The 70,383-nt window shown below is 37.1% G+C and overlaps 8 protein-coding genes across 8 annotated transcripts; 2 read left to right on the top strand and 6 right to left on the bottom strand.

Moving 5' to 3' along the window:
* Positions 1-16,272: 16,272 nt before the first annotated feature.
* On the bottom strand, positions 16,273-16,843 carry GCK72_013026 (uncharacterized protein; the record flags this gene model as incomplete). Its single annotated transcript, XM_003097735.2, has 2 exons — positions 16,273-16,636; positions 16,680-16,843. 2 exons carry the CDS (start codon positions 16,841-16,843, stop codon positions 16,273-16,275), a joined length of 528 nt encoding a protein of 175 aa, XP_003097783.2.
* A 71-nt stretch (positions 16,844-16,914) lies between these two features.
* On the bottom strand, positions 16,915-17,423 carry GCK72_013025 (uncharacterized protein; the record flags this gene model as incomplete). Its single annotated transcript, XM_003091454.2, has 3 exons — positions 16,915-17,107; positions 17,152-17,318; positions 17,367-17,423. 3 exons carry the CDS (start codon positions 17,421-17,423, stop codon positions 16,915-16,917), a joined length of 417 nt encoding a protein of 138 aa, XP_003091502.2.
* Positions 17,424-19,348: 1,925 nt separating this feature from the next.
* On the top strand, positions 19,349-20,607 carry GCK72_013024 (uncharacterized protein; the record flags this gene model as incomplete). The annotated part of the gene is made up of 5 exons (XM_053729586.1): positions 19,349-19,544; positions 19,593-19,785; positions 19,833-19,996; positions 20,040-20,235; positions 20,286-20,607. 5 exons carry the CDS (start codon positions 19,349-19,351, stop codon positions 20,605-20,607), a joined length of 1,071 nt encoding a protein of 356 aa, XP_053584358.1.
* Positions 20,608-22,242: 1,635 nt separating this feature from the next.
* Positions 22,243-22,519, bottom strand: GCK72_013023 (uncharacterized protein; the record flags this gene model as incomplete). Its single annotated transcript, XM_053729585.1, has 2 exons — positions 22,243-22,384; positions 22,440-22,519. 2 exons carry the CDS (start codon positions 22,517-22,519, stop codon positions 22,243-22,245), a joined length of 222 nt encoding a protein of 73 aa, XP_053584357.1.
* A 601-nt stretch (positions 22,520-23,120) lies between these two features.
* On the bottom strand, positions 23,121-26,866 carry GCK72_013022 (uncharacterized protein; the record flags this gene model as incomplete). Its single annotated transcript, XM_053729584.1, has 15 exons — positions 23,121-23,262; positions 23,330-23,416; positions 23,464-23,722; positions 23,808-23,922; positions 23,973-24,101; positions 24,145-24,226; positions 24,405-24,541; positions 24,590-24,714; positions 24,757-24,842; positions 25,204-25,324; positions 25,390-25,623; positions 25,674-25,785; positions 25,833-25,931; positions 26,392-26,467; positions 26,712-26,866. 15 exons carry the CDS (start codon positions 26,864-26,866, stop codon positions 23,121-23,123), a joined length of 1,959 nt encoding a protein of 652 aa, XP_053584356.1.
* A 6,068-nt stretch (positions 26,867-32,934) lies between these two features.
* GCK72_013021 (uncharacterized protein) lies at positions 32,935-33,352 on the bottom strand (the record flags this gene model as incomplete). The annotated part of the gene is made up of 2 exons (XM_053729583.1): positions 32,935-33,201; positions 33,263-33,352. 2 exons carry the CDS (start codon positions 33,350-33,352, stop codon positions 32,935-32,937), a joined length of 357 nt encoding a protein of 118 aa, XP_053584355.1.
* Positions 33,353-52,763: 19,411 nt separating this feature from the next.
* Positions 52,764-56,829, top strand: GCK72_013020 (uncharacterized protein; the record flags this gene model as incomplete). The annotated part of the gene is made up of 5 exons (XM_003092618.2): positions 52,764-52,917; positions 52,965-53,157; positions 53,211-53,380; positions 56,299-56,506; positions 56,562-56,829. The coding sequence occupies 5 exons, from the start codon at positions 52,764-52,766 to the stop codon at positions 56,827-56,829; spliced, it is 993 nt and encodes a 330-aa protein (XP_003092666.2).
* Positions 56,830-57,455: 626 nt separating this feature from the next.
* Positions 57,456-58,432, bottom strand: GCK72_013019 (uncharacterized protein; the record flags this gene model as incomplete). Its single annotated transcript, XM_003092613.2, has 4 exons — positions 57,456-57,581; positions 57,632-57,913; positions 57,960-58,267; positions 58,321-58,432. 4 exons carry the CDS (start codon positions 58,430-58,432, stop codon positions 57,456-57,458), a joined length of 828 nt encoding a protein of 275 aa, XP_003092661.2.
* Positions 58,433-70,383: the final 11,951 nt, after the last annotated feature.

The raw sequence follows: 70,383 nt of genomic DNA, 5'->3' as shown, positions 1-70,383 counted from the left end.
TTCTCGAAGTTTTCACCTATTTTCTTCATTCTTTTTGCACAAAACAGATAATGGCAAACTTCAAAAATAAAAATAAAGCTATTTAAACTTACGGAAACTTATTTTTTTCAATACAAAAGTTGTTCTTTTCTCAATAAACTTAAATTTTAGCTTTTTGTCGAGAAATTCGAGTCTTGTGTTTTTCTTTACTTCGGTATGATAAGAAATTATATTTTTTCAGATTGATTTAAAGGTAAGAAGGTAAGTATTTGTCATACCGAAGTAAAGTCAAAATACCGGACTTCGAATTTCGTCGGCGGGTTTTTTTTTCAGAGTTCAAAGAAAAGCTTGAACATCAAAAATTGTTTTATAACCGCCAAGCTAACCTATAATATTTATATGAAATCGTATGTGATTTTCAATTTTTCATGAAGTATTGCCATTATCTGTTTGAAAAATGAAGAACTTCGAGAAAGAACGGAGAAAATGTACAAGTCCGAGAAATGGAAAGTGAACAAGTTGAAAAAAGGAATAGTGAAACAACATAATAACATTACATACCTATCATAACAATGAATTAGGGCTTTTTAGTGTTTCATACAGAATAATCAACCAAATACGGTTGGTAGAATTAATGCTGATATGCTATCCATATGCGTTCCATATGCTCCCCACGTTTTCGGCCGACCGCGCGTGGATCCATATGGGCACATATAGGGCCCAACCCTCATTCTTTTTAGCCACATATTCGCCACCGCGCGGTTCCATATGTGTTCCCCAGCGGTTCACCTGTGATGGTTGACGGGTCGGCGCGTCCGATCTGGCAAATTAAGCGTCGTTGACTACAGTTAGTTTTAAGTTTGATCCCGGGTGACGAGAAAAGCTTTTTGAATTTTTGTTGATAGGTTCGGAAAAGTAGAAGTTTCCGAACATGTCGTTTGTTTCCAGTGAGATCTACGTCACGAACAAAAGCGGACCGTTTCTTAAAAAAGGGACGACGACAAATATTTTTTGTTATCATCGGATTCAGAAAAATAATTGAGGACTGAAAACGTTCCGTTTTCTTCCAGATTGATAAGTATCACAAATAAATACGGGCAGTTTTCAAGACAAAGGTGATGGATCCATATGGGTCCACATTAAAAAAGTATTGATAGCCATTTTGGGCAACATTTCCCTTCTTCTTATCACTGTTTTCGCTCCTCCCATTTTTAAAATATAATGGCGAGCGGAAGCCGCGTGAAGTCCTGATATGGGCCACGTAAAATCCGTTTTTTCCAAACGCTGATAACTATCATTTTCTTTCTAACTACTAACTGTTCCCGCCGACTCCACTTTGGACGCTGTTCCTCGGCTTCGTGATAGTCTGACTTTCGGGTTGAATGGTCTAAGTCTGATGAGTACAGAAGAAGAAATAGATGAAGGTGTGTTCCATCGATCAGAATTAGATGGGAGAGTGGAGCTCGGAGAAATTGATGGGCTAGAGGACACGCTACAGAGATCGGGAAAGAAAAACGGCAAGAAGAAAACGTCCGGTGAAGCTATCCGGACTTGATATTGTCAGGATTCCATAGCAAATGTTGTTGACCTGACGGCAGAAAGAGACGAGATGAATATAAGTACGGATATTGGCTCGGATTCAGATGTGAGCGTAAAATTTAACGGAATTGACGGGATCGAGGGCACTCAGCTGATAACACAGGAGCCGGTGAAAAAATACGGTGAAAAATATCGACAAAAAGGAGACGTCGGGCACTGCTTTCCGGCACCCAAGATTGTCCGGATCTTTACTATCTCTAAGATTGAAAATTATGGCAAATGATACATCAGTCCGACGATTTCTACAGTCTGACACTGAGCAGTCGACAGTCAAACGGTAACATAACCAGCTCCGAACGAAATTGAACTCAACAGGAAAAACGAGTCCGAAGATCAAATGAAATCTGGACGGACTTCATGATTTCCCAGGCTGCTTTCAGAAGACCCCGAAGATGTGACGGCGGGAAGTACAAGAGCCAACACCATCAGAACTGTAACTCAAGTGAAAGAGACGGGCAGACCACGTCGAGTTCGGAAGTCGACACGTCAACGAGCTGTTTCTCCTGTAGGTGCTACAGATGCACAACCAGATCCTCACAACATGGGAAGGATGGATCAAGTTAATCCATACTGCGAGGCGCTATATTTCACGGCTAAGTTTCACTTTCAAATGGTGAAGGGGGTGTGTTTAGGAATCCGATCTTGCAAGTTAGACAACGTTGACTGTAATCAGTTGGATGTGTCCCATGTGGGGACGTGGAAGATTTTTTCTTATCGCTTTTACAATCACATTCATTCCGGAACGGTCTGCTCATAGCTAGAAAACTACTAACAAGTTAAGAAAAATATTACGATCCATAAGTTGGAGAGAATTCTAAGACCTGTATAGTCTCAACCGTTTGGGAAGCGCCGCAGGCGCTGTAACATCCAGAAGGGTGGTGTAGAAAAGGAGGTTTAGTCGCCGTTAGGCGACGTGAACCGACTGGTAAAGATATAAACAGAAACATCATTTGTTTTGAGTTTTTATTTTTATTTTTTTCATTTACTTCTTTTCATGAGCTCCGCGAAATTTTTTCCAAAGAGAATTAATGAGAGCAAATTACTGCAAGAGGTAGTTTTGAAGTTTTTTGAGAGAGCATAACTTGTTTCAAACTGATTTTCAGAAAACCTCCGAGAGTATGTTCTTTTTTCTTCCAAACTCCGATTGATATAAAAAAGCATAACTGTTTTACTCCTCTACGCTATTGTTGATTACTGTTTCAATGTTATGTTATTGTGATAACGAAAAAGTGAAACTCCGGTCTCATTTCTGTATCGGTTGTTGCATAGTAGAAATAAAGTTCTATATTACGTTCGTTCCCTTTTCTAAAATAAAGTCGTCATCTCAAACCAGCTCCTCTCATGATTTTCCGTCCGTGACCTCACAAACTCCTTTTTGGCTTCGCAAGTTTTCCATGTCGAAAATATTATTCTGTTTACCCACAAATTTTCTGCACCGGTTAATAGGTTTTTTTGTGAAAGCGCAATAACAAAGACCAATCGTCAAAAGGTATGCAAACTAAGAGCAACATCAATCGATAAACAAAACGATGTATGTTGTTTGGCTTCTTAGAAAGTTTCTTTCGCTTCATTCTTTCGAAATTTTTCAGATAGCTCACTGTGTATTTTGTTGGCTTTATATAAAACAACTCGCATTTTGTTATGATTGCATTCCTGTATCACATGATGATTAATTGCTGAACTAAAATAGGACAAAATGCAGCTCGAGTATAGGCTTTCCATCCGGGCGGCAAAATGCCCGCCCGACCCGCCCTAGGGCGGGCGGCGACCCGCCCTAAGGCGGCCCTGCCGCCCCATCATTCTTTGCATGACACCCTCCTTTCTTCACGCTCTTCCCCCTCGCTTTCATCAAGCGAGGGTTTGGCCTAGTGGTTAACAACTCTGTTTTTGAATTTGATACTCTCGAGTTCAAACTTTTTTGCTGCAAAACGTTTTTTTTCTTTTTTTTAAATTGAATAGAGAGTGCTATTGGTTTTTCGACAAAATTAGATTAGATAATATGAAAAAAATAAATTAAGGAGAAACATTTTTTCACGCCAGTCTACCCTAGGGCGGGCTAGGGCGGGCACGGGCGGGTCGCCGCCCGGGCGGGCGAGGGCCGCCCGCAGAAACGCCCGTCCGGATGGAAAGCCTACTCGAGTACAGGAAAACGTGATTTCTGTTTCAATGATTTCATTTTCGTATTGTATGTTTTCAATTCCGGTAGTTCCATTCTTACCAACTTACTCTGTTTGTTTCGGAAATGCGGATGTATATTTTTCCTCAATAGCTGAGTTTAGAAAACAGAAATCAGTTTGTTGTCTGATTAATGCTGTTCCCACTGTTTCATCTTGTTCTGATCATTAAATTTTTTAAAGAAAATTTCGGTTTAGAGATTTTAAGTATGTTCTCTGTTTCTTGTAAGTTTTCCAACAATTTTTCTCTCACCTCCTTCTCACCCGGACAAATTATTCCTTCTTTCTTCGTTTTTTCTAGACTCTCCTTTTTGTTCCTCCTGTCCTACGCTTCTACCAATGACAGCCAGGCACCAAGGCTATCTGCTAATACATTTCATGAAGAACATTGATATTTAATTCAGTATTTACAATATGAAAAGAGTGAGAGAAGTCATGCTCATTGTTTTCGTCTGTTTCACCTGAATCATATAAGGATTTTGAATGCTGGAACGAAAGTGTGGACTGATCTGAAACTAGAAGCATTGATTTTACAATGAAAAATATGCGGCAAAAAAGTCGAAAAGTTGATCAAAACACGAATTTATTTTGAAATTCGATGCTGCTCGTCAATAAATCGGGGGGTTATCGCTTGTAGATAAAGCTCCGCCCACTATCCCCTGCCGCGCTTACGTTTCAGCTCTCTAAAAATTTGAAAATTCTTGGTTGAACTTTCTTGAGCTTACTTATATGTAAACGCAGAATCCGACAAAAATCAGAATTATGAAAAAAGCAAAACAAAAAGTTCAAGGTTTCACATGCATATCTTATCTTCCAACCTTTTCAGAAAGTTTGATTTGTGATAATTTTTAAACACATTTTTCAAGATTCTGCAAAATTTCAGCCTCGATTGAAACGCCAAATCAGATGCCTCACTTTTTTTGGAGATTAAATCAATTCTTGAGATTTCGAGGTTGCTTCATAATTTTTTTCGTTAAATTTCAATGCTAACGTCAGCATTACACCATAAAACGTTTCTGACCTGTACTATTTTCATACATTTTGACAATAACAGTTTTCTGTTCCATCCCCAGATTTTGGATTTCAATTCATAACCCATTCGTTCCAGTGTCTTCCGTCATCAACATAACTTTTCATTTGAAAAATACAATTTCTTTCCTCTTTTGCACTTTTGATTTCCGTCTCCCCCTTTTTTCGTCTAGACATGGGTCACCCTTCCCCTTCCAAACTTCTCCCATTATCAACCTCCTCTCTCTCCACCCAACTCATTTTTGTTTCGAATATTCATATGCATCTTTTCTTTTTTCACTTTCTTTTCCTCTTTATTGTATAACTGGTCGGCTAAACTTTCATTTCGATTAGACACTGGTTGGGTTACCCTAAAAAGATCTTTGGCAATGTCTCTAGTGGAAACCTTCACATCACTTTGACTGGATGCAATCTTTTCCAATTTCTCATCGTCCAAACCGGCATGGATCTGAAACTATTTCAATTGACATTGAAGAACTGTTAGTGGACACTGGGATAATTATATGCATTGAAATGTAATTTTTTCTGTTTTGATGAATACAGAAAAAGTCTTGAGAATTTCAGAAATTGGTTAGTGGAACATACATGTGTATGTAACAGTTTTCTGCTCCATCATCTGTTTTTGGTCCTCAATTCATGATCCATTCGTTTCCTGTGATTTCACACCGTCTCCAGCATAACCTTTCTTTCGTAAAAAACAATTTTTCTCCTCTTTCGCACTTTTGATTTCCGTCTCCACCTTTTTTCGTCTAGACATGGGTCACCCTTTCCGTTCCAAACTTCTCCCCTTATCAACTTCCTCTCTCCCCAACCAACACATTTTTGTTTCGAATATTCATATGCATCTTTTCTTTTTTCACTTTCTTTTCCTCTTTATTGTATAACTTGTCGGCTACTTCTCGGAACGGTACTGAGAAAGTAGTTTTTGGATAGTTCCAGTGTCTTATCGAAATGATTTTTTCTGAAAATTTATTTATGTCAAACAACAATCTTGTTTTTTCAAAGTGATGTCAAACATTATTGTTGAAATGTGGTAGAATACTGTTTCAAAACATGCTCGATTGATTCAACAAGCTGTAACTGGAATCCAGTGCATCCTACCGGAATAATCTTCTAGTTTATGAGAATCATCAGTCAGTAAAGGTTTTCCTACCGCCTTCCGACCGTCTTTCGTATTTTTTCTGATTGTTTCTACTCCAAAATTAAAAAGCTACTTTCATGCATTTTTTCAATCTACTAGTAATGATATTGGGCATCGGCCACAAGGCCACAAACATTTGAAAGTTATAAACATAAACTCAGTTTCAGTTTTCTAATGTTTCAACTATACATAATAGCAAACAATTTTTTTGTAAGATTACTGCGATCGTAAACATTTCTGGTTGTATTATCCCATTATGAAGGGGACCTCCGAGCTTATTGGTGTCATCAAAACATTGTCGAAAATCTCGCGTTTCACTCTGGGCCATTCCCTCGTCAACCGTATGTATTACAGTTTTCGAGATCAATAAAAGGTTATGATCAAGTTCTCTATTGCGAGAATTTTTATTAGAAACAAATATGTAAGTTTTTCAATGTTTCGGCAAGCTTGAATAGAAGGGCGGTCATTGGCCAAAACATGTAATCTGATATGGGTACAGGCATAGTTGTCAAAGCCCGGGCCGGTAAAAAATTTTCAAGGCCCGGCCCGGCCCGAAGGCCCAGCTTCAAAAAGTGATCCTTTTTTTCCTATTTTTTCAATTTATCATTGAAAATGTGACTATTTTTGACTATTTTTCAGAATTTTTTCCAATTCTAAATGATAATCGAAACTTGAACTTTTTCGCGATAAAATTTCAAAAAAATTGAAAAATTTTTAAATTTTGACTTTTGCGCCAATTTGCACGGGCCTTCGGGCCGGGCCTTGACAACTATGGGTACAGGGGAGCTGGTTTGATCTGCCTAGATTTAAAGATAAAGAGAACGAGGAGTCAAATCACACGGTGGTTAATTCTTAAACTGAAACTGAAAAAAATACCGATCACAAACGGCAAACCATGATTTCTGTTTTACTGATCCCATTCTTGTCTTCACCATGATCTATTCCAATTGAACCAAAGTCAGTTCCTTGTCCTTTCAAAGATTGAAATTTCCTTTATGTATTTTTCCCTGTACGAGAAGGTGCCCTGTTCCCCAGTACCTCATTATATTTCCACGTCACCATTGCCGCTTTTTAAATGTGTTTGCCCTTTTTCTTCCGAGTGTCACCCCCCACGGACCTTTTCCATCAATGTCTTCGTTCTGTTCTAAAGGTGCAATTGTATAATTTCTCTTACTTCACACTTACCTTCACCATGAACAAGAGGACACGAATGTCATCTGTTAATGGCTTGTTGTGTAAAAGAGCAATATTTGTATTGCGTCATATGGGAACTTGGAAACATTGCTAGAGGGTTTCTAGAAATCAATTGGTTTTAAATTTAAACTGTTACAACTTCATTCTAATTTTGATTGAATTAAGGTTACTTTACTTGGATTCACTAACGTTCTGCTAGCTCTATCTTTTTTTAAACGTTTTCTATATTTCTTTTTCTGTTTCACGTATAAAAAATAGTACTAAACGACGCAAAAGTAATATTGTCTGGTAAAATTTGGTCCAAGAAATAGTTTTATATAGTCTGTCTTGTATCAAATAATTTATTCCTGCTTATCTCCTTTACGAATCTCTATCCCCCATTAGATTTAGAGCATACCAGCTCCCCTTGTTTCAACGCTCATCGTCATCGACCACTCTCCTCCTCAAGCTAACCAAATTCAGAAATCGGTCTACTATTTTTTCTCTATCTTTACTTGTGTTTTATTCAAAAAGTCCGTTAGAATAAACTGATTCATATCAGTAGTATACAGAGACAATTAGGAACACAAATAAAGCACAGGGGGCGGAGCTTAGCTAAGCTAAGCCCCGCCCCCTGTGCTTTATTTGTGTTCCTAATTGTCTCTGTGAGAATACATAATCAACCCATCAAATCAGAAAGTGATTAACTGATAAATTTAAAATTAATGATAAGAGTGATTAGGCATCAATGAAAATGCTCAGGGATCAGAGTATGGTGGGTTAAATGATGAAATGATAAGGTTATTACTGATAAGGTGATTACTGATAAAATGATAACTGATACAGTGATTACGGTAAAGCGGTTATCAAAACTACATTGCTCAAATTCCCAAAAAAGTGATTACTGATAAAGTGATAACTGATAAGGTGATAACCAGTGATAAGATGATTGCGGTCAAGTGGTTATCAGAACTACATTGCTCAATTTCCCAAAAAAGTGATTACTGATAAAGTGATAACTGATAAGGTGATAACTAGTGATACAGTGATTACGGTAAAGTGGTTATCGAAACTACATTGCTCAAATTCCCAAAAAAGTGATTACTGATAAAGTGATAACTGATAAGGTGATAACCAGTGATAAGATGATTGCGGTCAAGTGGTTATCAGAACTACATTGCTCAATTTCCCAAAAAAGTGATTACTGATAAAGTGATAACTGATAAGGTGATAACTGATATGATGACAACCGCTAGGTGATTACTCTACTGTTTCAATTGGGTAATGACTGATATGATTTAAAAAGAAAAAAAATCGAGAGCTTAAAAAAAACCGCAGCTCGCTAGGCTGCATAATGACAAGAATGAGCTAATTTGGAAAATCAGACTATTATGTACCCTATTTTTTCTCTAAACTCTCTTCTCTCTCACTGAAACTAGGTCATTGACTGTTCTTTAGACAGACCCACCCTCCCTCTTCTCAAAAAAAAAAAACACAGTTTCGATGTTTAATTACATTTTATTTAAAAAAAAAGTTTTAATAACATAAAAATGAAATTTGAATAAAATTATTGTTCATTTTGCTCGGTCGGAGTTGATTGAGGTGTAGTGGAAGTTGGTTGATTTGGTTTTTTCCCGTTCAATGGTTGACATTCTAGATATGATGGACAAAGTTCATGTTCTATCAGATGGTAAAATACTACTTTCTTTACCCCTACTGTTGAATATCTAAAATTTCTGATTCATCCACCCAAGAGTCAAACTCTACAGAGTGCCCTTCCCAACGAACTTTTACTTGTTTTTTACCCTTGTGTTTTCTATATCCTACAATTTTTTCAATTCTATAAACTTGATCTTGTTCATAAAAAACTCGAATCATTTCATGATAATAAAACTTTCCGTCTATAACTTCTCCATTTTCATCAGCCAAAGTATACGTTACAGGATCTGTTGGAAAAATATGAGTAATAACAAATACCTCCTGAGTCCATCTTTCCTCGTATCCCTTGTCAAAAGTCCCTTGTTTCGCATAAATTCGTACATGATCTCCAATGTTATATTTTCGTCTCACACGTCTTTCTCTCCGCCGAAAAGAGAAATCTCCATTCTTCACATCGATAGGCGCCTTTTTGATTGATCGGTTTACGGAGCGATTTATGCCGTCGACCACTTTTGACAAGACGTCAACATACCGCCAATTGTATTTAGATGTCATAAATTTGGCAAGTCTAGATTTGAGAGTGCGATTGGCACGTTCGGCCATTGCACATTTTATCTCACTCTTAGGTGTACAGTGTCGAATAGAGAGAGAATCAAGGTAGTTTTTGACGTGAACATTGTAAAATTCTTTTCCAAAATCACTGTACACATAAATTGGTGGGGATTTGAACTTTGAAATTATTTTTTCCAAAGCCACGACAACTTCTTCTCCCTTTTTAGACTTTAGAGGTTCCACGTAAAACATGCGTGAGTACACGTCAACACAGACTAGTAAAAATGTTACACCGTCATTGTACTTTTTATGACGGGAGACATCTGCTAGATCGATTTGAATAGAGTTTTCAATGCCAGAGGATGTTGTCTGCAATCTAGGAAATTTGGATCGAACAGGAAAATGTTTAGTGTATGCCTCAATATTTTCTAATACTTCTTCCACTCGACGTCTTGTAATTCCTCTATGTTTTACAAATTGATGAATTGCATTGACGGATGAAAATGCACAGGGGTTTTTTGGGTTCAAATAAGCGTCTTTAATTACTTGTTCAGACATTATCTCCACAAACGAATAGTCAGCCTATTTGTACCTTTTCCTTTTCTGAATATTGGGATTGCCGGTAGTCTTGTTGGTTTTATTCGTGGTTTTACTGGTACGATGTATTGCTGCCCTGTCGTTTGTTTTACAGTCTGGCGAGTGATAGGTTTTGTTGCTATCGGGGAAGAAAGAGGCGTGTCAGTAGATGGTTGTTCTGGTGTTGGAATTGCAGGTGATAGCGTAGTGCTCATATCAGAATCGCTTTCGTCTTCATATGATGTATAACTTTTTTGAGTATCATCCATTTCCGTAATGTTTCCCTCATCATAATATTTTTCATCTACTAGTGGTTTTGCTTCAGACATTTGTTTCAAGTTGGGGGTTTTCTCATAATTCTTCACGAGCTCGTCAAAGGTCTTTAAGACATTTCTGTCAATTATACGCAAGTGTGGTAAATTTTTCACCCGATATAATAAATCTTGATAGAATTGACGTTTAGAATCAACATCTAAAGTCTTATCATTCAATATTTCATCAAGAAGACGACGCGGAGGGTCCAGAGGATTGTGGCCATCAATTTCAATTAGCCGGTATCTTTTAATCATTTTAGCTTTGTTGCAATCAGCGCTGGAATGATAATACTTTTTAATTCTGATTTCTTGAGCTTAAATAGCAAATTTCGAGCGACGTCAACATCTCGACATTTTGAAATTTGAGCTAAAAGCCCAATTTTTGGTTTCAATGTAGCCAACTCAACTTTTCCCAAGGGCACATATTTTGTTTTCATCAAGTTTGCAATAATTTCCACTAAAATTGAAACTTCCTTGTCGGTAGCAATAGCAATAAGACTTCTCTTTTTCAAAACTTTGTTCAAAAAATCAAGATGGATAATTAAACGTTCAGCCATTTGGAAATTTACATGTTAAAACTACTTATATACTATTGGGAACTCGTGTAAAAAATCTTCCATTATTCTAAAACATGGATCTGCATTAGGATCATTGTTTATCATCATTGCGTTGTAAGGTTTACTCATGACTGATTGATATGCTTTCAGTGCTCCCCTCCACTTTTCTCCAAATTGTTGTATTAGTAAATTTTTAATTTGTGAAGCATCAGAGAGATTTCGCATTAGAATTAGATATGTAGAGTTATTTCTCGTAGTCGGAGGGAGAGCAAACGCAGACTGTACGAGGTTGAAAATTGCACAATTGTAGTGGTGAGCGTAGACGCAGAATAAATCATTTAAAAGATGAAGAGATTTCTTATCTCTCGCAAAAATATTCATCAAATCATCCATAACAATAATGTTGTTTTTGAAACGATGTTGTTTCAAAAATTCAACATCTGGTATACCTTCAATGCAAGTAATTTGTGGCAAATGTCTTGGTATTCCATCATTGTCAACACCATAAAACCAAAAAATGTTATCGATATTTGTAGAAAAACTCGAGTCTAAATTTTCCAAAATTTTTCGCACTAGACTAGTTTTTCCAGACTGAGTAGCACCAATAACTGTGGTTTGGGAGGGGAAGCGAAATTGAAAAGGCGTCATCTTAGTTTTTTGATCAAACATGGGCAGATGGTAATGAAAATTGTGATTGTGAAGACGATATTTATAGTGATGATGGATGGGAAGGTTCCTTGATCGTGGTCAATCGAATGAGTGTTGTTTTCTGAGGAGGACGTAAACGGGCTCCACATTTTTCAAGCATTAGAATGATTAGTGAACCAAATATAAAAAATGTCAGGTATTTTATACTAGAATCTGGCCGAGTATATTCAAAATCTGGCGCGGCAAAAATGGGTAACCTGGTGTATAATTTGGGATTTACACTTGTCAACACTGAATCATTATGAACAATTGTTCCATTTGTAAAAAGTATTGTCAACAATCCGCTTACTACGTTAAAATCCTGTAAACTTTCTACCCTCCAACTAGGATTTGAGTCTCCGGCTTCTAATTTATAAATATACGGGTCTCTCCATAGATAAATTTGACGGTGTACATGGTCAAAAGTGAACAAGTCTGAATAAATGTCCAAAAGATGTGTCTCATTTCTAGTATTTTTTAACAAACGTCCAAAACAGTGCATTAAAAGTTCTTGATCTCCAATCACATCAAATGTACAATTTTTATTGATTTTATAAGTCTGGGACCTGTTATCGACAAGTGTGTCTTCAAACTGATGGAAATGCACAAGTTTAGGTTTACCAAACATATTGTACCCTTCAAAGTGTCCAAAAAAGTTTGTCTCTATCGGTACATTGAATAAATCAAATTCAATAGATGGTTCAGTTTTTGTGAAAATTGAGACGCATGTGACGAGTGGGAGAAAAAGTAAATACATCATTTTTAAAAATTAACGAGTTGCGATGGCTTTTATAGTGTATAAAAGGCCAAGAATTGACTGAAATTCCAAAATGGAAGACTTTTATTTAACATTACCTTCTTCTACGGAAACTCCATCTTTTTCAAACACACTTTCGGTTTATACCACTAGACTACCTCAAGTTTTAAACTTGGAAAAGGACAAATGGGTGGTAGGTGCAACTGACATAATTTACCCATATTCTTACAAAAATGTTAACAAAGTTTTAAAATGTTACATTCATTTCAAAGATGCACGTCAACCAGTTTATTTCAATTTCCCTGCAAATCAGTACAAGACGGTAGAACAAGTTTTGTCAGTTTTGAATGGTAATCCACGAAAAAGAAGAAATGTAACAGATGCAGGACATGCTGAGGCACTTGTAGGGGCTCTCACAGGTGGAAGCGCCCCAGATAAAAGTCCTGGGAAGGATTCTACAAATTCTGATAAGGTTTCACATGATGAGGTACTTGTAGGAGCTCTCACAGGTGGTAGCGCCCCAGATAAAAGTCCTGAGAAGGATTCTGAAACGAGTTCTGATAACACTTCACATGATGAGGTACTTGTAGGAACTCTCAAAAGTGGCAAGCAAGGTCCTGAAAATACAGATGCTCAAACCCAAGATTCTACAAGTGAACCAAAAACGAGTTCTGGAAATTCTGAAGATACTCCACATGATAAGCCACTTGTAGGAGCTCTCACAGGTGGTGAACAAGGTTCTGAAGATGGTCCCGAGAGGGATTCTGATAACACTTCTGATGCGAATTCACTTGTAAAGGCTCTTAAAGGAGGTCAAACAGATTCCGAGATACTTGCATTCCTCCTTACGTTTATCTTGCTAACAATATGGGAAAAGGAAGAACGAGATCAAATAGTTGAAGCGCTTAAGAGCGCGGAGACAGGTGGTGTGAAAGAAAATGACGAGAAAAAAGAGGATGGAAATGATGTTTTGAAAAAAATACTTGAAAAACATTTTGTCGAGTTGGAAAAACTACATGGGGTAGATTCGAGTCTTCAAGAAGCAATTAGGAAAATGACGGATAATCAAACGGCCTTCCTAGAAACATTTCAAAATGTCAATAACTCAAACGCTTTGAATAGTATTGTGAGTAAAATGTCTGACGACCAATCTGCATTCTTGAAAGCACTATCTGAAAAGGAAGATTCGTCAGTGGTAAAAAAAGCAATTGATGCATTGAAAAGTCAATTGATTAACAACTCGAAATATGAATACAAAAAACTTATTGGAGCCATTGAGGAATCTAGACTAGATGAATTGACAAGCCTACGGAATGCAATGAAGCCAAAAAATGTCCCTTTTATCGGAAATTTAATCAATTTCAAAGTGGAAAATGATGTTTTGAAGGTTCAATTTGAAGATCCCAATGTTTTGTTCATTGAGTTTGATAAGGAGTGTGCATATTTCTTAGGTTTTCACAATTGTATTGTGAAAAATAACGAAACAGCTTCTAGTAGTATTGACTTTTTTGGTAATATCAGTACATTGTATGTATATTGCGATGTTGTAGATCAAACTATTGTTGGAAACTCTAAAAGTTCTCTTCTAACTGTAATCCCATGTAAAGGAAAATATGGCGAAATGGTGCAACATACATTCCCAGTCCCTCGTTATCTACCTTTAATGAACGGGACCATTGATTCTATCAAAGTCCAAATACTTTCTGAATTTGGTGACCGGATTCATTTTAATTGGGGTAGTACTATTATAACATTACATTTTCGAAAAATTGCTTAGTTTATTTAAATAAAATAATTATATGCATCTTTTAGATAATTGACAATAAATAAATCATCGTTGACCATCTTGATAAAAATCTCACACAGAGTCTCAAATCGCACCCCTCTTGACATCATTGCCTGTATGAAGATGCAATACCCTCCACACGTGACAGCCGATAGACTTTGATGACGAATCGGGTTTTGAATAACCCGAGGGAAAAGTCGTAGAAATCTTTGGATATAAACATTTGGAGGTTCTGCGAGAGAACAAAAAAAGAAACATGTGTTTCCGTTCACAAAAATACTCTGCCAGTGACGCCCAGGTTCATTTGAAGGGTCGGTATTAACAATGAAGCCAAATTTTTTGAAACGAGGTCGTTTCTTTGGTAGTTTGTCCGCCATTACAGTACCCTTGTACCATTTTTTGCTAAATCGATCGTTGAAGAGGATTTGATCAATTTCGTAGCTCCACATTTTGCTATAAATAGACGTATTTTCGTTCCATTTTATACATGGCGCCTGTACCTATAGATTTGTCCAAAATTGATTTCAAACGATTAATTCGAAAAAATGTACCCGGAAACGGACCTTTCCTAGGGGTTCGCTACCAAAGAGGAGGTCGAAGAGGTTACGGTTTAGGCGGAATCTTGACAAGTGCAATAAGTGCTCTTCCTTCATTTCTAAATTCATTCCTAGGACAACAACTGACTCATTCTGGAAATCAGGTGATTAATGATATTGCTTCTGGTGAATCTCCAATCTCTAGTTTGAAAAAACGTGGTAGAGCTGTCATAAAAAATGTTACCGGACTCGGACCTCGGAAACGTATAAAAGCAAATGTCAAAGTCCTTAAACCCCCCTTTGTCAAGAGTAGACGAACAAAATTTCTAAATGCTTAGTAGACTCGACGCTAAATCCCAAGATGCTATTATTGACGATCTTGATTTCACTACAATGCCTGCAACCCAAACTGCAGTTCTTTCAAGTCGGAACAAAATCATTCGTAAGTTTTGATTCCTATTTTCCAAATTATTTATATCTTTTACAGCTTTGCACAATGCCTTTTTGAAAAATGGACCCTGGGAATTTATTTTAACTGCAAACTCTCGTAGTTATTTAAACTTGAAAAAGACTTGGATGGTTTTTACTTTCAAAATTACTGATGCTGCTGGAAAACCAGTAACTGATACAAAACTCTATGCACCAGTAAACAATATAGCCCATTCTATTGTGAAAAACTTTTCCGTGCACATCAACTCCCAACTAGTATACCATAATTCTGTTAACTATGCGTACAAGAGTTATTTTGAAAACTTGCTAATGTACAGCAATGAACAAAAGAGTTCTACTCTTTCAATTTCTGGGTATTCTCCTGATTCCGTAATCGACAATAAAGACGATTCTGCATTTAAAAGCAGGTCTACTTGGGTCAAAGACGGAAAGAAAATGCAAGTAGCAGCCAATATTTCAATTGATTTGACTAATCAACCACGTGTCTTGCTAAACAACTGTAACATGAAATTGACAGCTTATCCAAATTCGGACGAGTTTTTGATTGACAATTATGAAGACTCTGGTGTAAAGTACAAATTTGAAATTGAAGAAGTTTACTGTATTGTTAACGAAATGGATCTAGCTGATGGATTGGCCAATGAAATGGAAACTGCTCTGATGGAGCATAAACTTTTTCAGTATCCATTAATTAGTCCTCAAGTACGATCCTTTTTTATTGAATCAAGCCGGTTGGATTCACCGGCAACGACCTTGTACACTAGCAAAATGCCTCGACGGATATTCATGGGTCTAGTTTCTGGGGAAGCATATAATGGCCACTATAATAAATCACCATTCAATTTCCAACCGTTCGACCTTAGAGATGTTCATATTGATTATTGCGGTGTCACTCTTCCTGGTAGACCAATGAACTTGGATTTCGGAAACGGAAAGTGTGCAGAGCCATATCTTATGTTACAAGAAGCTCTCGGTCATACGCGGAACAACACTAGTTGTAATTCGATCAGTTTTGATCAATTTAAATCTAAAGGCTTCACGATATTTGGTTTTGAACTAAGTCCTGTGCCTCAAGATACCAACCTTTTTGATCTAGTCAGGCCGACAAATTTATCAATTCGCCTAAATTTTAACAAACCCACCCCTTCTGGTGGCATTTATTGTATTGTTTATGCAGAATTTGATCAGATTATTGGTCTAGATTACCAGAGAAATCCAATTATTGATACTGTTGTATAGGTTATTTTTAATTAAATGATTTATTTGAAAAATTAATGAATAAAAAAAACAGAACATGTGTCATTTAAGAGTTGAGGGTGATTCCAATCATTCGCCGAGCTAATTTTTCAACTTTTTTGGAGAGTTCATTCTTGAAGTTTAAATCTTTAACATATCCATGTTTTCTTCCTAGAACGGTAATTTGTTTTGACACAGATATCAATGCATCCCATCTCTCCTTCTTTTCCAACTGTTGTCGTTCTTTTATTTCTTCATCTGTCTCTGCCTCAATGTGATGAACCAAATCGATTGGATACAAACTGTTTTCATCTTTTTTGATATAAACATATGGCCCTGATGGGTGGTTGGATTGGACTGCCCATTCTCGTTTTAAGTAGCTGGCTATACTCACTAAATGACCGTTTGACCACCAATACTCGTGTTTGGGGCTGAAAATAGTTTTAGAGAAAAAATAATCATTATGAAGCTTACTTTCTTGAAATCTGTGGAACTCCATAAATGGTACAGCGACGATGCCGAATTCGTAGATGAATACTTCCGACAAAATCATCCAGAATTTGGTTGAGAACAACATCGGATAAAGATTTCCAATTGGGAAAGTTTTGGTCAAGGAAAGACTCAAAGCGGGAAATCATAATGAGGTTTTGTTCATTTATTCAAGTTTATATACATAATTTAGGCTCCGCCCACAACTAGAAAAGAGCTATTAATCAATGTCAGAGTTTACTGAAGGGTTTTGAATACGAACTGCACACACTTCTATTGGGTGGTAACGACCTAGAACATCCGCTATTACTGGAGAGAATGGAAATGTTAGGGTGTAGCCATAGTCTTCCAGATACACTTCTGCTACACTTCTTCTATTATTTAACATTCTTGTATACGTTGCAATGTAATCGCTGTAAATCGAAAAGTTGACGTAATTAAAAAAAAGGCAACTCACTGTATTATAATCGGTAGTGGAACGGTTTCGTAAGTTATTGTATCCCATACATGCAAAATTTTAGGCTGATTCAAAAACGACGTATACTTCTCAGTGATGGACGGACTCAAGTTTTCCAAATGATGTCCATTATGAGTTATAGCATCTTTGAGAAAAAAGTCAATTTCCTGAAATTACAAAGAATAATAATGAAACTATATTGAAAATAAACGCACATCATCTTTGCATGGAGAGAGCCAAAACGGTGAACGCGGTATACGAAAACGCGACATAATGACCGGAGGGACGATTTCCGTACTTTTATAGTGAAAAAGGATTTTTGATTAATGGCATTGAAAAAAAAAATATGAAAAAAACAGTAAAATAGGAATAATCAGGGTTGAAGATAAAATATCCGTTGCCGGAAAATGTTCACACATGGAATGAACCTTGAAATACACAAGAACATGATTAAAGGAGGATGTGTCAAAGGAAAAGTTGACTTTTGAAAAAAAAAGTCAATGACCTAGTTCAGTGAGAGAGAAGAGAGTTTAGAGAAAAAATAGGGTACATAATAGTCTGATTTTCCAAATTAGCTCATTCTTGTCATTATGCAGGCTAGCGAGCTGCGGTTTTTTTTTCGCTCTGGATTTTTTTTCTTTTTTAAATCATATCAGTTATCCCCCAATTTGAAAGAGTAATCACCTAGCGGTTGTCATCATATCATTTATCACCTTATCAGTTATCACTTTATCAGTAATCACTTTTTTGGGAAATTGAGCAATGTAGTTCTGATAACCACTTGACCGCAATCATCTTATCACTGGTTATCACCTTATCAGTTATCACTTTATCAGTAATCACTTTTTTGGGAAATTGAGCAATGTAGTTCTGATAACCACTTGACCGCAATCATCTTATCACTGGTTATCACCTTATCAGTTATCACTTTATCAGTAATCACTTTTTTGGGAAATTGAGCAATGTAGTTCTGATAACCACTTGACCGCAATCATCTTATCACTGGTTATCACCTTATCAGTTATCACTTTATCAGTAATCACTTTTTTGGGAAATTGAGCAATGTAGTTCTGATAACCACTTGACCGCAATCATCTTATCACTGGTTATCACCTTATCAGTTATCACTTTATCAGTAATCACTTTTTTGGGAATTTGAGCAATGTAGTTTCGATAACCACTTTACCGTAATCACTGTATCACTAGTTATCACCTTATCAGTTATCACTTTATCAGTAATCACTTTTTTGGGAATTTGAGCAATGTAGTTTTGATAACCGCTTTACCGTAATCACTGTATCAGTTATCATTTTATCAGTAATCACCTTATCAGTAATAACCTTATCATTTCATCATTTAACCCACCATACTCTGATCCCTGAGCATTTTCATTGATGCCTAATCACTCTTATCATTAATTTTAAATTTATCAGTTAATCACTTTCTGATTTGATGGGTTGATTATGTATTCTCACAGAGACAATTAGGAACACAAATAAAGCACAGGGGGCGGGGCTTAGCTTAGCTAAGCTCCGCCCCCTGTGCTTTATTTGTGTTCCTAATTGTCTCTGTATACTACTCATATCTAAACTCAAGTTTGGAATTGTTAATGAAAAATTCCAATGAAAAACATTTTAATTCTAAGCTGAATAAAAAAAACATTTTGTGTTTCAATACTATTGTTTGAAAGGTGATTACGGTTCTTTTTGACTCCGTTTTGTAGTTTTCTCATTTTTCGAAAAGTTAAAAACGGCCAATATCAGAGCAATCGCTTTGATGCAGTTGCATGTGATAAATGTCTGCAATGAAACTGAAAAAAAATGTTAAACGAGATTTATGTTTTACTGATCCCTTTCATTCCTGCATGATATTGAATTTTAATTCGTGTTCTTTCCCATGGTGTTCATCTCTTCTCATTTTCTAACAAATTTAAATTTTGCCTTCTCCCCCTCTACCAGACTTCACTCACTCTCTCAACACCTCATCATCTTTCCACTTCACCATCGCCGCTCTTTTTGATTAGTCACTCTCCTGGCGACTCCTCTCTCTTATATTCCCCCCTCTTCGGTTTGATTTGAATTTACTCTCTCCCTCTCATTTATTCTATTTCAATGTCTTTTTTACTCCTTTAGAGTGTTGCTTTGCAGTTTAGTTTTTTTTAGAGTAACCTCTAAATCTTGGACCATTCCATCCAACCATGATGAAGTACAAAGATCTTACCTTCTATCTGTTCTCCCTTACTCTGACTTTGATCTCCACTGTTACTCCATCCGCCATCAAAAAGTCAGTCCCCTTGCCTGAAATCCACCGCATCAAGTCACTCAAATTTGAGTTCACCGATTCAATTGGCTCCATCGAATGGGATTTGGATCTCGCACAAGTTGCCGAGAAAGGTAGGAACTATTCATGCATATGGAGTTTCGTGATTATAAAATTTACAGCTCTGGAGTTAAAATCTTTCATCAAACTGGATATCCATGCGACCGAACCAATCAAATTCGCGATCAAAAAATGCAGGAACATCGTGTTAGCCAAGTCATCCGGCTTCTATAACAACACACTTTATATCGATGTTCCATGGCTGGAATTTTTTCTGAATGAAGCCAATAAACCGTGCTTAAAGGGACCTCATGAGTGAGTTTCTTTAGATTTTTGAAGAAATGTGAATAAAATTTTTTCAGACTTTCACTTGAAGTCAACTTTGGGTACAAAGGGACATCCGGATACTTTTCTTTCTCAGAGTCTACCTTCACTCCTCACGATCCCTCACCAAAGCAGACCACTTCCATTCAATTCACCAATTTGTACAGTGGAATGATCTCAATGAAGAATTTGCTTAGAAAAGGTTAGTCGCTCAGGCAGTTTCCTTTAAAAAATAATAATTTCAGCGCTCATTGACCGCCGGATCACCACCCTGATAGCCATTGTCTCCGAAACAGTGGAAGTCAAATTTGGAAAATGCGGAGTGGACGATCGAATCTTTGATATGAAAAAAGATACTCCACTTTTATTCCGTGGAGAGCTCTTGGATCATCTCTACCGACTCAATTTTCTGTACTGTGACGGGGAGCCCTGGAAGTGGATGTAGGTTCCTCACTTTTTTTAAAATCTGAAATTTATTTTAATAATTTCAGGTTCAACCTCACTATCTCTTCCCCAAACTCCACTGGTTTCATTGCTTTCGACGTGGTGAAGAACAAGAATCCACGTGAAAACTTCACCCTCGTCTCGGCTGTACTCATTTTATTAGTGCTCTTCCTTATTCTCGTCTGGTGTTTCGTTGGACTCCTTTTCTTGCAAGCCATAAGGGATTCCATGAGAATGAAAGAAACGGCTAAGATCTTCCATCAAATGAAGTATTCTGCATTTGAGAGGGAGCTCCAGGATATCAACGGATCGGTTGATCTTCCACAGACCTCGACGACACTCACAATGGATGGAACCGGAAAAGAGTAGGAGAATGAGAATACCTACTCAAATTAATTGTTGTTTTTTTGTTTTATTTGTTGTAGTTTTTTTTTCTTGTTGAAATGAAATTGTTGACTTTAAGAAACTTTTGAATATCTTTTTTTTAATTATAAAACGGGACTACCGATTCGAGCTAATCAAACTGTTCGAATGTATGTATGTACATATGATGAAAGCCTCTTTTATCCAATAAGATGAAACAGTATAACTATTCAGAATTTTGCGGTTTAACAATTGACGTATCTAACAAGATGAAGACAAACTAGCATTGCTTTCTAGATGTTAGTACTGGTGTCCGCAAACACTGTACGCGTATATGCACACCTCGGTCAGCTCGGTCTGGATAGAATCACAATAGATGAACTATTACCTTTGAAATAATTTACCGCCTATCACTAGCTGTCGAAACAGAAACTTTTTTTCACTTGTATTGGGAGAGGGGGAGACTGGAATACTGACGTTGGCTCAAGTTTTTATTGTTTTTTTGATTTACAGACAATACTTCAAAGACGAGTTTTCTCACGTTAGGATTTCTATGAGATTGCGATACTTTGTATTTCGATTAAAAACATTTCCAATTAAATAAAAGGAAAGATCATATTTGCAGCAATCTGGAAAACTAACTGCCCTTTTTGTAACAGAAAATCATTATGAATCACAAAACTTATATTCTCATAGGAACTGTCAAACACACACTATACGATTGGAGTTACATGTGTTACGTCTCAAAATAACATGAAAAACAGAAACTGTATTTTTATGAATCACATCTGTTTTCCTGAGATCAAAAATTGTAAATTACCGAAGCATGAAAGTTTTGAAAATTTTTCTGTTTCATGAACCTAAATTCAGAAAGTCATTTTGTTTTACAGTCATTCCTGTCGAAGCATATTTTTTCCTTCGAACAAAGTAATTATTTTCGGTTGAACTCCGAATGGGCTTACAGTATATTTAAAAACTAATAACGCGCACAGAATTGAAAACCACACCGACTTCCACGGGAATCGTGTATTTATTGAAACTAAAAATTTTCTAACACTACGCCACCACAAGCAAGTACTTGTTCACTTGTTCAGAAGATGTTTTTTTTTAGTCCCTATCAGCTAGTTGACACAGTTACGTCTATTTCTGGAACTGATATTGATCTCTGGTGATGTGACAGTTTGAGTGCCAACTGACCTGGTTGCACAAGTCTTTTTGCTGTTTTGAGGTATGTACATCTTTGGACGAAAAATCAAATCCGTGAAAATAAGTGAATGAAAAAATACACTTGCGAAACAGTGAATATTTTGCAGCTGAAGTAGATTTTTATCTTTTTTAACATTTTTGTCATCAAAAGTGATGATTCATGTGACTTTAGCAACTAGAACAAAATGAATCAATTTTTGATAGAATTTATCAGTTTCTCGAACAAGATATATTTTATCAGATCATTTAACTAACAATCTATCAGAGAAAAACTCGATTAATTAAAAAATAAAAAAAGATCGAAGAAAGGAAACTGGAAAAAACTGTTTTTAAAAGATGACAGCATTTCTTATAAATTGTATGTATCAGACTTTAATTATTGACAATAAACTTTGTGAAATACAATGTAGAATCGGCTAAGATTTGGAATTCAGTTTATTTCAACATTTGTGAATTGATCGCTTCAGAAATGGCCAGTGTCGTCTGAAGAGTGAGTCGAGCACATTCTTGACCAATTCTCAAAGATTCAACCACTGTCTTGTTGTGTGTTAATCCAGCGATCACTCCACTGTTGAAACTGAAAAGTAGATGGATTCAATACACGCTGATTACATTCGAAATTAGGTTCTTACCTATCACCAGCTCCTGAAACAGAAACAATTTTATTCATTTGAATGGGTGGAGGGAGGGATTGTAATTCCAGAATTCCCATGTGAAATGGTTCATTTTTCAAAATGGACTATTAGAACATTTACAAATATTACTTGTCATTACGAATTGGTTTGTAAAATGGCGCTCTCGAAATTATCGTCGTTTTCTTCGGAATTGAGCTTCGAGGCTAGTTACTAAACAGAACCGGAGGCTGGTTCGAGAATTTAAATTTGTCGTTAAAGAAAGTGTTCAAACTGATGATCTGTTGGGTAAATCAATTTCAAAGTACTCAAATCGAGAAAGATCTGAATGTTTCCTCCAATACGGTTTGTGACTGGAAAAATCTCTTTCGAGAAGTGTGTGGAGAGATTGCCAAAGGCTATCCAAAGATAGGAGGTGTAGATCAAATAGTCGAGATCGACGAGAGCTGTGTTCATAGTAGGAAACACTTTATCGGTCACATTAATTATAGCGAGTTTTCATATAAATATTGAACCGGTGAAAATATCTTCGATCTCGTATTCCCATCGAAACCAGAAAACTGGAAAAAATGTTTATAATAGACTATAACATTTCTTATAAATTGTATGTTTCAGACTATAATTATCGACAGTAACCTTTGTGAAATACAATGTAGAATCGGGTAAGATTTGGATTTCAGTTTATTTCAACATTTGTGAATTGATCGCTTCCGAAGTGGCCAGTGATGTCTGAAGAGTGAGTCGAGCACATTCTTGACCAATCCTCAACGATTCAACTACTGTCTTGTTATGTGTCAATCCAGCGATAACTCCACTGTTAAAACTGAAAAATTGAAGGTTGATGGTCGATGGGCAATCGCGACATATTACTTTTCAAATTAACTTCTTACCTATCACCAGCTCCTGAAACAGAAACAATTTTATCCATTTGAATAGGTGGAGGGAGGGATTGGAACTCCAGTTGACCCAAGTTGTTTCTAAAATTTCACGTCATCAACTGCACTACTTTTCCTATTATAATTACCTATAAACTACTGCCGATCCCTTATTCGACAGCGTCACCACAAACAAAGAGGTATTCAGAAGAAGTCGTGTCTTCTCCTTCTCTATCAATTCAAGTACACTATCCGCTGAATTCACAACTGACGGATCTACAGCTACTTGACACAGTTTCGCCCATTCCAGAAACTCGTTCGCATTTGGTGACGTGGCTGTCACTGCGTCGACTAGCCCAGTGGCAAACACCTTTTTCACTTTGTCAATGTCGGTTGGTTCGAGCCAGACTGGAAAGAAATGCTTTATTTTTCAAATTTCTTCAAACAAAATAATTAAGACTATCAAACTAATATGACCCAATTGAAACGGTACCTTGTTTCTCATGTTTCTTTGCAATCTCCAACACTCTCGTCATCAAGGGCACCGGAAGATTTGAATCGAGAAGTATGAAGTCAGAAGTTTCCAGAGCGTCTTCATTCTTTTCGATCTGAATTTGAAATGTTATTGGTTTCATTCACTGTAACAATAAAAACCTACCAATGCAGGAGTCAGAGTTCTCAACAGCGGCTCACTAGTCACTATTCCATACTTGACATTTCCACGAACATTCACTGCCAGATAGGTGCAAGTAGGCTTATTGGTTATCACTTTGACACGAGTTATGTCCTTAAAACTTGAGAAATTGGGGTAGATGGGGGTGAGCTCTTACCATTTTTTTACTGTTCTGTCGGAAGAATTGACCATTCGAATCGTCACCGATGGCGGAGATAAAGATAGAGTCGCAACCAAGGCTGGAAAAGACATATTAGAGCATATTGGTTTTTTTAAAAACGAATAAGTAGTGATGAAACAGTAACAATTGCAATTTTTTCAAAAAAAAACGGCTTCAGATAGATCTCAAAGGCGAGTGGAAATTTTTATAATAATGACATATTCTTTCATAACAAACAATTTCCAGTCATGACTCACCTCCCCAACGCCTCCGCATGATTCCTGGCGACTCCGCCCATTCTTTGAACTATATGTCCGTTATACGAACCTCCATCGTCCTTCACATCTTCACTTGTGATTGCTTCGAAATCTACGATTGCTGCTCCGATTGACACCTGAACAAATTTTTTTCGTTTTTTTTTTAAGAATATAGAGGAACTCACAACTTTCGGTTTAATCGGAATCGACGAATTCTTCTTCATTTGAGAGATGGCTATTGGACGTCTGTCGCATAATTTCGCAGCTAACCTTCCGGCGATAGAAGCATTGTTTTCAAGAAGGGCAATGTCTGAAAATGAAAATAAATGAATAGAAACGAGTCTGCTCTTACTTGTTGCCATTGAAGCTCCTTGAGTGAGTTCATTGACTCGAGCAAGAATGAAAGGAGTGACGCTTTGGGATGCTATGTTTTGATCTCTGGAAAAATATGCCTTTTTGAGTGGAATAAAAGTGAAATATGGAAATTGAGAAAGATTTCTGTTAGACGTGGCACAGAAATAGTTTCAAGTATTTTATTGTTTTGGTTTTTTTTTAGAAAATTCGAGATAATAATCTCGTCTGACAGGTATTGTCGCCACACATTGTGAACAACGACTTTGAATTTTCATTTTATTAGTTTCGGTAAGGTGCGGTGGAGAAAACTGCGGTGATAACAATCGACAAGGTAATAACAGCAAGAAAAAAACTTAATTTAGGTTAGTTTCGTGAAACATGAATATTACTGAAATTTCTGGCCTATTATTTCCTACAGTATTCCCCCAAATACCAAAAAACTCACATCGCTTCCCTGACTGCTTGATCGATCGCCTTCTGTATAACATCGCCATCAGCTGCATACTTTTCTGGAATCGGACATGCCAGTACTGTACCATAAGGAAGTCCCAATGATTTTGATGTTTCTGGAAATTGATAAGTATCCGATTGGGAATATACTGTTAGTGATCTCAATGAAGACGCAACTTACTTATCAACTCCACAACTTCCTCTAACCTTTGCGTATTGAATTGAGCCTTTCTATCTGATTTTCTGGTGAAAAAACTGGGAAACACGTTTTCTTCTCCATAAACCACACAGTTCACAGAATGCGTCTCCAGGTACTCCACTGTTTTTGGGATATCTAAAATACTCTTCACACCGGAACACACTACACAGACTGGAGTTTTCGAAAGCTCTTGGAGATCCGCCGAAATGTCGAATGCTGGAAAAATTGAATGAATCTGAAAATGGGAATCTGAAAATAAAGCTTACTTTGATCAGCACCGCGATGAACTCCGCCTATGCCGCCTGTGGCGAAAACACTGATTCCCGCAGCATGCGCGATTTTCATGGTGGACGCTACAGTAGTCCCACCGACTTCTTTCTGAAATCAAATTGTAAAAAATGAAGTAGTGTTGGGGGTTGGGTTACCCTTATAAGAGTTTTGGCAATGTCTCTAGTGGAAACTTTCACAGCATTTTGACATGATGCAAGCTTTTCCAGTTTCTCATCGTCTAAACCGACATGGATCTGAAATTATTTAAGTAGAGATTGATGAATTGAGCGAGAGAGTATCGGCGAGAGACGCAGAGTTTTTTTCTCGCACCGATACAGATTTTCACAGGTTGTGAAAAATGCAAAAATAAATCGAAAACCGTGAAAATCTGTGAAGGCGCGAGAAAAAAAATCTGTGTCTCTCGCCGATACTCTCTCGGGGCGCAGTTGTACAAGGGGTGGACTGCTAATACCTTACTCTCTTATTCTTACTCTTATCTGTCTCTTATTATTTTCTGTTCCAATGACTCTTCAATCCCCATCTAATGAAAGTATAACATTTACGCTTTCATTGACAAAAGTGAAAAAATAATTCTAAAAATTTTTTTTTACTCGCACTGAACTTCGGGCCGACTCACATTTTACTGTTTAGATGAAAACAGAAAAAATTGTGAGAATTCCACAAACAGGTTATTATCGCAGTCAATACTATTACCTTTCCATCGAATAATGCAATTGTTGCCGGTTGGCTCCCAGATGCTCTTACTTTCTGCTCCAAACTTCTGGCGGTGCTGAAAATTCGAATTAAAATGAGTTCAGGTAGAACTGATGCCAGATCAAGAATTAAAGTATTGTCGTTGAAACACAAAAATATTTAAAGTTAAAGGAATCATGTTTTTCAAAATCTGGGGCGGGAAAAACTCAGTCTGTGATAAGTGCAATTTTCTAAAATGAAATATTGATTTTTATCTGTTTCGTATAATTCAGAACAGTCAAATAATATTTCTTTACTACTAAATTTGCGGAACCACCTACCTCAAATTATGCGGATACGGTAGCCCATGAGTTATAACCGTACTCTCCAGTGCCACAACACCTTCTCCATTAGCCAATGCTTCTTTGACTTGAGTAGAAATACGAAGAAACTTTGAGAATGTACGTTTTTGACGACCAATACAACGCGAATACATGACAAGAAATGGAGAGGAATAGATTGTTAGAATGACCTATACACTTGTGTTATCGACAATCATCAGTACTGGGAAAACGATTGAGAAGGAGAGATAAGGAGAGAAGGAGAGAGTCTTTCTCGTGGTTTTTTTCTTATCTGACTAATTGTTCAAGGGTCATTTCGGTTTTCGTGAAAGAAATGGGTTAGTTGGGAAAAATTGATAAGATAATTCAGCTGTTTATTTTCGCGTTAATGGGTTCAGAGAAAAATGTTTTAATAGTACCCTCAAGTCTCATACAACATGTTATCTGATGCATGAGAAACGGAAAAAAATCTGACTGGCTGGAAATTGAATTTAAAACAATTCATGACTCCATAATTGAATATACTCCGAGGTCGCTTTTACAATTATATCATTACAGTAAAAAATTATTCCATTCCTGAACTTGGTCAACTGGGAAAATCAGGTACGTAACTATTTCATAGAGAGAATTTACTACGTACACCAAAAAATATATCATGAAGCACGACACCCAGTATCAGCATTTCTATAGTAGATTTGAGTTCAGTGTGAAATTGATTAGTCTTTATTCATGCCGTTCCAGTATTTGTGTAGTCTTGATTAAGGCTTCCATTCGGCCCAGTCGGGTTTGGTCCGACCGCCGACCGACCGCCGACCCGACCGACTGCCGATCGACCGAGCCGACCTTTGTGCGTGAAGTGTTTGTGTATTTATCGGCGAAAGTTTAAATTTAATTTTTTTCACAAATTTCAGAATTTTCTGAAATTCAATTCGTGAAAAGTGAGCTGATAGTGATGTCAAGACATGATTCACTATGAAAAATTTGACGAATTTTGAGTGATTTTTTAAAATCGAAATAAGAAACCTGTGCTCATTAAAAATTGAACTAATTGGTTTCATAAAATGTTTGGAATACTACATAATTCTGTTCAAATTATTCCTGGTTTAATTCATTTTTGTAATTCTTTTCCGGGAAAATGCCAGTTTTCAGCCGATTTCTTTTTTTTAATTGTCGTCGAATATGGCGCATGCAGACATAAAAAAAATTGCGTAGGTCGACGATCGGTCGGTCAGGTCGGTCAAAAATTGGACCGAGTGGAAGCCTTAGTCCTGATAAGTGGGCTGAGGGAGAAAAGTGAACATGTGATTGAGATGGATTGTATCCGGGAAATCAATAATTTTGGCATTTGAAACTAGCTTCATGCTGAAATTGAAACTGAAATTTATTTAACTGTAGCGTCGTTGGTTGAGGTTCTGGACATCTGAAGACACGGGTAGTCTTCTCAATTTCCAGATGAACACGAGATATATTTGGATTGTTCCGTCATGTAACATTTTTGTTTTGTTACATATACTAACCAACTAACCTGTTGAATTGTCGGGATCATTATTTGAGTTTCAAATGCTAGAATTTTAAATTGTTATTGAAACAGCTGCAAATAAAAAATCAATAACTAACGGTTCTCTTTTTTGTTGCTCATTATTGTCGCCTTCATCCTTCACGTTGTCAGCCAATCTTATACGTTATGCCAGCCTATTTTATCTGTATCTGCACGCCTTCTTATAAACAATCTAGTCAAATTTCGTTCCTGCCCGGCCCGCGACAAGTTTGCTTATACAGTGTTGGGCTACAAAAAAGGAAAATTAGCTTGTGAGTCAAATTTTGAGTTTCAAAGTATGATGACTTTGCAGAAAAAAACAAAAGAGAATAAGTTCGTAGTACAACAAAAGGACTTTTTCGACTATCATTGGTAACTTGAAACCCTCAAGCTGAAACAGAATCGATATTTTTGTATACATAAACAGCTTTAATTGAAGAAACATTCCTCACTCAGACTTTATTTTTTCGAAGTTGTTGCAGTTGTATTATAGTTGTAAAAAAAGAATTCCACAGTCGAAATCTTCGATTATTCTCTTTATTATTGTGTCAGAAATTATCCCAACTTCTGAAAATTACTGAAAGTTAACTGAAGACAGTTTAAAACAGAATGTTCATCGAAATTGTTTTCTGTGCTACTTCAACGCCAACCACATTTTTTCTCTGTTCCGTGTTGGTAGAAATGGTTTAAGATTGTTTTGATAATAAGAGATCAAGATCAACGACTGTAAAATTTAAAGTAAAGATTCAAAAATTTTATGTGACAGTAATTTTTTAAGATAATATTTGTTGTCTTCATTCCCCTTAACGACAACCCGAATAATGTTGGAAGACTGCAGACATTTTTTGAAACTAATGTTTCACAGAGGAATTATCAAGAGGAAACGATATGGGACTGATAATAAGACTATGGAAAGATTTTGGATAACTGAATAATACTCTTTAAATCATTTTCATTTACTTTCCAAATTCTCTCGATTTTATTTTCTAACGATCTACCTGTTGGCATGAGAATAGGTCTGGTCTCATTGATGGTAAAAATTAATTATAATGAACATGAATAGACGAGAAACCGTTTGTTTTCGATACTCGAAAATATTTTTGAAGATTGTGCCGATACGATTTGCATTGATAGTGACAAGCCATTCGAAACAACATTATTAATTCTTGGATAAAATCTCACATCTATCGATAATTTCAATCAGCCTTATGCTCAAAGATATATTTTCCGATTTCAGGTAAAAGGGGTTCTTGCTTTTTATTCGAATAAATAGTACCAGTTCTCCAAAAAAAACCAACTAATCTAATCCCAGTAGTTTGAGAACTTCTCATAAGTCTGGGTATGTGTCAAGCCGGTATCACTTTACATATTTGTGAATTGATATTCGATAAAGTAATGAAACAGGGACTAATTATGATTGACGTACCGATAGGAGAGTGAAAGGGAAGGTCTTGAGAGTCGTTAATGGACAATTTCAACTTCATTGTTTTTTGTCAGTGGTGAAACAAACAAGTTAGCTTCTTGAAACATGAAAAATATTCAGTTGTTTTGCTGTTTCAGTTTTTCTTGATAACTTGGTGTTTAACTTGTCTGTGTTGTTATCAGCTATTGCATTTTTTCTCTCCATTTTATTTTCTAACGATCTCATTATCTCCACTCCCTCTACTCATTTTCCTAACATTTCTCACCGACTAGCTTTTTTCTTCCCACAGCTGCCCTTTTCTGTTACAATCTTTTTTTAGTTGCGCAATACCTGTTTGCGCAATATATACTGGCTTGAGAAAAGGTCTGATCTCATCGATGGTAATAATTAATTCTAAGGAACATGAATAGACGAGAAACAGTTTTTCATCGGTGCGGGAAAAAAATTGTGGTCGTCAATAATGAAAAGAAGATCACAGTTTCGTGAAACTGAGAAGATTTTTGAAAAATGTGCTGTTACAATTTTTGTTGAAATAATCATTCAAAACAACATCTCCAATTTTTCAATAAACCGATGTGACTATCTCTAATTTCAATCAGCTTTATGCGCAAACATATATATTTTCCGTTTCCAGGTTTGTTTGTTTTTTATTCGAAAAATAGTATCAGTTTCCTAAAAAAAAGTCAACTAATCAATTCCTAACAGTTCGAGAACTTCTCGTAATATGAGCTAACTGTCAAGGCGGTACCAATGTATCTATGAATTTATGACTCTATTCTATTACTCATGAAAGTATATGACACCCATTGCTGTCGGAAATAATGAAAGAAAGATCACAGTTTCGTGAAACAGAGTAAATTTGAACGTTCACAAAAATTGTGATCAAATACGAAATATTAATTTCCTCCTTGCCAAAATCGTAACTGTATTACACTTTGTTTGTTCTACAACTTGTCCGTACTAATTCAAACCTGACCACTCCTTCTTCAAAAGACATGCTAGCGGAGCCAAGCATTGTTATGTATATAACATATTTGGTAAAGCGGCTGTAGAGATTGTTGAGAAAATCGGAAATAGTATATTTTTTCACACCTCATTACAAATCTTTTATTTTGTTTATATTATTCATTGTGATATTCTCAGTAAACTAGTGGAAACCAATGAGTTAAACTGGACTTGTTTGAAGGACCGTAAAAGAACATTCCATATTTTTTTCCCTGTGATGAAACTAACAAGGTAGCTTCTTGAAACATGTTCAGTTGTTTTGCGTTTTTGTCTTATTAATGCACATTTTGTTCCGTAAGAAACAAACTGTTTTCCTTTCATCAAATTTCCGTTTCTTTGCCAACCCAACATTGTCATTGGACTGTTGAAACCATGACACATGAACTGGCAGCTTGTTTCGTATTAATGAAAAGGATTTGATAATTTCATTTTCAATTAAAAACAATTTTAGGCGTTGTAGACGAACTGAAAATGAGAAAAAAAGCAATTAAAAAAAAAGTATGTTTCACTAACTTATTGTTTGTTCGATTTAACTATTACTGATAATGTATATTTAACTATCATCGTACATTTAATTAAATCAGATTTTTTCAAATGAAAGTCCAGTGAAATCAATATCAAGCTTCAGACGTAATGTATATTGGTGAAACAGAAACGAAAAAATCCTACATATTCACCAGAACTCAAATTACAATAATCCTCTGTTTCTCAACTTGGTAACCCGAGAACGCTTACTATTGTTTTTTTCGTTTTGATTCAACTTAACATTCCCAAAAATCTTTTTCAGTGTTGAACCAATAAATAGCGGTTGATATCTATTTATGTATTTTTTTTTTCAAAAAATAATGTGGAAAATAAAAACAGCAGTTATATCAGAAATTTTTTCAGGAAACTATTTAACAAAAAAGCACAAGGATAAAGAAGAATAAGTTATTAGGAAAATATCAATCAAAGGAACTTATTATCACGGGGATCACCGAAAATCTTACATTACGTATATGAACTGTCACTTATTAAACTAATTTTTTTGAATAAAACTAATTTTTTTGAATAAAACTAATTTTTTTGAATAAAACTAATTTTTTTGAATAAAACTAATTTTTTTGAATAAAACTATTGAAAGGAAAGCAAAGTTTACCGTTTTCCCATTTTCCTGCATCCGTAAGTTTTTCATAAATAATTAGTCTCGCAAGCTGCATACACTTTCGGCAACTGTTTCAAGTTCTCCATTTTTAGTCAGACAAATTATACTTTTATTAATATTTCTTCTATCACAAATTTTTTTTATTTTGTCATCCCAATCGTTATCTCAGGCTTTCTACTATTACTCAAAGCTCTCTTCTATTTTTCAGCACCTGTTTTTCGTTGAATTTATCGTCGCCTAGCGATAGCGGTGCGAAATTCAAAATTCGTTATCCGCTAAAACAACTTTAACCTCGCCTTTTCTGAAGAATTTTTACTAGATAAAACAGAAAAGTTGAAAAAACTAAATGTTTACTTTTTCCATGAAACAGACGATTGTAATGTTGAAAATAAATAAATATTCATTCTTCAATACATTGATTTGTACAAACTTTTGGATTCACGACTTTAGAATTTTTTCAGGTACCTGAGGCCAAGATTTGGAAAGGCGTTTATTCGTAAAATGTGATTTTTTCGATGTCGGAAAACAACAGGCTCAAAAAGAAAATTAGTTTTTCCTACAGTTCAGGTTAATGCAAGTCAGACTCGCATCGTTTCTCGACGGAATCAAAATCTACGCAAAATTTCGATCTAGACCGACTTAGAAATTAAAAAATCCGTATTGTAGAACTTTAGATATTTGATGTTTTATCTTGAAATATGCTGAAAATCCTTCAAAAAATTCTCTTGAATTTTAAAAAATCACGTCAAAATTATATTTTCCTATTATCAGCGTCACATTTGTGTTCATTTAGTTCAGTGGATAACACGCTGGGTTCTGAATCAAAAGGTTTCTACTTCGAACTTTCCCAATTTTTGCAAAAATTTGATGTATTGAACGTGAAAACAGAATGTTTTTTGCGTGGTCAGCAAAACGAAAGAATTCCCCAAGAGAAATTCAGTAGAAACCTTGGGTTACAAAATGGCCTGTAACTTTGGAGAGAGTGAATATTTTCGGGAAAATTTTTGGGAATGTACTTCCATTCACCTGAAGAACAGGTCAAGATAAAAATTTTAATGGAAAATTGAGTTTGAAAAAAATGTTGCGGTCTCTAAGTATTATTCCATTTTTTCCCTCAAATTGCAATGTTCACCATATAAGCTTCTTTGAGGGTTTGAGCAATTTGATCAAATTGCTTGAATGATTCAGCCACTTCTTCTTGCAGCTGAACTCTCATCACCCTTTTAGCCTGGTGATCCCCGGCGTCTCCTTCATCGATCTCCTGGGTTAGTTGGTCGATGAGTTTGAATTTCTCCCGGATTTCCATTTCCTTCACTCTGAGATTTTCCGCAAGCTCGTTGAAAACCGATCGCTTAAATTGGACAGGTGGTGGTGGATTTGGCTGGAAATTAGTTTTACTTTCTCAAACACACTGAAAGCATAGTCAAGTTGATCGCATTGACATGGTTGATGAGTTGAGAAACGGAAAGAGCATCTTCTTCTACAGTAGGAGATGGAGAGGAATCACAAAAATTATCATTGCTGTTGTCCATTTCGAAAAATATGAAAACAGTGACACGACTGGAAAAGAGAAAAGAAAAAGAGAGGAATGGGAGGGAAGGAACGATAAAACGATATGTATATGAGGTGGAGGGAGCCTCGTTTTTTATAGTTTCTCAGCAAACAAAACCATAAAAATCGATTTGTGATCTGTTTCTCAGAAAGAATTTGATGGGAATGTTATGTGAGGTTCTCTTATGCAGCCTTAAAGATTTAAAAGGAGGAACAAATTGAGTCATTTAGTATGTTTCACGTCAAACTGAAACAGTCTAATATTTATAGGGAATTTCCTATTATTTCAATATTTCGAGACTCATCTGATGGGGTTATGCTTTTCACTAAGAAGACTGTTATTTCTAAACAACACAATGACTCTGTTCTGAAACAAGATAAAAATCAGAACAACTAATTAGAACAACTTCAGATTACTCAGCAGAGTTGCATGGAATTCCGACTTCCGACTTCTGACTTGCGGGCGTTTTTTCACTTCCGACTTCCGAGTTCCGACTTCCGGATAAGGAAAATCGCTTCCGACTTCCGGATAAGAAATTTTCACTTCCATGCAACTCTGGTACTCAGCCTGTCTTTTTCCTAATGTTTTCCGGCTCTAATTCCTCTTTTTCATAACGATTTAGCTTATTCACCCACTAGTCTGGTATCTCTGAACATCACTATGACTCTATTCTGAAACAAGATAAAAATCAGAAAAACTATTTAGTACAACTCTAGATTACATTACTCAACCTGTCTTAGTCCTGATGGTTTCCGACTCTTATTCTTCCTTTTCATAACGATTTTGTTTATCTCTTATCTCTGACCCTCCAACTAGGTGCTCCTCCTTCTCTCTCTCTCTCTCTCTCTCTCTCTCTCTCTCTCTCTCTCTCTCTCTCTTTCTCTCCTCACTTTCCCAACATTACCATTTCTCACTCACCAACGAACACTTTTTCCCACCACATCTTTTCTCGATCACTTTTTTCTGTTTTTTGATTATGCAGCTTGTCCAGAGGGAATCGATACAGTTGTTGTTGAAATGTTGTTCTGTTCCATAAAATCCGTTTATTTTTCGTTGCCTTCTAAATGCATTCAGTTGAATGCATACTTGCAAACCGGGCCGAAACGGGCCGACACGGGCCGGGGCGTAACTCGCTTCAAACTCAATATTATGAGCTCAAAAATATATCAAAATGTAGATCTCCACGAGTTCTATGTCCGTAACCCACTACGGGCCGGATGGCTATTTGTTATTGTGCCGCGGGCCGGGAAAAAGTGCCAAAAAACGCGAAAATGGCCAAAAAAACCATTCTAGCCCGGCCCGCGGCACATTAACGAGTAGCCATCCGGCCCGCAGTGGGTCACGGACATAGAACTCGTTGAGATCTACACTTTGGTATATTTTTGAGCTCATAATATTGAGTTTGAAGCGAGTTACGCCCCGGCCCGTGTCGGCCCGTTTCGGCCCGGTTTGCAAGTATGGTTGAATGCGGTGTATTCGTTGGGGAAACAGGATATTCCATTTCAAAAGCCAAAATCTCATAAATACAGTTGTGTATTCACTTAATCGTTTTGGAGCTGTTCTTCTCCGCTGAATTTTGTTTTTTCGGAATAGCCCAGTGCAGTCAAATTGTTGCCAAAAAAGTTGAACAAAGAAAATAGATTTTTGAAACTGAAAATTTTTTGCATTTAAACTGTTTCGATTCTTCTTGATAATTTTCAGTCGTGATAAATTTACCAGTCGGTAAACAGAAACCAGAATAAAAAAAAACCGGAATTATAATAATTGAAATTTTCAGCGGAAGGCGGAAGCCCTCTATGTTAGTCGATTTGCAATTCCTTTGTCAACCTGAACTGTCTTCCTTCAGTTTTACAGAACTTCTCCTCACATTTTCCATTTTGAATCCACATTCCCTTCTCTGTAAAGCATGTTTCCCATTTTTCTAATTGCTTCGTGTTCTAGAAAAATCGTTTCAATGGCTTTGACTCATGTCGTTGACAGTGATTTCCGGAGGAGGCTCTCCCCTCTATTCCACGGTTTCTGAACACTTATAAAACTGGATAGATTTTTACTAGAACTCGTTGAACAGCATTGACATTTCATTAAAAAAACACTCGTTTCCCTTAGATACTTCTTCCACCGATAAACTGTTGTAATTTTTGATAGCTAGAAACAATACATACACAGCTGAAACCTGAATGAAATTATTGCTTCACACACTCATTTTTTTCGAAAAATTACTGTTTTGGACTCTAGACATTCTTTGCTTTTCCGGTAGTCAATAGTTAATAAACGAAAAAAGTTACAGTTGAATTTGTAATACGTTGAGCAATAGAAACTAGGTTCTAGTCATCTCGTTTTTCTTTATTTCCTTTGTTTTTCATAGTTTTTTTACATTTCCCTATTCTTGTCAAAATGAATATATTTTCCTGCTATCACTATCACTCCCTTCAGAAACAGTAGTTACAACTCACAACTGAATTTGATTCTCTTACTCACTCACTTGGCTCCAACCGTTTTTCATTTTCTCACCATTGAAACGATTTTTCTAGAATATGAAGAATTCAGAAGAATGGGAAACACGTTTTAGCAGAAAGTCGAGCTCAGGGAACATCATCACCCGAGTTGATTCCACCGGTATCATTATTTGGTTAGGTATAGATGCACGCAGTGGACTCAGGTTCCGACTTAACCTTCGCCCTCCCGAAAATTTAACACCACAGGATTCCTCCAACTTTGTCATAACCGTCGGGTGTTGGCACACCACTGACTATGACGGAGTACCCCGCCAGGAGCCTCACGGCCTACGACATTACCTTCGGGTTTGACCCCTCCAGCACCGGTCGGCATTCAACCTGCCACTCGTGTGTTCTTCCGGCCAGAGCTCTCTATTCAATCTTATTAAATTCTATTTTGTTTTCATTTTCTTTTATTTTCATGGTTTTTTTTCTAATATTTCCCGATTGTGATTTATCCGTAGTTAGTAGTTGTCTATATGAATATACATACTTTCCTGCTATCACTATCCCTCCCTTCAGAAACAGTAGACAAAATTCAGAATTTGATTCTCTTACTCACTGTTCCTCATTGTGCTCAATATTTAACTCATCTCACTTTTCGTAGTTTCTCCAACGGTTTTTCGCTTCATTACCATTTCTCTCTCACCAACGAACACTTTCTTGCCACTGCAGCTACCTCCTTTTGCTACATTCCCCCCTTTTTCCAATCACATCTATTCATGCTAAGTTAGCCAGTAAGAACACAAAATTGTACCAAATGCCACAAGTGCGTGTAATATTTTTCATCAAAACAACTTAGGGTACTGTAGACAAATTGAAAAAGAAAAAAATGTAGACCTATAAAATAACATGTCCGTTTCGTTAACTTCATATATGTAGTTTTTAACGTCTCTGATTACTAATTCGTAAGACATTGACGTTCTACTGTATCCTTGATTACTCTTTTCCAGTGATACTTAGTGAATGTGATAGTAGCACATTATCATATTCGCTTCTAATCTAATTTCCACCGTATTTACAGCTCCCTTCGTCTCTCCTTATCTCTTTATTCACTTCACATCCCTCTTCCCATTCTATTTGCCATCATAAGTCACAGCCGCTCACTGTCTTTTTTCCACGTTTCTTTTATATTTCATTGCAAAAATCGTCTGATTCATTCATATGGTTTTTAGTCTGAATATCACATTCTGCTGTGACGTTGTACAATACTTGTAGGAAACAGTAACAAATCCAAAACTCCATAAAGTATGTGGGTTTCGTTTCACGTCCCAATGCATAACTTCGAGATTCACTGTCTGTTTCATGATCTTGGAAACTCGGTAAGATTTATTTTTGATTCCGGTCATTGTCCCTCTCTCTATCTTACCTCGATTTGCAACAATTTTAAGATTTACAACAAATTTGAAACAGAAAAATTTAATCAGTGACAAGTAATTTCTCAGTTTCGCCAAATCTCCTTCATGTTGAGATTGATAATGCATGTAGTCCATGCCGTTCACCGTGCGCACTGCTCCCATCTTCTTTCTCATCTTTCCGTTCGTTTTACACCACTCTACTCATCCCCCTTTCAATTGTATTTGTCATCATAACTCTCTGTTCTCCGCTATCTGTTTTTCCACGTTTTATTTTTATCGATTTTCTACTGTTTCCCTTCACAAGTTTATTAGCGTTTCATTAGAATAAACATTATTGCGCAATTGCTATCACGATTCGTTCTTTTCCAAATTGTGCGTTTTCTAGAAAAATCTTAAAAATAGTAACAAAGTTTTTCATGTTAAATTTGTAAAATAGATTTCAATACCGTTTGCGATCTTTCTTGACATTTCTGAAACCGAAACCGTTCGATTCGTTTTTCCGAATATGTTCCCGTTTCTACGAAGCGGTTTTTCGAAGGATACGTTCATGTTTCATTGGCGTCAGCATTTTGTATCTTCGAAATTCGGCTTCTGAATTCTCACACCGAAAACGATAGATTTTACCGGGATATAATTATTTTCATAGAAAAAATATCCGTTTCAGAATGTTGTATTCTTTTCACTACTGTAAACAATGTATTCATACCATCAGTGTATAGAAAATCGTGTTGTTCCACAGCATGAAATATTTGCAGTCCTAATCACACTTTTAGTGAAAGCCAGTATAAATAATGTTTCACCTATTTATCTTAAATTACCTCAATTATGTACATATATTTCTTTACTGGTGACGTCTTAAAGTTTGGAATACTGCCAGGTTTCCAGTAATTTCTGTTCAGTCTGCTTGTCCTTTTTGCCTGTTTCACACATTTTTTTTCTCTCTACTGTTTTGTAGTTTTTTGTACCCTAGATTTTTGATATTCCTCCCGATTAGTCACCATTCTTATACTTCTCTTCCAACTTCTTACTGCTAAACCTGCTCGCTTCTTTGCTGCGACCCATCCCGACGCACCGTCTAAAAACTGTCTATCTTTGTGAATCCCTGTTTCATATCGTGTAACTAACTTCCTATATTCATCCCTACTCCAATTCTTTCATCATACTGACGGTCTCTTTATCTCTAACTCTCCAACTGTCTCTATCATTGGTGTCTCCGTCCCCCTCTTCTCACGTTCCCAACATTACCATTTCTCCCTCACAAACGAGCAATTTCTTGCTGCAGCTCCCCTCTTTTGCTATATTGCCCCTTTCTTGATCACTTTTTTGATTTTATAGGAACAGGTCGAATCAATAAATAGTATAATTAATATCAACATTGTTAAAATTAATGTTTCTGTTTCTCTATCTTATTTTTTGTTAGAATGAGCTTTAACTGATAATGGAAAAAAGTCCTAAGTTTTTAATCATATTCCATTCTTTTCCGTGAAGTCCATGAGGTTTTTGTCTTTGATTTTGATTCGATGTTATCATTGTTTTTATTCCTAACATTTTAAATTTTATTGTAATCAGTTCGTACACAATTTTTGGAACATTCTTATACATGAACTTCTGAAAATATCACGTCACGAAGATACCGTCTGTCGTAGACCAGTTGTGAGTCGAATTAGTTATTCCATTTTTCAGTTTCTTACTTCCACATGTACCACCTTCACTGTGCGTACATCTCCTTTCTCCTCTTTTCATCTCTCTGTTTGTTTCATACTCGCATCCATTCCCTCTTCATTCTGTTTACCATCACAACTTTCAGCCTCTACTATTATAACTATGACTCACGTAATTGGTGTCGACTCATTCTTCTGAAACTGAAACAATAAAAATCATATTCCCGTTTCAGAAAAAAAGATCTATTCCGGAAGTAACTTCGATTTTAATGGACTTCCTATATTTTCTGATTTTTTATGTATCTCAGGTTTTTTTTATGTCTCTTACATCAGGTACTTTTATTATTTACTGTTTTTAATGATTTTCAAAAACAGTATCAATACGGAAGCCGGAATAGTAGGGCGTTTTAGACACCTATTTCCTTTTGAACGACTGAATCTCAGATCGTGTTCCCATTTTAAAAGTTAAAAATTCCAGATCTTCTTCTTCCGGTCGGTTTCATAACCCGAATGATCCGATGACTCATATGAAAAAATTAGTCTCTACTCTTTTACAATTGTTTTCCGACACTTCTGAAACTGAAATTTATTGAATTTACCAGAATTCATTATAGAATCATAAAATTTCCGTTTCAGAACGTTATTTTTCTTTCCTAAACGGTGGAATCTTCCTCGTCATCTTCGAACACCTTCCCATATGCCGACAATTTTTTTTCTGTTCATTGTCGTGTGGAGATCTGAAGCTGAAGGGATCGTAAAGAGTCTGATCTATGAAATTTTAAAGGAATCAATATTATCAAATGGAAATTCTGAAATGGCTTGACTGCATCTATTTATTTAGAACCACAAACTAAATTTTTGCGATATATTCAATAACCGATTGAATCAAATTTGGTACTGTTACGATATTTCATTGATACAGTAAAAAACAGCACAACTCGCAAGTTGCATTTTTTAACCATACCTGCAACGGGCCGGGCCAATATTTTGCAACCTTAAACCCATCTTAAATTCCTCCAGATTCTATGGTACTTCTCACTTCACTTATTTTTTACACTCCCATTCAACATTTTCCTTTGTTTAGTCACCATTTATACAATTTTTCCTTTGTTTTCCTGTTACACAAAATTTTTTCAATGATCTCGCTATTCCTATGTATTGTCAAAGACGAAATCTATGCGTAAACCAGCTGGTAGTTCGAATAGCAATCTCATTTTACCTTTCCTCGCATCCACGTGCATTACCGTCGCCGTGTATCCAGCTCCCCTCTCCTCTTTTCATTTCTCCGTTCGTTTCACGCCACTCTATTCATTGCATACATGCACCTCCCCATTCCATTTGTCATCATAATTCTCCGCTCTCCACTATCTTTTCTTCAATCTTCATTTCACCAAAAATTTCCAAAATCTTCTGATTCATTCATATTGTTTATTTGTTATGTACTGCATACGAAACTGCTTCTTTGATCTGGTCGTCTTCATCTTTTCTTACGTTTCCTGTTAACCATCTGGTAATTAGAATCGTTATCCGATGTTCTTCTGACACCCACGTGCACCATTGTCACTGTGAGTACAGCTCCCTCTCCCCAATTATATCTGTCATCATAATTCTAATCTCCGCTATCTGTTTTTTCCACGTTTTATCTTCATTCCACTTTAAAAATCTTCTGATTCATTCGTGTTGTTTACTTGTTATCTGCTCACCAAATTCTGATAATAATATATTGATTCCGCATTTGTGGAGGCGGGGCTTTAATGCGGTCGGAGACAACCCCGCTCCGGAAAAATCTTCCCAATCAAAGTGTATAAAATGACGGCAAAGTGTGAGATAAGCGATGTAACGAACAGAACACAGTTTAAAGACAACCCATTTATTTACGAAAGATTAGTTAGTATAATTTAATATTTGGATAAGCGTCCTGCTGGATGTGCCGCGGGTCGAAAGGTAGACGAATGAGCGGTCACAACCGCGGATCGCTAGAAAATGGCATAAAGGGCCTAAAAAGGGCGGTTATTCACTCTCCGAATGCGTCAGTAGCGCATAAAATAGGCTAAAATAGTCCGGAAAGATGATAGGATCTATTTTGCCGACACTTTCACACTCGTCACGCTACCGGACGACCGGAGGAGGCAACAACAACTCGTCGGCTAGACTGAGCAATGAGGACGCGCGGCGGCCGCTACGCGACCGCTCGCGGCTGAGTGGAGCGCGTTTACTGACACAATGGGTTTTAGGGCGGTAATTCAAATTATAATTAATTGAATATTCCTGATAAAAGGTGATTTAAAGAGATAAATAATAAGGTGAATTAACAGATTGGAATAAGAGATTATTAAGGCGATGATGGTCCTAGTTTTGCGGGGAAAACTACATGAGGGCCATCATCCAGCCTTTAAGTTGTCGACGGATTTGCCTTCGGGGAAATAGTTGACAACACTCCCGGGGGGAGGGTGCCAGCGGGCGCAAGGACATTAGTGAGATGGACGTAATAAAATGGGCAGCTCTTTAAGTTTTCGAGATAGAAATGTTCTAACTCAGCCCGTTGGTAACTCCGTTATATCTTCATCCGCGGCCTCTGCCGGAACGACCTTGATGGTCTTGTAGGGTATTCCCGTTTGTTGATCTCTTTTCCAAGATGTTAAAATCATCTGTGTCACCAGATATTATATTATTCTCTGTATGATCGGAATTTTTGGTTCAGTGGTATTATTTGAGTTATTTACATTAAAATTTGGATTTGAATAATTTTCACATTCAGCAATGTCAAGTCTTTTGGTAAGAATAGCTCTGGGACGTATTTCATGTCTAGATTGAACAGAACCGCGGGTGCTGGTAGCTCTTGGACTGGAGTCCTGTGCATCCTCTATCTCTTCCTCTGTCGCGATATTAGGGCGGTTCAGTGGATTTAATTCAAGAGGAAGCAACTGAGAGACTGCACGAGAGTATAATTCGCCTCTGCGCTTTACAATCGCGGATCGAATTTGTCCGTCGCGTTTTGGTTTTTCAACATGAGTGATTATTCCCAATGACTATTTGTGACTTTTTAGACGTTGTCTAGTCTTCTGGCATTTGCCCATTACTGTCATATGTTTTGTGAGCGGTAGTTTTTGCAAGTGGAAACCGCGGGTGTCTGAGAATTGTCTCACTGGCTTCATGTGGAAGCAATGGAGATGCAATCCTTCTGTGTAACACGGTGTATTCCATCTGCGCCAGTGTTGTGCTCGATGACAGTAGGGAAGGTGTAGCCGTGATAATATACAATCAGTCTTTGCAATGCTCGGTGATAATGAGCAATCTCGCTATCTTTGCTAGGCGAAGCTAGTCGAGATTTTGGAACTGTTTCATCACTTGGCTTTCCCAAGACTAGGATTTTATTTTGCTGAATGTGTTCAGAGTTTTTGTGATAATTTTAGTGAGTATTTAAGAGAATTTGTTGTTGCATATGATCCTTTCCTCGTATTAGTAGCGTTCAGAACCATGACAGTTTTGTCGTTTTTGTGGTGAAACTGCGGGTCGAGGGACAATGGGTTTTTCGGCGAGTATAGTCACAATCGTTTTGGTGTCTGGATCGATGATCTCAGAATGAACCAAATATCTGGCTCAATTGGACAGGTGACTTTTCTTGCAATCGTGTATGGTCATGCGGAGGATCTGTCTGGATAGTATAGACAAAATCACATGCTAATTCCATAGAACGAGTACCGCGTTTGGAAATTTTCCAGGTGTCATATTTTGACGGGTGGATCGCAACATCTCTTTGGGATGGGTGTCTTTTTCTTTATTGAAAATAATTTTAGTAAATTTTATTAAAAAGTTTTGTGCCTTTCTTCAGTGTGATTACCATATTGACCGATCTCTTGCAGCACTGCTGCTGGACGTGACTTGTTGCCGTTATATGTAAGAAAACTTTTTGTTCTTTTGTTCTTGTGTTTGACAACTGTGATGAACTTATGTAAGAAATCCACTGTGGATTTTCTGCAACTGTCATCAAATGTACAGGGATCTTTAGAACTCAGGTTTTGCAATCATTGAATTGGCAATTTTGTAAGTCAGTTCTGTCAGGGCATCTTCCGGATCACTACTGTTCAATTGCAGTTCGATATTCATCTGACAACCGCGGATCGATAACCGTCTGCCCTAGGGCGTGGAATCGTAGTAGCGAGTTTTTCGGATAAGATTACCTCTGCTTGGATCTTTGGGTCCATTAGAGCTGGTGATCCTACAATCACTATGGATTGTGGATTTTTGGAATCTTGAAGATTATTTTGTAAGGTATGAATATTTGTTTTTCGAATGTGGCGAATCTGAATCATTGGGCTGACAGTCATGTTCGTTTCAAGATCAGGTGTAAGCAACCATTTGCGTATGAATCCAGAATGATGAACAGAAAAGCTCCTGAGTCCATAAGACCAAGAAGTGGTTGGCCTTCTGTTGGTTCCAGATAAAGGAATTTGAGGCGTTACGTGTCATTCGGAACTAATGTTGCATAAACATAACGGTTTGATCTGTTTAGAAACTCAGTGAACAGCTGCATAGCCAATTCTTCTTTATCACCGTCTTCGGTATAGTTAGTTTTAAAAGAGATTTTCATATTATGAGTTATTTTTAGGATTTGTAGCAGATACAACCGCGGATCGTGAACAATGTTCTGCAGATCTGGCGGTTCGAACTGGGTTCGAAAAGTGTCACTTTGTGAAACATGGTTACTGTAACAAATGGATGAAGCATAGAAGCAAGTATCAGTAAAAGATATGGATTTCAAGTCAGCTTGTGACGCACCGTTTTGGTACATTTGACTCTGTCATGATACTTTTACTTCGATTTTTTAGCTTTGGCGGAACGATATACGTTGCCACTGGCTGAGCTTCCTTTAGACAGTTCTCTTTGTTTCTGTAGTACTCTTTATTCGAGCAGTTTTTTGTATGAAGCATATCACTACAATATCCATAACTTTGGTTTGAGTCACTGATCTCTTTGAGCTTTTTGGAAAAGTCCCTGCATAATTTCTGCGTTTAGATTAAGATCTTGATGAAGCTTTGATCTTTGGCTACGAGATCTCTGACGGCAGGTACGCTCTGTTGTGTGCTCTAGATCTCATTGACTGATGTTGTTGATTTTATATGAATTTGCGCATCTAGGTGCTGTTCCATATCTTGGCCCATTTGGGTCATGTTTGAAGAATGTGTATCTCAACATTTGAGGTAGCATTCTTTACCTCTTTCAAATCAAGAGTATGTAAAGCGTTAGGTGTTTCGGTGGAAATTGATTTAATACTTGGGTAACTGATAATGACTGCTGAGCTTTGGGGAGTTTGTACTGTTGTGACAGTGGTTTCCCTCTCCGCGGATCGTACACGCGTGGTGAGAGTTGACTTGATAATGTCCGCAACCGCGGATTGATCATAAGCACTTTCGTTTTGAAGTGACTCTCTGTATGGAGCGTCTTTATGAGCAAGTCTTCTCAAGTTACTTCGTTTCAAGTAGGTTTTTGGTCTTTTAGAGATATGAGTCGAAGACCTCGATCTTATTGTCCACTACCTTCAATTGGAAGATGTGATGTGGTATTTCGTGGAGTCTCTTGCTCAATATCATGTGTATAATTTTGTGGGATCTTCTCAGAGCATCAGGATAGCCGCGGCATCAATATTGTGCACTTTTGGCGTTTCCAGGTGACTTTCAGATCACCAATTTGTTTGGATCGACAATCGTAGTTGTTATATATTTTGATTGTTATGTCGAATGAGTTTTGGTTCGCAAACGAGGTTCTTCTCATTCCGTTGGAAGAGATTGAGCCTGGGGACTTTCATGCGAAGTTGTTTTTGGTTTATAACCATACTGCACAGTGCCCAAGTGTGGGGAAAGAAAGTGTGTTATCTTTCTGAATTACATCTAATCGTGTTTCCACGATTCCGAGTATTGTCCGCGAGGAATGTAACTCATACTGAACAGATCAGTGTTGTTGTAAAAATGTTTTTCTTCACCTGTCGGCGCTTAGGTCTGGTATCCCAGACCCGCTACTTATTAAATCAGGCTCAGAGTGGTTCTTCACCCGTCGGCGCTTAGATCTGGATTTTCAGATCCGCTACTTATTAAATCGGGTTTAGAGGGGTTCTTCGCCCGTCGGCGCTTAGATCTGGAGTTTCAGATCCGCTACTTATTAAATCGGGTTCAGAGGGGTTCTTCACCCGTCGGCGCTTAGATCTGGTATTCCAGATCCGCTACTTATTAAATCGGGTTCAGAGTGTTTTGTGTTGATTTGACACCGGAAAGCTATGAAAACGCCAACCTATCGGCTGTTTTGACCGTGTTGTATCTCTCTATAGTGCGACATTTGATGATCTTTGTTTTCATACCCGCGGGTGTCAACCGCGGATTTGATTTTGCAAATTATCGCTACCAACTTCCTGCTTTTACCATGTCTACGCGTATCAGATTAATTACTTCTGATACAGACAACCTTCTTCTTCCACAGTCTGTAACTGCCACTTGCAGACATTCTGTCTTTCATCAAAGTCATGTACATAGACTGGTAAAGCAATTGGTTGGGTCTTTTGGGAGTTGACGGCTCTCTAGGATACTATAGTGTCCTGAATATTCCGCGGCTTTGTCTGCCGACAGTGCCATAGTTCAAAGAATCCATGTATCATGTAAATTAACAAGGTCTTGTGTCTCGAAGCTTTTGGCAATTGTCGCTCCTTCGCCATTTGTTGCGAAGTCGTGACGATGACTTTATGCCATTTTTTGAAGCTTCTCGACGGTTTGGTCTTATGATCCTTCAGAAACAGTGGTTTCCGCGGATCTCGTTGTCTTAAAATCTTTCAGAAACTGTGGTTTCTGTCTGATTTTGATGTATTTTTTATGTAGATGATGTTATTTTCTACATGGTTTTGTTTGAGACATTAGCTCGTAATCTGTCGATATGTTGTTGACATTATCGATTTTTCATGTGAGCGGTGTCTCTTTTGTTCTCGAGCATCAGAGTTAATGACTCTTCTGCTTTGGAGCGTGGATCTGTGGAGATTCTGGAGGTTCAGATGTTTCGCTCCTCTCGTGTGAATCTCAAAGTTGTAATTTGTATTTTTTGCGCGCAAATCTGCGGCTTATTGGAAAGTTAGTGTGGGTGTATGATCCCCATTTCTCTCTGAGAGCTCATAGACTTCTCAAGTTATAGTGTGATTGCTGCTGGCTCTGTTGTTTTTGTCAAGATGTCCCATCAATCCCGTTTTCCGTGAGGCGTATCTACTATAAGATATGCGGAGTGTAGTGTATTAGGCGGATATGGGAGTATGTTTGACAACGATTGCTTTATTAGAAGGGACTCGTCCTTTACTTAACAAAGGTAATGATTCCCTTTCGGGTACAGAGTTAGCATTCTCACGAAGAAGATAACAAGGTAAAACAGAAAAAGAAAAACAATTTTTAATTGATCAGCCATTGGTAGAGAGGGCATCTATTCAACCGCGGATTGGTGTTACTTCGTGTGAAGTGTGCTCGACGTAGTGGCGGAGCTGTACCGGGTGTTTGGATGCGGCTAAAAATCAATAATTGTCATCTGATTTGTTAGATATTGTATACCTTGAATCATTTGAATGGAAGCTACAGTGCAACCGCGGATCGTGTGTGACTGGTGTTGGGACTAGGCTGGTCTTGGCTTCTGGAGCCATCAGTTTGTCCATAAGTTCACAATATCCGGTTGTTGACTGATCGTAGAGCATTGGCTCGTTTCTGGAAAAATACAATTTTATTTCCTTTGTCTGGTTCTCTGCTAATATTTTACCTTTATGCCAGCTGATGGGCTGATCAGGCAGTGGGTGGAGAGTTGAGGCAGCCGCGGGTCGATCTATTGTGGCATCAAAGCCTTTCGAATCGATCGGATTCCGTCTGGCGTCTTCTGCTTCAGAAGTAGTGCCTTTTGCTGCACGTTGACCACTGCTGGAAAGATATTGGTTTAAGAGTTTGATAATTCTCTTTGTGTTTTACTACCTGGACCGACCTTCAAAATCTTTGAGATAATGAGGTTTCCGCGGCTCGCACTGATGAATCCATCTGTAGCGATGATGGAGACGGAATCGAGTAAATTTCGATCCGCGGCTTCTGACGATTCGATGGGGAATCGTGTAGCATCTCGTTGCCACATCAGCGGGTTGCGAAGCTGTAAATAGCCTTTTATAGTAATAGTATACACTTTTTATAGAGAATTGTATCCCTTTCTGGTATATTTAGCAGATTTATCTATTTTTCAGTATATTTCGGCTCAAACTGTATTGATTTGTCAAAAATTCTGACATTTCCGCTAGAAAGTGAGATATATTGGCTAATACTGTGAAGTATTTGCGGGAATCTCGTTTTTTCTTTTGGATTTCATTAGGAATCGACGAAATTTATCGATTTTTGGCTCGAATTACTGATTTTTGAGATATTTTCAGCGGAAATTCGTTGTTTTTCGTCAAAACGTTGATGGTTTTTAGCCAAAAGCTCATATTTGACGTTTTTAACCTGCAGAGAGTAGGAGTGATACAGAATTTGTGCATTCTGATGCAATTTTTAGCCGTGAATCAGAATATTTTCAGTGGAAAATATCGATTTTTGGCAATTTTTTGTCGGATTTCTCGAAATTTCTCTTATTTTTTGGGTTATTTTTTGATATTTATGTGAAAAAACACTTACTGGACTGATCGAAATTGTACGTGCCGCGGGTCTCTTGCTCTTGGAGCTGTCAGACAACTGGAACGAGGAGTTTTCCTGCGGTTCGGCACGATTTGGATTCGATGATTCGTCCATTTTTGCTGAAATTAATTCAGAATTATTTTATATTTGTCATTTTTCAAGAAATCTCACGAAAAGTTAACGACATGACGGAAACAAAAAATATTTTAGGCCGAGCGCGAAATTATTTAATTTCGGTTGCGCGTAAGCTCATGTGTATCATGGTACTCATTGACACGCGCATTGCGTACAATGACACGCGCACTGCGTACCGTAGTCCGATTTAACCATTAATTAGGTGTCAATTTACGGAGACTCAAGAATGAGAGATTTTGAGCATTCCGATGACGGGATTTGCTCTTTTTATGAAAATTTGGTTTGAAAAATCGCTCTTCGCACAAAAAATGTGACTGATTGAGGCAATTTTATTGATTTACGCAATAACGAATAATACACAACAAGTTTTTCTGTATGTCTGTTTGTCGATAATTCCAGCAACTTCAGTAATGAACAATTTGCGATGTCTGTTTGAAAGATCTAAATTACTCTAGATTTTTGGAACATTTTGTTATGAAAGCAGATTTCATATCTAAAAATAAGATTAGCGTCGCTTGGTCGCAGTTAACTTTTTCCTTAATTCATTAATTAACTGTTTGAATCAAACTCGGTATTGTCCCGATATTTCATTGATACAGTAGAAAACAGCACAACTCGCAAGTTGCATTTTTTACCATACATGCAACGGGCCGGGCCGAAATTTTGCAAGCCTGTGTATAACCTTAAACTCATCTTAAATTCCTCCAGATTCTATGGTACTTCTCACTTCACTTATTTTTTATACTCCCATCCAACATTTTCCCTTGGTTAGTCACCATTTATACAAATTTTCCTTTGTTTTACTGTTACACAAACTTTTTTCAATGATCTTCCTATTCCTATGTATTGTTAAAGACAAAATCTATGATAGTTCGAATAGCTATCTCATTTTACCTTTTCTCACATCCACGTGCATTACCGTCGCCGTGTATCCAGCTCCCCTCTCCTCTTTCTCATTTCTCCGTTCGTTTCACACCACTCTATTCATTGCATACATGCAACTCCCCTTTCCATTTGTCATCATAACTCTCCGCTCTCCACTATCTTTTCTTCCATCTTCATTTCACCAAAAATTTCCAAAATCTTCTGATTCATTCATATTGTTTATTTGTTATGTACTGCATACGAAAGTGATACTCACTATCTCTTCTGAGGTTTCATGTTAACCAGCTGGTAATTAGAATCGTTATCCGATGTTCTTCTAACACCCACGTGCACCATTGTCACTATGAGTTCAGCTCCCCCTCCCCATTATATTTATCAAACATAAAAGATTCATTAACATAACCGTGCAAGAATATAAAGATCTACGGCCAATTTGAAACAGAAAAATGTTCATCTGTGACAGAAAACTTATCAGTTTCGCCAAGTCTCCTTTATGTTAAGGATTGATAATGTCATCATTGGGCTTTCCAGTTAATTACAGTGCATTCATCTCTCCTCTTTACTTTTCCATCTCTCCGTTCGTTTCACACCACTCCATTCATCGCATCCATCTCCCTCCAAATTATGTTTGTCATCATAACTCTATTCTCCGCTATCTGTTTTTCCACATTTCATAGTCTTTCCACTGTAAAAATCTTCTGTTTCATTTGTGTTGTTTACTTGTTATCTGCTCACCAAATTCTGATAATAATATATTGATTCCGCATTTCACTATTCCACATACATATTATTTCTCAACCGCCTCATTGAAACCGTAGCCAAGGGTGTGAGTCCGTTCAATTTTGCTTGGAAAACGGTCTTTCTTCTGAAACTGACACAATTGAAATTGAAAATATTGCATTTTACCTGAAGTGGTTTGAGAATCTGGAAATTTCCGTTTTTACTATTGTAATGTACAACATCGTTTCGATTCACAAATTGCTCACAATATATTGGCTCGCAATTACTCTGTAATAAAAAACAATATACAACTAGAACAATCTATTCCTCCTAATTGTCTCATTTTTTACTCATTTTTTACCGTTTCAATGAAACTTTTTCCAGCTGCTCGCTTGTCTGCTACGATCCACTGTTTTCTTCATCTCTCCGTTACTTTCACGGCTCTTACTCATCTCGTGCATTCCCCTCCCCATTCTATTTGACACGATAAATCTATACTATTCACTATCTTTTTTGTGGTTAACATTTTTCCACTGTGCAAATCAAAAATCTACTGATTCATTGGCGTTGTTTACTTGCTATCTAACACAAAACTTCAATTGATTCATGCGTTCGGTAGCCTTTTCACTCCACCTTTCCGCGTTTCATTTTTTACAACGTCTCCATTTGTGGGATGAATTTAACGTTATCAACGTTACATTAATCGCCCCACGTGTAGCCAACAAGTGCGTCTAACGGGTGAAAATTGTGAAAATGAAAAAAAAAAAGCGTTCCAGAAAAAGATTATTTACGCAGTTTTTCAATTAATGAATCGTTGTTATCAATGTCACGTTAATTTAGAGATTGATCCAAACATGCAAATTAAAATCCGCTAAAACCATTTTCTAGTTTTCTAGAACATTCTCGAAAACACAGATAAAGCCTATGACTCATGTAAAATTTTGAGTCAGAATCGGTCTCTCTTGCACTTTTACTGGGAGTAGTTTGAAAAAATTGAAACTCCCGTTTTTACTACTTGTAGATCATACATTTATTTAAAAACAGTATACATCACCAGATTTAAAAAAAAAAGCTGTTCCACCCACTCCTCTTATTTTTCTCGAGTCTTTAACCAATGGTTTTCCAATATTCGGGTTTAACTCCGCCTCTTTTACAGAATATTTCGTTCAGTCTGCTTCTTCCTTTCGCCCGTTTCACTAATTCTGTTTCTCTGTTTTACTTTTCTCATTTTGTTCGTATTTTGTCAACAGTATCCCTCTTTCTGGTTAGTCATCATTCATACACTTTTTTTTTCATATTTTGTACTGTTACATCAACATTTTTAAAGTTCCCGCTGCTCATATATTTGATGTAATCCTTTTTTAATCATTTAAGGTATTTATCTTGAACGTGGCTAACCACCATGAAACTCAACACTAAAACCTGTGGCTTTGATATTTTGATATTTTGAGTCAGAATCGGTCTCTCTTGCATTTTTTTACAATGAGTCGTTTGAAAATCTGGAAATTCCACTGCATATTAGGCTCCTAATCAATTTTTATTTAGAAACAGTATACGACTCTAGAATTGAAAAAAATACCTTACACACACTTGTCTAAAATCCACTGAAACTTTTTTTATATTCTTCTAAGACATTCTCGGAAACGCAAGTAAAGCCTGTGACTCATTTAAAGTTTTGAGTTGGAATCGGTGTTTTTTGCATTTTTACAAGGAGTCGTTGGAAATCTGGAAGTTCTCATTTTTACTACATGTAATGAACAAATTACTATATGGAGTCCGTCCGTTTGTTTTTGCTCTACTGCTCTGAAATACTGGCTCCTAATCATACATTTGATTAGAAACAGTATACAACACTAGAATTGAAAAAAAATCTGTTCCACCCACTTGTCTTAAATTTCACTGGTTTAAATACTTGGATAGTTTCTGTCCTTTGGTTTTAAACCTGCCCGTTTTGCTGAAATTTCCGTTCAGTTTGCTTCTTCCTTTCGCCCGTTTCAGTCATTCTATTTTTTTTCTTTTTTTGTTTCTTTTATTGCATTCTATTCCTATCTAACATTATCCCTCCTTCTGGTTAATCATCATTCACACACTTTTTTTGTCTTTATTTGAAAATCTGGAAATTCCACTGCATATTTGGCTCCTAATCATATTTTATATAGAAACAGTATACAACACTAGAATTGAAAAAAAAACATCTGTTCCCCCACTTGTCTTAAATTTCACTAGCTTTAATACTTGGAAAAAGGCTCGTCTTGGTTTGAAACTCCGCCCATATTCCAGAAATTTTAGTTTAGTTTGCTTTTCCCGTTTTCCGTTTCTCTTTTTTACTTTTCTCATTTCTATTTTATTTTGTTAACGTTATCCCTCTTTCTGGTTAGTCATCATTCATACACTTTTTTTTCATCTTCTTTACTGTTACATCAACATTTTTTTAAAGTTTCCGCTGCTCATATTTCTTAAATTTATTATTTTATTTTTTAAAATCCATCATCAACTTGGTCTTAATGCTTTTACTATAATACTTGTAATGAACAAATTATCATATTTCTCTTTAATTAGAACCAGTATTTTTTTTTAAAAATTCAAAAATATTACGGCTATTCCGACTCCTCTTATTTTTCTCTAGACCTTAACCTTGAATGATTTTCCAATATTCGTGATTAACTCCGCCCCCCAATTTTCGTTCAGTTAGCTTGTTCCTTTTTCCTGTTTCACTCAGTCTACCTATTTTTCTTTTATTTCATTGACTCTATTAATCTTTCTGGTTAGTCATCATCAGGCTTGGTCGGAGTCGGAGAATCGGATAATCCGATTCTCCGATTCTCCGACTTTTTTCGGAGAATTTCTCCGACGGATAATTCTCCGACTTTTTTTTTCGGAGAAATTATCCGTCGGATAATTCTCCGACTTTTTTTCTCGGAGAAATTATCCGTCGGATAATTCTCCGACTTTTCATTTCGGAGAAATTCTCCGAAATTCTCCGATTCTCCGAAAATAAAGTCGGAGAATTTCGGAGAATACCGGAGACGACGACGCTCAAAACCCTGTTTTGGTGATATTTCTACTGGTAAACGCTTTTAATCTTGAAAAAACATGTTTTAGAAAGGTGAATTCTGAAAAACGCAACAGAAAATCCGTTTTAGAAGCATTTTTGGGAACATTTTTGGATTCTCCGAAATTATCCGAAATTCTCCGATTCTCCGAGAAAAAAAGTCGGAGAAAATTTCGGATATCCGAATCTCCGACTTTTTTTTTCGGAGAAAAAGTCGGATATCCGATTCTCCGACTTTTTTTTTCGGAGAAAATTTCGATTCTCCGATTCTCCGAAAATTTTTCTCCGACCAAGCCTGGTCATCATTCATACACTTTTTCATATTCTTTAGTGTTACACCAACTTTTTTAAGTTCCCGCTGTTTATATTCCAATCATTTTATTCTCTACAGATATCCATCTTCAACTTGGTCGACCACCATGACACTCAACACCTTCATATTGATCTTTCTCATCATCCCACTGATCTCCTCGTCCTCCTCAATGAACCGCGTCAAATCTCTAAAACTGGAACTCACTAATGAGACAGACAGCCTTCAATGGGAGCTGGATCTCGCTGAAATGGCTGGATATGGTAAATAAATAATCCGGTCTTAATTTTCTCTGATGTGATAATTTCAGCCCTCGAAGCGAACGCGCTCATAAAATTCGAAGTCAACACAACCGAACCCATCACATTCTCCCTCAACAAGTGTATGGATATGATTCTGACCAAAGACCGTCCCTTCCAAACCGTAACCCTCTTCTTCGGTGTTCCATGGCTTCAATATTTCGTCAAGGACTCCACGGAGAAATGTTTGCACGGATATTCTGAGTGAGTCCCTTTTCAGGTAGCCTCCTGTATTTCATTTCTTGGATCTGTTCCAGACTCACTCTCGAAATGCATTTCGGCTCCAAAAACACATCTGGATTCGTCGAATTCTCTGAAGTTGTCTTCGCTCCTTCTCATCTTAAAGAACTTCAGCCATCAATTGTCCCGATTGGAGGTCATGGACAAGTTGTTCAAACCTTCTCGATGGGAACGTTGATCAAGAATGGTAATTTTTCAGCTTTGAAATTTTAGATGTAAAATTGAAAATATTCAGTTTCGTCAAGTTCTGAAGTTTCGAAACTAAAAAAAAGTTCCTGCGAAATTTTTTGATTTACAATTTTTGACCCCGGGACATTTCAAAACTAAACTTTTTTTTGATTTATCTCGGAGTTTTAAAACGTCTCGGTTTCGAAATGTGTTGATCACTACCAAATTTTAGAATCTTTAATAATATCAGACAAACGTTTTAAACATTTTTTTGTTGTTTTTCAAATCAAAATTACACTACAATAAGTCTTGACTTATCAACCTTGAGAACCTTGAGAAAAAAATATTCGGTTTCTGAAGTTTCGATTTTTTTTTTGAAAAAAACGTTATACAGTACCGCTCAATAGGATATGAAGTTTTGGTTTTTTGGCCCTAACTTTTTTCAAATTGGTCGGATTGACCTGAAACTTTGGGAAAACATTTATTGCAGAGTTTTCCTTATATTTAATCAATATTCTAGGTTAAAAATCATTTTTTACAAGTTTTTTGTGAAATTTTAGAAAATCACGAAAATTCGAAAAATAGCATATTTTTATTTCCATGACCGGTGTATTAAAAATAGAGTGTGTAATAAGTGTTTATGTTTAATTTTTAATAGAAAACGACTTGATTCTCATTTTTTGACCACTGGACCACTACTCTTGACTTATTACCCGTGTCTCCCGGGCTGTCAAAGTTTGGCAGTACTAATACATTGAGTTTTATACTTCAAACATCTGTAAAACTTGTATTTTTGTAGAAAACAGTATCGAAGTTTGCAAAGCTATAGAGTCAAACGTGGAAAACATGAATTTAACACTTTTATCTTGATAGAACTCCTAAATTAATTTTTGGGGACCTCCAATTGTCAAATGCTGCATATCTGGTTTCGATGCCAGACTCTTTCCGAAGCGAAATTTTACATTTATTCGGCACTTTTAGTTTTACAACTTATGGAACTTGTTATTTGAAACATTGTCAATATTTTAAGCCAAGTTTCGATAAATAATTGAGTTTTTATAGTACTGTTTCTTTGAAAAGGAACTTCATCATGATCATGTTCTGATAGCATTTTTTGGTCGTCTTATGACTACATGAGACAGTGTGAAAGAGGTCATTTCTACTGTTTTTAATCTTATTTGGGCCCTTTTCTAACGTGAACGATCAAAAACAGCATCAATACGATATGATTTTTGAGTAAAACCAAAAATGTAAAATTTCGACATTTTCGAACAAGTGAGAGTAAGACAACATGGAGTGATCCATCTTATTAATGCAAACGTGTGTATTGAAACTAGGTTCAGAATATTGACAATGTTTCAAATAACAAGTTCCATAAGTTGTAAAACTAAAAGTGCCGAATAAATGTAAAATTTCGCTTCGGAAAGAGTCTGGCATCGAAACCAGATATGCAGTATTTGACAATTAGAGGTCCCCAAAAATTAATTTAGGAGTTCTATCAAGATAAAAGTGTTAAATTCATGTTTTCCACGTTTTACTCTATAGCTTTGCAAACTTCGATACTGTTTTCTACAAAAATACAAGTTTTACAGATGTTTGAAGTATAAAACTCAATGTATTAGTACTGCCAAACTTTGACAGCCCGGGAGACACGGGTAATAAGTCAAGAGTAGTGGTCCAGTGGTCAAAAAATGAGAATCAAGTCGTTTTCTATTAAACATTAAGCATAAACACTTATTACACACTCTATTTTTGATACACCGGTCATGGAAATAAAAATATGCTATTTTTCGAATTTTCGTGATTTTCGAAAATTTCACAAAAAACTTGTAAAAAATGATTTTTAACCTAGAATATTGATTAAATATAAGGAAAACTCTGCAATAAATGTTTTCCCAAAGTTTCAGGTCAATCCGACCAATTTGAAAAAAGTTAGGGCCAAAAAACCAAAACTTCATATCCTATTGAGCGGTACTGTATGTATAAAATAGATAGTGTGTAATTGTTTCCCGAATTATCAAAATACGGAGATGACTATATTTGACCCCGAGACATTTCAAAACTAAACATTTTGAAACCGAAATGTAAAAGAAAACATTTTGACTTACCTTGGAGTTTCAAAACATCTCGGTTTCGAAATGTTTTTATCAATTCCGGACGTTTTAAAATCTCCAATACTTTCAAGAGTAGACTATGAAAAATAGTTTTTTTGTTTTTGATTAAATCAAAAGTTCACTATTCATTTGGGTGTGAAATCATTTGGGTGTAAAAAGGAAAACATTCGGTTTCCTCAATTCCTGAAGTTTCGAAATTTTTTTTTGAAAGACGTTGTATGAATTTTAGAAAAGTTAGAATCTTTAATACTTTCATAAAGTTCCATAAAAAAGTTTCGTATAAAGGAGATTATTATTTTTGACTTTGGGTCGTTTTAAAACTAAACATTTTGAAACCGAAATATTTTTTGTTAAAGTCTTATCTTGGTTCATGGATGTCTGAATTTAAAACATTTGAGTTTCAAAACTTCTCTGTTTCGAGACGTCTTTAATATACCGGAAGTTTTAGAATCTTTAATACTTTGATTGAAAATATTTCTACAGTATGTCTTATCAACTTTAAAATTTTAGGTGTAAAATTGGAAATATTTAGTTTCATCAACTTCTGAAGTTTCGAAAATTTAGTGAAAAAACGTTAACCAAATATCTGGAGTGCGGAATTATTTCCAGAATTATCAAAATACGGAGATGACTATTTTTGAACCCGAGACATTTCAAAACTAAACATTTTTAAACCGAAATATTGTGAAAACATCTCTGTTTCGAAACGTCTTAATCAATTCCAGTAGGTCAGAATCATCAATAATTTTTTCAGAAAACCGTTCTAAACCATTTTTTTTGTTTTTTAAACAGAAATTTCACCACAACAAGTCATATTTTTCAGCCATGTTCCAACGTAACACCACCACCCTCGTCGCCATCTACAACTACACCGATGTCGACCCGATTCTCGTCGGTTTCGGAAAATGTGGTGTCCAGCCGAGCACCTTCGATTTTGTGGGAGGCCGCCCTTTCCTAATTCGTGGGGAGCTTCTCGACCATCTGTACCGTCTCAGCACCTTGTATTGTCACCAGGATCCTTATGAGTACACGTAAGGAGTTCTAACAAAAAACGTGGATGAGATTAATTTTTTTACTCAATTTCAGTCTGGAAGTCTCCATCTCTGCTCCCACTGCCCCTCTCGATGGTGCCATCGCTTTCGAACTCCTTGCCTATCAAACTCCGAATGAAGTTTGGGGATATATCAAGGCGCTGATCACTATTCTTGCGATTATTGTGGCGGTCGCACTCATCAAAATCGCGGTGTCGATGAAAAATGAGCCATTGGAGGACAAAAAAAGCGGCGAGGACAACAACTTGATGGCGAGGGAGCCAGAAACGGAAATGGTCGAGTTCCACAGAATCGAGGAATAGGAAAGAAAAACTTAATTAATTTAATGTGCCATCGGGTCTTTGTATTTTTTGGTATTTTTTTCTTGTGAGATTTCCTGTGAGCTATTTGTCCAGTTTGTTTAGTTCTAACCCAGATCGATAAATTATTTTTGTCATTGCGTAACTGGGGGAGCCAACGACCGCATCGGTGGGTCTCGAAGCGAAATGTGGCATACTGTAGAATGCTAACCGCGTCACAACCGCGTCGCGATGCGGTCCTAGGAATGTGTGTGTGTGTCGGCCAGTTCGCTTGAACCCACCTGGTGGACAGCGAAAGAGAGGGGGGGGGGGGGGGGCACAAACCAAGGGGAAACAAATAGTGTCTCACAAAAAAACAAGGATCATAGCTGTCTGTCGGTGTGTCCGGGAGTGCGGGAGTCTAAATTTCAAGCCGATTCTGAATCTGTAAACAGATTTTGCTTGATGCCGGGATAATGTGACCTAAGATAACTGAATCTACAGGTTAAAGAAAAACTGAATTCATATTTAACAGAACAAAAATTAAAACAAAATATTGATTAATCGGTGGCAAATAATTACTGTAATTATTGAAGTTATACTTCAAATTATGGGCATCGGGGTGTGACAATCAACTGGGTGGTGGGACTCTACTTCCGGATTCTCCTGGTCATCCGCCACGCCTCCCTTGGCTCACCGGAGTAGTAATTCCTGAGAAGTTCCTTTCTCTTCAGCCCGTGGCTTTCGAAGAACCGGATGCCTCTTGCGTTTGTTGGCTGAAACATTTATGTTAGAGGGGTCTGAATCCTAAATAATATGTACTTACCTGAATGTAGAGTGAGAGCTTTTTGACCTGGCCGAGTTGCTCGCACAGGCTCTGCACGTGTTTCATCAAGACCGATCCGACGCCACACTTCCTATGGGCAAATGGGACTCCGATAGATGTCACCAGCACCTTTCTATTTTCGTATAGCTCCGTCATTACGTAACCGACCGGGACTCCATCCAAAAAAGCCAGTCGTCCGTGCTCTTTGAGAGCGATCGCTCCTTCGTAGCTCTCGTCTTCAAATAGATTTGTCATTGTACTCTCGATGACGCTTTTGAGCTCCTGAAATTCTTTTTTCTTTACCTATATCATTACATTTTCCACTCACCTTCACATTTTCTTGAGTAATTTCTTCAAGCCGGACTGGGGGGTCAACTCTCACTTCTTTCTCCTCCTTCATATCCATATCCTCCTTTTCAAGCACTTTTTCAGCCACCTTTTCAGCAGACACGCCAGGTTGATCCATTGATCCATCGGCCTCCATCTTTACTGACTCTTCTTCTGGCGCTGGGCGTCGACGCTCCCATTTTTTGAACTCCTTCATGACCCATGGATTGAGGTTTTCCAGTGGCATATCGAACGATGCTGGCAACTTGAACCAGACGAGTTCCCTCATTTCCTCAGTCACCGGGATCGCTGAAAATATATAATTTAGAATTTTCTTCTTCTACAAGAACGTAAGAACGTACCAAACGGGTTCACAGCCCGTGTTTGCTGTTGCGTGCTCTCAACTTTCTCCGCCATACGCCGGCTCTGTCTTCTTTTCAAATCGGTCTTGTTGTTTTGGGTGGAGTTCTTCATTATGGTTGATATCGCTGAAAATAGGGCTAATATTTGTATGAATAAGAAAAAACGACGGAAATGATTTTCGAGAAACACAAAAAATCGATAAAAATTACAGGGGGTAATGTGTGTGACTAAGAGGCGGAGGGTAGTACGGAACACAACTAACGACTGAGATGATGCACGTCAACAATACTAAAGGTTTTCTGCAAAGGGGAAGAGGGAGTGAGAAACAACAGTGACGACGATGAACGGCGGGGTAGAATGGGGTAAACCAACGCGTATTATGAGCGTTGAACACATCTCCGCCTATGGGATACAGATGGTGACACGGTGCCGCTCTATTTTCAAGGTCAGCTCACAGTATATAGTGAGAATACACTGTCATTTGAGGATAGACAGGGTCAGTCAGTTTCTTGGGTTGGTGACAGACAGCCAATAGGGAAGACTCGTGTTATGATAAAGAAGATGAAAAATGCTGGTACAAGGTAAGGGACTAATTATGTGATTCAAAATTTGAGGGTAATAAACTAACAACTAGAGTGTGTCTTAGGCTGACATAGACGTTTCGAAACTGTCAAATTTTGAAATAGGTACAATTTGAATCCCGATTTTTCTAAACAACAATGTTTCGGAACCACCAGATATCAGAATGAAATTTTTTGAAAACTGCTGAGTGTAAGTCTTTGACTGATTGGAATATTTAGAAATTGAGAGAACTTGAATTAGAATGTTTTTCCTAATTGAAATTAGAAAAACTTCAAGTAAAGTTGAGCTTGTCCTAGGCGGACATGGACTTCTTGAAACTGTGACTTTTTAAAATTGGGTTGCCTTGAAACCTAATTTTTCAAAACATCAATGTTTCGGAACCACCAGATATCAGAATGAGATTTTTTGGAAGCTTGTCGACTCACAAGAAGAACTGTTATTCGAATCTTTTGACAAGGTTGGAGTCAAGGTTGTTTGTGGGCAAGGCTGAATTAGAGTCACATGAAATTAGAAAGACAGGAAAATTTAGAAATTGAGAGAACTTGAAATTATTCGCTTTAGTGTTACAATTATAAGACATGGAATTTGGGATACTTGAGGGCATCTTAAAACTGAGACGCTGGTGAAAGGGTCGCGCGAAAGTAGATATTTTGAAACTGGACAAACGAGGCTTCAAATTTTAATTCAAAATTGAAAATCTATCCAATACAAGAAAAGGATCTGCATAGTCATACATTCCATAATAAGGGAAAAGATTGTAACTGTTTAGTAGAAACTACATACCAATCATCTACGCGATAGAATGGGATCGATTTGTGGTAAACCAACGAGCCGTGTGAGCGGTGAACAGAACTCCGCCTATAGGGTTAAATAACGACACACAGATGGTGACGCGGATATTCAAGGTCACAGTAACTGGTGAGAATACACTGTCATCTGAGGTTGAACGGGACAGTTTTTAGGGTTGATGACAGACAGCCAATAGGGAAGACTCGTGTTATGATTAAGAAAATAAATAGCCTGGTATGCATGATAAGGGACTAATTATATCTGCCGAATTGGACTACATTTCGAGAAAAGTAGAGTCTGTCTTAGGCTGATATGGACTTCTTGAAACTGTGACTTTTCAAAATTGGGATGCCTTGAAACCCAATTTTACAATACATCAATGTTTCAGAATCACCAGATATCAGAAGGAGATTTTTGGAAACTGGTGAATAAGCAAGGTTGTTTGTGGAAAAGGCAGAATTTGAGTCATATGGGATTAGACAGATAGGAACATTTAGAAAACGAGAAAACTTTTTCGTAACTGTCGTCGAGTTTTTGTATTACACCTAGGAAGACACATGAAAAGTAAAATTACATGAAATTCGAATTCATCCATACATAATCTTGAAACTGCCGCTAGTAAATGGGAGGTGTTAAAATAGATATTTTGAAACATGAAAACCGAGGCAGCTAAGAAATACAGGGGATTTTCTATCTTCAAAACTATCTTCTAAATTTAAAATCTAGTTGATAAAAACAAGGATCTAATTATATGTTTCATGATTAAGAAAAAAGTTGAAACTGTTTAGTAGACACAGTCAATATTCCGTTAACAACTTTTTTGTCCGCTTTGGGGTTACATGAACTTCTTGAAACTGTAAATTTTAAAATTGGGTATGCATTGAAAACTGTGTTTCAAGACAACAATGCTTCAGAATCGTCTGATTTCAGAATCAGAAATTTGAGAACTGGTACCTTATCATTCAAATTTTTAATACGAGAATGGAAAATATCAGCTCTTCTGGTTTCCAAGTGTCTATGTTTCGTTCAAGAATTTAGAAAAGGCAGAAGCTCTTTTTTCTTGAAAAACATGGTTTTTTTTCAACCCTATTTTTTGAAAAAGGAGTCAACAGTGCCGTCGAAAAACGATGGGTAGAATGGGATCGATTTGTGGGAAACCAGCGCGTAGTGTGTGCGGTGAACAGAACTCCGCCTAGGATATAATAACGACACACAGACGGTGACGCAGATATTCAAGGTCACAGTAACTGGTGAGAATACACTGCCATCTGAGACTGGACGTGGTCAGTTTTTCGTATTTTAGACAGTGCAGTAGGATTGGTTACAGAGCCAATAGGGAAGACTCTTGTTATGATGACCTTGATGAATAGGCTGTTACAAGGTAAGGGACTAATTATGTGATCAAATTTTTTTAGAGAAATAATTTGAGAATAGAAAAACTGTCTAGTAGAGTTTGCCTAAGGCTGACATGGGCGTTTCGAAACTGTGAAATTTTGAATAAGGTTCGCTGAGAAACCAGATTTTTCAACATAAAACAAAAAACAATGTTTCGGAACCTCCTAATTTCAGAATCAGATTTTAGAAAACTGGTGATCTCATATTTTTTGTCCGAAGGCTTTGGCAAGAAACTCGAACAAGAGTAATTGCTATTCGAATCTTTTGACAAGGGGTCAAGGTTGTGCATATATTTCAAGGATGAATCAGAATCACGCGACATTAATCAGACATTTAGAAATTGAGAGAACTTGATATATGAAATCTTTCTTTTCAGAATTTCTCTTTCTCTGAACATTTCCTCCAAAATTTCCTGGTTTTGCACCACCCGGAGCTTTAGCGTTACAATTTTAAGACTACATGTAATTTGGGATGCTTCAGACCACCTTAAAACTGAGATAATTGTGAAAGGGGCGCATGAAAATATATATTTTGAAACAGGACAAATTCGGTGTTTTCTATCTTCAAGATTAATAAATCTAGTTTATAAAAGAAAAGAATGTGGTTATGTGTTTCTTGATTAGGAAAAAAGTTGAAACTGTTCACGATAAGCTGGATAGAAAACTACTGTCTCTTTCGTTTTGTGGTTACATGGACTTCTTGAAACTGTGACTTCTTAAAATTGGGATTGTTTCAGAATATCTTGATTTCAGAATCAGTAATTTTAAAACTGGTAGGCGAGTAGGTGCGATGTAAGGATTCAAGTTTTCACATGAGTATGAAAAATACTGGATATTCTGGTTTCCAAGTCTTTAGTTTCCAAACGTGTCAAAGGTGGAATACAAGTTATTTGAGACCAGCCTGGCTGCCGCGCCTTCGGCGCTTCATCCGGCTGGCCTCTCCTTATTTACGTGTTCACCTTCTCAGAAATGTGTCCGCGTGGCCGAGTGGTCCAAGGCGGCGATCTCTGCGCAAAGAGCGCAAGTTCGATTTTGGGCCCGGCCGCCTTTCTTTCTCATTTCTCAAAATTTGCGGACATTGGGACAGATGGACAGACTCCACATGCGTTTTATATATAAGAATGACTAGCGTCCCCCGCCTCCCGGCGGGCTCCGCAGTACTCGGCTGCGCCTCGTGCGCAGTGCTTAGCAAGTTTTGTATTCAAAAATTAGCTTGCTCGACTTGAAAGAAAATGAAAGAACGTCCAGCTTTTGAGTTCAAAACTAAGACACCGACTGGCCATATTTTTCCCGTGTTCGAGCAGAAAATCCAAAACTTTTACAACCAGTCGCTCGTCGTCGTCTAACGGCGACTAAAACTCCGTCTCAACACCACCCTTCTGGGTGTTACAGTGGATCGAAATTGGATTTCTCTATTTTTTCCGAATCCGATGATATCAAAAAATCCTTCACGTCTTCACATTTTAGAAAACGGCTCATAACTTTTTATGACGTGGATCAATCCAGAAACGGACAACACGTTTGGAATCCTCTGGTTTTCCCGAATCCGATGATATCAAAAAATCCTTCACATCTTCACATTTTAGAAAATGGCTCATAACTTTTTATGACGTGGATCAATCCAGAAACGGACAACACGTTTGGAATCCTCTGGTTTTCCCGAATCCGATGATATCGAAAAATCCTTCACGTCGTCACATTTTAGAAAACGGCTCATAACTTTTTATGACGTGGATCAATCCAGAAACGGACCACACGTTTGGAATCCTCTGGTTTTCCCGAATCCGATGATATCGAAAAATCCTTCACGTCGTCACATTTTAGAAAACGGCTCATAACTTTTTATGACGTGGATCAATCCAGAAACGGACAACACGTTTGGAATCCTCTGGTTTTCCCGAATCCGATGATATCAAAAAATCCTTCACATCTTCACATTTTAGAAAACGGCTCATAACTTTTTATGACGTGGATCAATCCAGAAACGGACAACACGTTTGGAATCCTCTATTTTTCCCGAATCCAATGATATCGAAAAATCCTTCACGTCGTCACATTTTAGAAAACGGCTCATAACTTTTTATGACGTGGATCAATCCAGAAACGGACAACACGTTTGGAATCCTCTGGTTTTCCCGAATCCAATGATATCGAAAAATCCTTCACGTCTTCACATTTTAGAAAACGGCTCATAACTTTTTATGACGTGGATCAATCCAGAAACGGACAACACGTTTGGAATCCTCTATTTTTCCCGAATCCGATGATATCAAAAAATCCTTCACGTCTTCACATTTTAGAAAACGGCTCATAACTTTTTATGACGTGGATCAATCCAGAAACGGACAACACGTTTGGAATCCTCTGGTTTTCCCGAATCCGATGATATCAAAAAATCCTTCACGTCGTCACTTCTTAGAAAACGGCTCATAACTTTTTATGACGTGGATCAATCCAGAAACGGACAACACGTTTGGAATCCTCTATTTTTCCCGAATCCAATGATATCGAAAAATCCTTCACGTCTTCACATTTTAGAAAACGGCTCATAACTTTTTATGACGTGGATCAATCCAGAAACGGACAACACGTTTGGAATCCTCTATTTTTCCCGAATCCAATGATATCGAAAAATCCTTCACGTCTTCACATTTTAGAAAACGGCTCATAACTTTTTATGACGTGGATCAATCCAGAAACGGACAACACGTTTGGAATCCTCTGGTTTTCCCGAATCCAATGATATCGAAAAGGGGCGAGGAAAGAAGAGACGACGCTTTGCCAACCGTCTCTCCCCCTTTTTTTTCTGTCGATTCCCATATGCTTTATCAATGTTTCTATCTCAAAAGACGTCATTTTGAGAATTTCGGAAAAAGAAAAAGACGTGCATTATTAAGAGAAAATTTCTGATATTCTGGTCCAAATTTGAAGAAAAACGGTTCAGTAGGAAGGGCGGTAGGATCGGCGACAGACAAACAAACATACAGCCGTTTGCGTTTGTTAATAGTTAAGGTTTTTCTTTCCACAATCTTTTAGAAAGATCATACAAAAAAAAAACAAAAACAAAATATAAATCAGTTGGATTCGAACCACCACCCTGCTGATTCTCACCCCCGCCCTCAACCACTGCGCCATCGATGCACGAAAAGGCAGTCTCATGGTGAGCGTAGAAAAGAGGGGCGCTTCTCGCAGCTGTACAATGACACATACAATGACAAAATGGTCAGTGTATTCGAAAAAAATGTCAGTGGAGATTCAGGTTTCTCCACAGAATCGTCCTGCTTGAATATTTTTTGATCGGACTTTTTGGTTCCATTAGATCTCGAAAAGTTTAGATCGGTGTCAAAAATTCAGAGCGATTCAGTGAATCCAGTGCTCAGGACAGCGAATGGAAGAAATCCACCGCATGACCAAAAACCACGAAAATCACAAAGTCCGGTTTTCTGATAGTTTTACCAGATAAAATATATTGAATTTTACATGGATCGATAGAGTTTTTTTTTCTACACATTTCTTTTTTTTCGGATCTTGAAATTTCTCAAAACTGAGCGAGTTGCAGCCGGTGAAAGAAATGAGCGGAATTTCGGGGTACTGTAGTTGTTTCGATTTTTTCGGCAAATCATCGGCCGTAGCGGGAAGGAGGTGTCTTAAATCAAAATTCTGACGCCATAAGATGATTCCCCGTCTCATTTTGCACCTATATACCAAAATTCAAGAAAATCTGTCGGATAGAACTCGAGATTTAAGGAGGAAAGTAAAAAAAAGCGGAAATTTTCAGATATTTCAATATTCTCACTGTTCTCTCTGTAAAACTTTTTTCTAAAGAGGTATCAACATAATTCTTTTTTCTCCACTTAGCCCTGTTTTTTCTCTACCCAGTCATATAAAAATCTTATTTTTACAACCAAAACTAAGCCCACAACAAAAATCAAAAGTCTAAAAAACATTAAAAAACCAAAACTTTTCAAGCCAAAATGAAATGACTTTCACTCTATGACTCATAGCTCAGCCACAACTGATGGAATCATCACCAAATTTTCCAAGAATGACGGGACGGCGATTTTCTAATTACCAAAAAAAGAATTTTGTGAAAAGCTCAAATGCGTACAAAGTTATTAGCGATGCAAAAAGGGGGACAATTTGGTCCCTCTGCGGCAAAATTTATTGGACAATGCGCCTTTAAGATTTGCCACCCTCATACCTAGTGGGGTTAGAAGAAGAGGTGTGCAGATTTTTGACAAAGCAGAAGTCAAGGTTGTGTTTGAAAAAGATGAATTCGAGTCACAAACAAAACTAAGATTACCCCCATAATAAATAAAATGTGTGCAACTGAGACGTTCTGGAATCTGGGTCTGCATAAAATCAAAAGTTATTAAGAAACGTCGTTAAATTGGTTTGAGAAAAATTCTGATAGAAGCGGAAAAAAATCTACAGTTGCGCGAGACCCCAACCGGTCTGATGGTGGGAGAGGTAGCATTAGAAGAACATAACATAAAGAACTGAATGAGAACACGAGTTCGATAAAGGAAAAAGAAAAAAGACAGCAAAAATGAACGATTGTTTCTGTTTCACCTGATTTTCAATGTTTTGGTGAATTATAAACCCGTGTTATTTCAACGGTTTCTTCTGTATTCAATTTCATTAAACTGATCACATTGATCACTTTGGTTTGAGTAAAGAATTTGAAAGGAAAAACAAATTCCCTTGGTGACTTGCTAATTTAACTACCCTTCAAATGCATTTGAAAAAGAAGAGCACACCGTCATAGAGTAGGAGCCCTATGGGGTAATGGTGACATTTGTGTGTAGTTAATGAGACAGTGTGCGGCCGTACGCAGACGGTTGTCCATACGTAACTCTACTCCTGGGGGGAAGGGGGCTAAAAAGGGCAATATGGCCTCTTCATTCGCACTTAATTGGCCCCAGTCGACAAGTGTGCTTCCAAGGATGAATGACACCGGCGGGAAGGCTCGGAAAACGGACGACGGCGAAGAAAACGCAAATGTTTAATGAACAACTTTAATATGAGGGAGGCTATTATTGTTGAGAATGTTATCATAGTATTTTCGTGAATGTATCTGTCAAAAATACGAAGCGTCGTTGCGTAATTTCTAAATTTATATATTGGAAAACCTGTCTGGAAATCCAAAGACCGCTATGTTACGTCATGGAAGGCAGACAGTTGTAGCTCCGAAATTTAACAAAAAATTAGATCTTTCCAGTTAGCATGTGCTTTGTGAAAACTTTTCAATAAATCAAATGATGAAACGGATAAAAGCAACCCTCAGGATAAATAAAATCCTAATTTCGATTTTAGAAAACTGAATTTCAAAGTAATTTTCAAAATACTGACTAATACCAGAAACGAAGATGGATTAAGAAAATTCATTGAACTCGTTTGTTATGTAATGCGGTTGAAAAAGAAAAATAGGGAAAGGGGGGAAAGCAGCTCGGAAAGAGTTAGAAATACTCCGGCGCGTCAAAACCGTGCCGCACTGTTGCAAAAGTGGGAGGAGCAACTAATTGTGAGGGCAGTCCCACCTACAGATCCGATTTTATTGATGACATACATATTATGCAGGTTGGAGAACAAGAACGGGAAGCAAATAAGTAAAAAATAGGGAAACTTTTGTTCGATTTGCGAAAAAAACCAATGGGTATGATGAAATTGAAATAATTGCATTTCTACGGGTACCCCGAAAATAAAAACAGAATTTGAAACGGAAAATGAAAATTGGGCTCACAATCGCTTAGAGCAAGAAAACATTTGAAAGATGGTACGCAAATTTTTTTTAGCATTCAAAATGCAGTTTTGGAATTCAAAATTATTGCTTCAATATATCCACCCGGTGGTCTACAACTGCACACGTGTGTGTCACGGATCTATAAAAAATCTCAAGTATTGAATATTTCAAAAAGTGAAAGGTTTCATAGCCATTTTGAAACATGGATAAGGATTAGAAAATTGTATTTCAAAACGCTTCATTACGAAATCAGATTTTCGAAGGAAAGATTTTCCAGTTTCAGAAAGCTTATGTATGTTAGTTTTTTTGCAACTATTTCAATGGTTCGTTCAAACTTTTCTTTAAAAAAATAAAAATCCCAAATTCAATACAAACAAAAGAGACTCCAACATATCGGAATTAAATGCCGAGGCGTCATAAAGCGGTTGTTTCTCTTCATTTCTTGTTTCTCATTAGAGCGCGTTTGAGGAAACTTCATTAATTTTTCCCTTTTCTGTGTGAATGTTATTTAAATGCTTGAACTGCAATGCTATGGTTCAAGTACTGACAGCAAAAAAATGAAGTTGGAACGGTAAATAAAAACAAACTACTTACTTATTTGTAGTTTTAAAAAAGACAAGAAAAAATTGTGAATCGTCATCCAAAATCTTTTCTCATGTCGCAGTTGTTGGGCATGGAATGTTAAAATAAAATCGATCACCTTCTGATTTTTATAATCGTTTGAGAGAAGGAAACATGTCATCATTGGGTAGATCATTCATCTGGGTATGGATGGGACTCGTGTGTTGTTTATGAGATAGCGAATGGTAGATTTCAATAAATTGTGCGTATCAATCAGGTTCAGATAGAACTTTCAAAATCTAGACATTTGGAAACTGTAATTTTTGGAACAGGGAGGTTTCAGAATAAGAAAACTAGGAATCAGGCACCCACACATTTCGAAACCAAGATTTTTGAAATTGGGAAAACATGACAAGTCGAAAGGAAAATTTTAGTTTTTCAAACATCAATATCAGAATTCAAAAAGATTAAGGATCTGTCTGGTACCCAAATGCATACGTTAACTAGTCAATTTTGAAATGACACGTGCCCTGATAGAATAGAAATCAAGACAGCGCGGTTGTAACATATGTACGTTTTTAGAAAATTTTTAAGAAACATCTTGAACATACAGATTTCAATACGACTCTTCATAAGAATATCAAAAATGCAATCAATTAAATTTAATCAGAAAACCGCTGTGGAAGAAGTCAGCGACTAATGACACGACTGACGTGAATGAAATCTGTATAAAACAGTATTTTTCTGTTGTTTTTTTGTGTTGATTTTTTGCAGTTTCACAAACTCAACGTGAGTACAAAACATTTTTTGAAAACACTTAGTATCAATGACGGTCAATTTAAACAGACAATGATTGAAGAGAAAATTTGAACATGAGACCAACGCCGAAATGCCGGTGGGTGCGTTGGTTGTGGAAAAAACAGATCTTATGTCTGTTGATTAAGTTGATCCTGTCTCATTTTTGTATATTCTAATGTTTCAGTGAAGCGCTATCTTGAGAACCGAGTCATATTGATAATATTAATTTTGCATGATTTTCTATTTTAATAACTCTTTCTGGTTCCAATGGTCTGACAAGTGAGATAATTAGAGCACCCAGCGAAAAGTGTGTTCTTTATGAGATAGTGAGTGACACCTCCCACCCGGTTGTTCATTTGTAAGGGATCGCGTGACATTGTGTTTGAACAGCGTACTAATATAACCAGTTTGAAGGAGAAGAGGTGATAATTGGTTCCCAGAGGGATAGTTAGGGTATTCCATTCAAACGGTAGGACGTAAGAGACGACAATAAACAACAAATTGGTGAGGGATGTATAGAGAAGAAGATCGTATTGAGGGAGATCAATTTAAAAGCTGAGAACAATTTTCATTTTATTTAAACGTTTACAGATTGTATCTAATCAGATCGGACAGACACAAACGTAGTGGTTCAAAGAAAATAAGTACGATAGCACTCTGGAGATAACCTGAAAAATATTCCAGAAAAGTTAACTTTTTTCCTGTTTCATCAAAACGCCAAATAATTTTGAGATATTTTTCCATTGATTCGATGTGATGTTGCATTGTTTAGTTAAATATATTATTCTTTCAAGGAAAATTTGGAAGACCAAATCAGGATCACCGAAAAAAAGCAAAAATATTTTTAACACATTTCTGAAACATTGAATTTTGTCTTCCTGATCTCATTACGTGGATGTGCGTCTCACTGTGTGAATGCATTTTGAGCATTTTATTCCAGACTTTGACCATTTAATTGATGAGTGTGTAACAACCAACGTTGGGTGTACGGATACGTAGTTGTGTGAATACTGTGTGAGGAAATTCAAATGAAATGTTCTTTTGAATTTGCACCACTATTCTGAATGGATAAGCTTGTGATTTCTGGTTCGATTCGCGTATCATTACTCAATAATCTAAAAAAATTTTCATCAACCTTCTGAAAAAGGAATATTTTTGAAATTTCAAAAGTATTATTGTGCTCGTGGGTGTGAAGATGATTTCTGTGAAGATATGCATGTGAAATAGCCGGATAGAGGTATCATTTTTGGTGAGAATAGAGTGCGCAAAATGGATCCAATAAAATATAATAGGAAAACTCATGATAATCATACCATGCAACAGTCATTTTTAGTTAAAAATTTTTTTATTCCAGACATGAACGAGATATTCATAAAATTTTTATGCTGATCACAGGAATCGACATTTCTATATAAATATAGAGAAAGAAGCCGATTGGAAAGGGATGGAAGAACTATCAAGCGGATGGCGGGTACATTTGTGAATACACACAAATAAAACAAGTAGGCGGCGGATCAGAAGTTGTGTCAAGGTGAACACTGAGTTTATTCGGTTTCACTGGTTTTCTTTATCCATTTGAAAAATTGTGAACGTAGTATTGATCCAATGAGCAGCTCATATTCATGACAACTTTCCAAAACCACGAGTCGCCCGGCTCTGGGGTGCCCATGAGGCAGTTACATGTGCGACTCGATGTCACGATTCGGGCCTCGTTCAGTGTTTCTGCGATACCAGTGAGCGGAGTAGTTTTAATGAATTGACTACAAATCTTTCTGTTTCTCAGTTTTGAGATCAGTTTGCTCCCTCTAATTGAGGTGCCCCTCTAATACAGTTGCCCTCCAGCGATTTACATTTTTCTCTAATTGTAAAGTATGGACTGGATTCAACGGACTGATAATTCTAACTTTCATTGTCTGCGTCTCCACGCGCACATCTATCTCTCACCCTTTGTTATTGTCCCACCATTTGACCTCTCCCGTTTGCCCTACGCCCGCGGGCGCCATTGTCTCCCACCCCCAGATCAGTATATAAGGCCGGGCGGAAGCTCATTCCTGGCCGGTCTCCGTACCCCTAACTTGTTGCCTTTTCTCTTGTTACTTACCTTTGTTATTCCCTTATCCCCCAGCGCCACTTTATCTGTAACACTTAGCTTTTAGTCAATAAACTCTTATTTAGCGCATAACTGTTTATGGGTT

This window comes from Caenorhabditis remanei, chromosome IV, assembly GCF_010183535.1.
Source record: "Caenorhabditis remanei strain PX506 chromosome IV, whole genome shotgun sequence".
Classification (NCBI taxonomy): domain Eukaryota; kingdom Metazoa; phylum Nematoda; class Chromadorea; order Rhabditida; family Rhabditidae; genus Caenorhabditis; species Caenorhabditis remanei.
This window is presented reverse-complemented; position numbering and strand designations above follow the sequence as displayed.